At 42.5% G+C, this 66,120-nt stretch overlaps 1 protein-coding gene across 1 annotated transcript; it reads left to right on the top strand.

The window, feature by feature from the left end:
* Positions 1-5,547: 5,547 nt before the first annotated feature.
* On the top strand, positions 5,548-41,696 carry ZNF365 (zinc finger protein 365). The gene is made up of 5 exons (XM_073685409.1): positions 5,548-5,699; positions 17,123-17,863; positions 27,866-28,046; positions 29,371-29,408; positions 41,184-41,696. Exons 2-5 carry the CDS (start codon positions 17,136-17,138, stop codon positions 41,434-41,436), a joined length of 1,200 nt encoding a protein of 399 aa, XP_073541510.1. The 5' UTR covers positions 5,548-5,699; positions 17,123-17,135; the 3' UTR covers positions 41,437-41,696.
* Positions 41,697-66,120: the final 24,424 nt, after the last annotated feature.

Below are 66,120 nucleotides of genomic sequence, written 5' to 3'. Positions count from 1 at the left end.
GTCTAATGGCCCCTTCCCCGGCTACTAATATCAGCCCTCAGTGGTTGGCTTTCCCTCTGCTGGTTATAAAAATGATGAGGGAGCCCACGCCATTTTTTTTTAATTTTAGGCTCTGTGCCCATGATCCGGACGTAGCAGCGCTTTGGACGCATATTTTTGCTGCGTTCAAAATGTTGCATTTTATTGAACATAGGGAAATCCACATGTGTTCACTCAACCATGCGGATTTAACCGCATTCTATACATTTTAGTGGTCAAATTTCTGTTGCGGAGACTAGTGACTCCATAAGAGAATTTGACATGCTACGGTCCTGAAAGACGCGCTGCATGTCAGTGTCCATGGGTGATTCGCAGCCTCTGATGCACGCATAGTGGACATGGGATTTCTAGAGATCCCATCCATTATGCTGTAACATCTGGATGCTGCGGGCTTGATGCTGTATAAACACGCAGCGTCAAACCTGCAACAGCTCCTGATCGTGGCCACATACCCAAACTCACCAGCAGCATGTCAATTTCTGTAGCGGACACTCTAGTCTCCACTCCAGATTTTGACCGATTGAAGTGTTATTATATGCAGTGGATTCACATGTACTGACATCTAAAGTGCGGCATTAGAGCACAGCGTTTTAGATGCAACAAAAATACGCTGCGACAAAAGCGCTGCTGAGTGCTGATCGTGAGGACGTAGCTGCTAACAAACCAGCTGTGAGCTGTTAATTATAGCCAGGGACCATGTTTGCAAATGGCACCTTCCCAGGCTAAAAATATCAGCTCACAGCTGCCGCATAAATGACATGAATAGAAATGCTAATGAAGATTGCGTGAATGGGATCAGCTGACACCTAGCTCTTTTGTTTGGTTATGACAAGGTATCAATCAGACCTTTTTGTGACCAAACCTAATTAAAGTATAGTAAAGAGTTAAATATATACACAAACACAGAGTAAACACTTTATTTGAAATACAACAGACACATTCTTTAATCATTTAAATTAACCAATATACTCACCCAGTTCTGAAGGTAATCCAAGGGTTTAAGCAATGTCTCACCAAATAACTTTATTTAGCTCCAAAAAGCATTCATTGATGTACAAAAATGCATAAAAAAGCATAAAAAACGCACGGAATTTCCGCAGCATTTTTCCTGCCAAAGAGATACAGAAATGCTTAGGAAATTTTTGCTTCAAATCCTGATCGTGCGTACACAGCCTCAGGGAGGGGGTGGGGGGGGGGGGGGCAATCATTTTTTCACACAGGGCCCTGTAGGATTGGATTTCTTTTTCCCTTAATAATGAAGACCTTCATTTCAAAATTGCATTTTGTATTTACTTGTTTTATCTTTGTCTAATATTTTAATTTGTTTTGTGATCTGAAACATTTAAGTGTGACAAACATGCAAAAGAATAAGAAATCAGGAAGGGGGAAAACACTTTCACACAACTGTTTAAGAAAAACATGGATTTCTCTGGAATAATACATCGGTTTGCAGATATCAAGGTATCATTTTCTTCAGCTTTCTATGACCTACATGCTCATAAACAGTGTAGGAGGGATGTTCATATTGACAGATTTCCTTTTAAGTCATTTTTCCTGGAAGAAAAGAAACAAAGCATGTTGCACTTTTCTTTTTGGTATAATGACAGACGCCATTAACCCTTTCACAACCTTGGGTTTTGTCGTTTTTGCTTTTTCGTTTTTTGCTCCCCTTGTTCCCAGAGCCATAGTGTTTTTATTGTTTGGTCAATATGGCCATGTGAGGGCTTATTTTTTGCGGGACGAGTTGTACTTTTCAACGCCATTACTAGTTTTACCATATCATGTATGGGAAAACGGGAAAAAAATTCCAAGTGCGGTAAAATTGCAAAAAAAGTGCAATACCACAGTTGATTTTTATTTTTTTTTTTTTACCACGTTCACTGAATGCTAAAAATGACCTGCCATTCTTATTCTACAGGTCATTACGAGTTCATAGACACCAAACATGTATAGGTTCTTTTATATTTAAGTGGTGAAAAAAATTCCAAAATTTGGTAAAAAAATAAATAAAAAATAGTGCCATTTTCCGAGACCTGTAGCGTCTCCATTTTTCGTGATCTGGGGCTGAGTGAGGGCTTATTTTTTGCGCGCCGGGCTGACATTTTTATTGGTAACATTTTGGTGTAGATCCGATGTTTTGATCGCCCGTTATTGCATTTAATTGCAATTTTGCGGCGACCAAAAAACGTAATTCTGGCGTTTAGAATTTTTTTCTCGTTCCGCCGTTTACCGATTGCATTAATTCTTTTTTTATATTGATAGATCGGGCGATTCTGAACACGGCGATACCAAATATGTGTATGTGGGGTTTATTTTTTATTATTTTATTTTGAATGGGGCGAAAGGGGAGTGATTTAAACTTTTATATTTTTTTAATTTTTTTTTTTTTTTTAAACTTTTTTTTTTCACTTACTGCATGCTTCAATAGTCTCCATAGGAGACTAGAAGCAGTAGTTGTCTGATCGGCTCTGCTACATACAGGGGACCAGCAGAACCCCTGCATATAGCAGAATTGGTCCTGTGCTATGAGCGCCGACCACTAGGTGGCGCTCATAGCGACCAGATCATGACAACCACAGGCGTCTGCTGCAGACCCTGGATTGTCATGCACGCCCATCGGCGACCCGCGATCACGTGACGGGGTCGCCAGTGGGCGGGGCTTAGGACGCGCTTCCAGGAAGCGCGTGTTAAATGCCGCTGTCGGAGATTGACAGCGGCATTTAACAGGTTAACAGCCGCGGGTGGATCGCGATTCCACCCGCGGCTGTGGCGGGCACATGTCAGCTGTAAGAATCAGCTGACATGTGCTCCGTTCAGTGAGGGCTCAGCGCAGCAGCCCTCACTGAACGGGCAGTACGCAAATGTGCGTACTAATACGGCATGGGGTCTAAAGGGGTTAAGCACCACTTCAGTGGTTTTTTTTTTCAGTGCTGGAGTGGCGCTTTAAATGGAAGACTCCTGCCCCTGGTCATATACTCATCTTCCGGTGGCTTCACCTCTTACTGACGCCACTCTGGTCCCGCAGAGCCATCTTGTGACCGTAGCTTCTGACTGGCGGGAAGGCAGAAGTTACGTCACAAGCTCTCAATGCAACTCTATGAGAGCAAGAACGAGGCTTTCATAGACTTGTATTGAAAACTGACCTCCAGCACGCTTCAGTAGACACTGGGGAGAGCCGGCAGCTCACTTTTTGCCAGAGACGGACTGAAGAGATATTTGTGAGTGCATATTTGTGTGACTGATATTTACATTTATCCCTGTACATCATCCTTGTTAGTCCCTTGTTAGTCTGGTTTGTGTATTCTCATACACTGCTACTACTACACTACTACTCCCCACTTACCTGGATGCGGGAGATTAAGGGCTGATTTAATAGCTCAGCAAGGTATGTGGCCCCAGTGTCTTCACCATTAGAAGTAATCCGGGGAGCAGGGATAGCTAGGCCGCCCCTAGCATTAGGAACAAGGATCCGCTGGCCCCTGGGATATCTGACAACAGAGTTGTGAGAACAGGTGAATGTGAAACAGGGGGAAGGAGACTTACATGTAAAGCACCACTCCAGCGCTGCAATAAATAAAACAAAACGCTGTAGTGGTGCTTTAAAGTCCAAGGGATCTGTAAGTTTTTGATGGTGTTTGTAATGAATCTGTCCTTTGCAGTCAATTGCTATAACAAAGCTGAACAGAATTCCTAACAAAGATGTGTACTTACAATGATATCTTGTTGAAAACTTTTAGCAGGTAAGAGAGAATTTTGCTGTTGATGTATCTACCTCTAATGTATAAGAATTAGCAGGTACTTATGAGGATTCAGCCTCTGTAATAGTAATAAAGTTTCCATTCACTGGTAGCAAACAGATATTTTTAGATCATTGCTGAACTTTTCATTGTAAGTGATTAGACATTATTTGCATAAATATGGAGAATGCCTTCAAAGGGTTAGTGGCAGATGTTGTCACCTTCTCAAATACATGATGGCCCATAAAAAAGTAGCCTGCTGAATTCCATGCACGACTTTAACCGTCCTAGCCATTGGAGACAACAGTTTCTTCATTTTTGCATCACAGCCGGTTTGATGCCATTTCCAAAGCAGACTCTGAATACAATGTATAGCTGGTGGTTTTGTTTCCGAGTACTTATCGGCGAAGGACTCTTGTGCTTCCTTAATCGATCCTCTTCGCACATTGCACAGAAGGAGTGTACAGGAAGACAAAATAAAGCTGGAACGCTGCACACGGGGCAACACCAAATTGCCAGACAGACAGCAAGGGAGTACGGCCTCCTTCAAAAGACGTTGCATTGGTGTTTGAGGTGGACCCCTTTCCATAGGCCACTCATGTACATAACTTTTTTTCTCCAATAACAAATCTGCCGGTGAAAAAAAAAATCGCAGCTTGCACTAGTTTCTTCTGTGTGTCGCATGAAACTCGCCCATTCAAGACTATGGGTGCTCAGAATAAAACAGATAAAATATAGAACATACAGTATGTATAGCATTTGATTTTTTACATTGCAATTCTTTAACATAGAAAACAGTAAATGGTCTTGTAAATTTTTAATAAGGTCTGTTGTAAAAAAACGAATTGCATACAAATGATATGTGAGAAAACAATGGTCCGAGTTTTCTGAATGAAATGCTTACAATTTTTTAGACAATGGTGTGAACCCAGTGTCAGAATAAAGAGTCCTACAAATAATTTAGGCATATGTGGACCTGCGGGTTGTTACAATCTACATTACAATTTCAAAGGCTTCTGGAGTGATCTTACTGATTGTACTTTGGGCATTCCGTGATTACCCTCCTCTCACAAATAGTTTTCTTTTTCTCCTCCAAGGTTATACTTCCTTCCCCTACTTCCACTTTTCCTTTTATCGCTCCTCTCTTTCTATTTTGTTTTGTGATTTCTCTCTTTCTTCTTGTTTGCCAAGTTAATTCACTCCCTTGCTGACATCCCTTGTGGGTATTATAAGATAGTATTGTGTTGAAAACAATGTTTATCATTCTGTAAACAAGAAACAGTTGTGGTATTTTCTTTTCCATATACTTCATTATTGTTTCTACAGCTGCGACCGTTCTATATATTTGTTCAATATATACAAGGTCTTTCTTTATCCTCTTTCTTTCCCACTTATTTTATTTTTTTTATTTCTTTTCTTGCTTCTTGTTAATCTTGTAAAAAAACATTTTCAATAAAGAAAGACTGACAATAATAAAAATAAAGGGAGCCTACTGGGCAATGCTACGGCACAAATGCCATCAAGTGGAAATCCGAATACATCTGACTGTGGGATCATCTACGGAGATGCATCCGGCAAACATCTATCTGTCGCGTAATTTGCTGCATAAAGCTAAAATAACTTGTCAATTGATAAAATAAAAGCAGCAGCACATATCCCCTAAAGCTTTGTTACAACGTGACATAATCTTCTATAAAGAGCCAGCAAACAGGATGGAGAATTGCATTGCCCAATCAGATAGAATTGCTCAGTGGCCAATTAGGGAACGGCTTACATGGCAACTTTAGAAACTGAATAGTGTGATGCTGGATGCCCAGCATTCCTCCAGCTCTGCCATGTACCAGTGTCAGCCATGCTCTGACTTACGGCGCTGCTGAAAAAGAAGGTTTTTTTTTCCCCCCTACAGCATCAGCAACAAGTCAGGTAAGTGTGTGGCGCCTTGCTGTGATTAGGGATGCAGGCAGGGTAATGATGATGAACCCCACTGTCCATTAACCTCTGCCTCTCTGCTAGCAATCCAGCACAGATGCACAATAACAGCTTGAATGAGGCTGCAAATGAACCTCTGAATTCACAGTATATAGCAGAGGACTGCCATGACAGCTCTCCCAGCTGCAAAATATTCTGCATTTATATCATTGCACATATTTTATGCACTGGGCAATCTGCACATTATGAGATTATGGGGGTTATTCCATTGTGTGTTTCAGCCTATGATGAATGCATTATTTGCTGAGCATGTATCTCCTCTTGAGTTGTGGTTACACGGTTACAAATCTCCCAAGTGGGAATGTTCTGCAACATGTGTGCTTGTTTGTGATTTTCATACAGTGTCTATATCTGTGGAATATATTGGTTATTTTGTATGTCAGCACCGTGACCCATAATATACAGTTTGCAATGTGATACTGGATTATTTAGGATATCTGGTACATCTAATATTAGAGTACCATCTATTGCTATGTGCCCACTGTCTCTCGGGAGGTATGCATTGCCTATGCCTCCGTCCACAATAGAAAACCTATTGTAAAAATAAAACACAAACATATACCACATGGCTACACTTTCTTATACAGTAAAAAAGTATGCAGATGCATAAGTGCCAGACTGAGGCTGAAATAACACAGTATTGGCCTCCGTCTAATGAATGGCGGCATATAGGAGCCGTTCAGTATACAACATATACTGTAGGTCAAGTGCATCAAGACAATGTGTACCCAGCCTAAGACAGGATATTTGCGAATATTATTTAATATTATTTAATTGGGTTTATGATTTCATCCAGCTAAGATTATACATGCAAACTTCTAGAACTGCTCTTTGTGTAGCCATCAGGGCTATGGAGTCAGTATGCCATTTCCTCTTTCTCCAAACTCCAACTCTCGAGTTTATAAATTGCAAATAATTAGTAATAACACATTTAATGTATAATTATAACATCACTGCACGAGCATCTGTTTTTTTTTATGAATTAAAAGTGAATTAGAATGATAGATAAAATAAATTATTAACATTTCTTAACTTGTCTAAATATCTGCAAAAGTTAATTAATTAACCGATGTTAATAATGGATATAATTGTTTTTGTATTCTTTTTAAAGCTGGAGTCATTACATTTCTACCAACTCAACCTAAAACTAACTCCAGCTTCACAGTAGTAATGTTCGATAGTAATTCCTCATAGGTTTTTTTTAAGACCTCTGTTTGCATTAAAGTGATCCTGTCAGCAGGATTTTGCAAAGTAAACTACAGGCAGTGTCATGTTGGGGCTGCAGCACTGATTAATATGATACTTGAGGTGAAGAAATCCATCCTGTGGTTCTTGTGTAATCAGTGTTTGCAATTTTGAGATAATGATATGCCCGTGCTCCGGGGCGGGACTGTAGGTAGGTCTTATCTTATGATCTAGGTCAGATCAGCAAGATAAGATCGGCCCACAGGCCGCCCTGAAGCACAAGTATGTTCCTCACCATAGAGACAGCCAGACAGAGAGACAGATAGGGGCAGTCTGTGGGCAGGTCCTTCAGTCCATCGCGAACTGCCGGCATGGGAGGACGAGCGCAGCGGGGGCCATCAGAAGGTAAATATAACATATATTTTTTATTTTATTCTTTTTTTTACAGGTACTATGGTACCTGGGTCTGGATGAGAGTCTCCTCTTCTCCACACCCGGGTACCATCCGCACATTGAAACGCTTGGATTCCGCATGTACAGATCCAGTGATGCGAATTTCATGCGTTCCAATGCAAGTCAATGGCGGCGAAAACGCAGCGCTTCCGCAAAATAATTGGTAGTGCTGCATTTTTTTCCGCAATTATAATCTGCAGCGGAAATATCTGCAGCATGTGCACAGCACATGCGGATTATCATTGGGGAACATGGCAGGTCTTCTACCAAGCATTTCTGGCGCTGCGGAAACGCTTAAAAAACGCATCGTGGGCACACAGCCTAAGAGAAAATCGGAAGGTAACTGACTATGAATTATTATTTTTATTTTACACTGTGATGTTTTCTTTTTTTTTTTATAGGGACGGACACCCCTTTTAATTATAATTCTAGGTATACATTGTTCTAAAATACTTCATAGAATTATTCAGTTTTCAAGATCTCTGATTGTAGTTATTTACTAGGAACCATAAATGGATTAAAATCTATCTAGGTTATGTGGTGATTACACAGGTGCATTGCTCATTACAGTATACAAAACTTTCCCTGAGGCCACGTTCACACATTCAGTATTTGGTCAGCATTTTCCATCAGTATTTGTAAAGCAAAATCAGGAGTGGAACAATCAAAGAAAAAGTATAAGGGTATGTGCCCATGGTCAGGAGCCACCTCTGGCCCTGACACTGCGGAATAGCCGCCCGGCTTCCGCTCATTAGGCGCCTTTTTTTTTTTTTTCACATTCGGACTTACCTCATAGAGGTTAGGTCTATGGGGAAAGCCCTCATGCGGACCTGCGAAAGAAACTGACATGCTGCGGGTCTGAAAGCCGCATCGCATGTCTGTGTCTGCGGGTGATCCGCAAGTCCACAGAGACGCATAGTGGACTCTAGAAATCCATCCACTATGCTGTAACATCTGGCCGCTGCGGGTTTGACGCTGCATAGACCCTTCAGCTTCAAACCCGCAGCGGCTCCTGACCGTGCGCACGTAGCCTAATAGTCACCACTTCTGTATTTCTCATCCACTCCTGGTTTTGGCTTCCAAAAACTGATGTAAAATACTGACCAAATACTGAACATGTGAACTTGGCCTTAGTGTTTTCATGAAAGTTTTTACAGCTCCACCAAAATGGGCGCTGTAACACCACAGCTCATTTAGTTCATGATTTACCGGTATCTAATTTTAGTTCGTCTGGTTTTAGTTTAAATTGTACTGCACATTATTCCTTAGTAATGCCTCTCAGTGTAGCTGCAATGTTCTATTTCAACCAATAGCTTTAAAGGGTTAACCACCTTTTGTGACATTTTTTTCCCATTTTTTTTTTCTTACTTATTGTGGGAACACAGCCTAAGAATGTGAGGTTTTGATATTGCAGATTTTCTGCAGCATTTCCGGAGCTATTACGTAAATGAGGTTACTTGTAGTTTTTCATTGTGTTTGAGTACATCTATTTACCTGTGTTTTTGATGCTGCTGTTTTTTTTGGGGGGGATGTGATATAGTAAAGCTGTTTTGTTTTTTATCATTCCTGGTATTTGGCTTTCATAAAACTTTATTGATACAGTCATTTGCACATCACAAGTGTTCTTTGTACGTTTCCGTAGTAGAAATGCACTAAAAACGCATATGTGTTTTATACCTCGGCGTACCCACAAGAGAAATTGACATGTTGCGGATTCGAAACGCGCACCGCAGTCACTATACACTGTGTAAACTAAAGAAATAAACACAGTGGGCATGAGATTCCTATAAATCCAATCCACTTGCAGGAACTACAGTGGGCATGAGATTCCTATAAATCCCATCCACTTACAGGAACTGTAAGATGCTCGATTTTTGATGCAGCAAATATACGCAGTGGCCCAAACTCATCATTGGCTCACAGCCCTAGGCTAGGGTCACACGACCGTGTATTCTCTCATCCAAGAGAATCGGGATGATTGTGCTAATCACACTCTGATCAGAGTATGATCACAGTGTGATCCAATTCTCTCTGTTGAGGAAAAGATGGAGACATTTTTTTTCTCCATTCTGTCATTCCGTGAAAATTGGACCAGACTTAGATGTCATCCAAGTGCAGTGTGATGGTTTCCATGGACTCATTGACTTGCTTGGCCGAGTGCGATCCGAATATCAGGTCATACTCGGGCATGCTGTGATTGTTTCACCGGATAGGCTTTGTCCGAGAAAAAAATTGGGCATGTGCACGGTCCTATAGAATAACATGGGGACGAGTGCCATCCATCAAAACGACTTGCACGAGCCCTAAATGCCAATACGTTGGGCTAAAAATCATTTTAGTAATTGAGTTTCTTTAACCCCTTTCCGACTACGTCAGTCATAGTACGTAGCTGTGCCCTGGGACTTATGGACCAGCTACTTACTATTACGCATAATGCGCAGTGCATGACCAAAGTAATGTCTCCCCTGTGTGCAGCGCTGACAGGCTGCATGGCATAGGAAGCTGCTGCTCTCTATGCTATATAGCCGATCAGGCTGCAAAAAGTGAAAGTCCCATAGTGCAACAATGTGTAAAAGTAAAAAAAAGGGTAGGAAAGTTAAATGTTTTTTTAAAAAAATATAAAAAAAAAAGAAAAAAATCCCCCAAAAATAAAAATATATTGTACCCATAATATTTATTTATTTTGAAAAAATGCCACGTCCAGAACGACCTGACCTATTAAACTGTCCCACTAGTTAACCCCTTTAGTGAGCACGGTAAAAAAAATAGATAAAAAATGAAGCAAAAAACAATGCTTTATCATCATACCGCCAAACAAAAAATGGAATAACACGCGATCAAAAAGACTAATGTAAATAAAAATTGTACCGCTGAAAACGTCATCTTGTCCCACAAAAAACAAGCCGCCATACTGCTCTATCATCCGAAAATTTAAAAAGTTATAGTTCTCAGAATAAAGCGATACAAAAAAATATTTTTTTCTAGAAAATAGTTTTTATTGTGTAAAAGCGCAACATGCCCGAAAATGGTACCAATAAAAACGTCAACTTGTCCCGCAAAAAACAAGGCGTCACATGACTCTGTCGGCCAAAATATGGAAAAATTATACGTCTCAAAATATGGCGATGCAAAAACTAGTCTTGGCAAAAAAAGCGTCTTTTAGTGTGTGACAGCTGTCAATCATAAAAACCCGATATGAATCTGGTATCACTGTAATCGCACCGACCCGAAGAATAAAGTTGTCTAATCAATTATACCACACGAGGAACGGCGTAAAACAATAAACTCTAGGGTTAGGGTTGTGCTAGGTTTAGGGTTGTATTAGGGTTAGGGTTAGGGTTGTGCTAGGCTTAGGGTTGGGCTAGGGTTAGGGTTGGGCTAGGGTTACGGTTAGGGTTGGAGTTAGGGTTGTGCTATGGTTAGGGTTGTGCTATGGTTAGGGTTGTGCTAGGGTTAGGGTTAGGGTTGTATTAGGGTTAGGGTTAGGGTTGTGCTAGGCTTAGGGTTGGGCTAGGGTTAGGGTTGGGCTAGGGTTACGGTTGGGGTTGTATTAGGGTTGGAGTTAGGGTTGTGCTATGGTTATGGTTGTGCTAGGGTTAGGGTTCGGCTAGGGTTAGGGTTAGGGTTGGGATTGGGGTTAGGGTTGGGATTGGGGTTAGGGTTGGGGTTAGGGTTGGGCTAGGGTTAGGGTAGGGGTTGTATTAGTGTTGTAGTAGGGTTGGGATTCTTTCAAAAGTAAAGAAAAAAAAATGATGACGATATGGTGACCAGTGTTGAGCGCAAGTGTTCGCTACTTGAGTTTGCATCGGGTACTTGGGTATGCACTGAGTATCGCGAGTGTTTGAGTGATATCCTTGAGTCTCTGCCCCATATGCTTCGCAGCCCAAAAAAAACGTTGCTGGGATCGCCTGCCATGCTTGAGCAATCCCTGCATGTTTTTTTTTTGGGTGTCTAACAACCGTGAAACATGCGGGGCGGGGACTCGAACATTTCACTCGAGCACCTGTGATACATGGTGCATACCCGAGTACCCGATGCAAACTCAAGTAGCGAGCACTTGCGCTCAAGACTAATGCCAACTTATTCAATATGATGACCTAATGTTATCAAATTCTGTCGTACCTCTGGGTTCAAAATGTACACCATACCCTTGATAAAATCCTTAAGGCGTCTAGATTCCAAAATGGAGTCAATTGTGGGGGGTTTCCACTATTTAGGCACATCAGGGGCTTCCGAAAAGCGACATGGCGTCCGCTCTTGATTCCAGCCAATAATGCTTTCAAAAAGTCACACAGTGCTTCTTCCCTTCTGAACCAAACAGTGTATTTTCCCCACCTATGGGGTATTGGCGTACTCAGGAGAAATTTCACAACAGTTTTCCATTTTCTCCTCTTACCCTTGTGAAAATAAAAAAATTGGGGCTAAAACATCATTTTTGTGGAAAAAGTTTTATTTTTTTTATTTTTACAGCTTCATGTTATAAGCTTCTGTGAAGCACCTGGGGGTTCAGGGTGCTCCCCACACATCTATATAAGTTCCCTGAGGGATCTAGTTTCCAAAATGGTGTCACTTGTGGGGGTTTTCCACTGTTTAGGCACATCAGGGGCTCTCCAAACGCAACATGGAATCCGCTAATTATTCAAGCAAATTTTACATTCAAAAAGTCAAATAGCACTCCTTCCCTTCCGAACCCTGCCATACGCCCAAGCAGTGGTTTTCCCCCACATATGGGATATCGGCTTACTCAGGAGAGATTGCACAACAAGTTGCATGGTGCAATTTCTCCTGTTACCCTTATCAAAATGCAAAACTGGGTGCTGAAAAACATTTTCGTGGGAAAAATGTGAAAATTTTATTTTCATGGCTCCATGTTATAAACTTCTGTGAAGCACCTGGGGGTTCAGGGTGCTCACCACACATCTAGATAAGTGCCCTGAGGGGTCTTGTTTCCAAAATGGTGTCACTTAAGGGGGGTTTCCACTGTTTAGGCACATCAGGGGCTCTCCAAACGCAACATGGCGTCCGCTAATTATTCAAGCAAATTTTACATTCAAAAAGTCAAATGGCGCTCCTTCCTTTCTGAGCCCTGCCATGCGCTCAAACAGTGGTTTTCCCCATGTATAGGGTATTTGCGTGCTCAGGGGAATTTCACAACAAATTTTGGGGTCCATTTTTTCCTGTTACCCCTGCAAAAATAAAAACGTTTGGGTCGAAAGTAACATTTTTGTGAAAAAAGTTAAATGTTAATTTTTTTCTTCCCCATTCCAAAAATTCCTGTGAAGCACCTGAAGGGTTAATAAACTTCTTGAATGTGGTTTTGAGCACCTTGAGGGGTGCAGTTTTTAGAATGGTGTCACTTTTGGGTATTTTCTGTCATGACGACCCCTCAAAGTCACTTCAAATGTGATGTGGTCCCTAAAAAAATGGTTTTGTAAATTTTGTTGTAAAAATGAGAAATCGCTGGTCAACTTTTAACCCTTATAGCTACCTAATAAAAAAAAATTTTGGTTCCAAAATTGTGCTGATGTAAAGTAGACATGTGGGAATTGTTATTTATTAACTATTTTGTGTGACATATCTCTCTGATTTAAAGGCATAAAAATTCAAATTTTTGAAAATTGCGAAATTGTCAAATTTTTTGCCAAATTTGCGTTTTTTTCAGAAATAAATGCAAGTGTTATCGAATAAATGTTACCACTGTCATGAAGTACAATATAATTCACAAAAAAGACCCTCAAAAATAAGAGAGTTTGTATGACCAGAGTTTTTCAGAAAAAATTGATACTTTATTGAAACAATACATATTAAAATATTATGGTGCTGCAAAGAGAGCACAGCTAACTCACACATTATTCAAGACAAGGATATGTCAAAGGTATATTGATCAAGTGTCATTGCAATGCATACAGGATATATCAAAAATACATATTTGGCTATGGATAATATATATCGTTCAACAACAATAGAGAATCCAATCGTTATTTCAATATATCAAATTAAAGTGAACAGTGCATAGTGCATAGTGCGTAATGTAAACTTCACTATCTTGTTGGACTCATAAATAGCCAATCAATTTATAGCGGCACATTCATATGCCTATAAACCTGGTATTGAGTCACTCTTAACATTGGAGCTGTACCTGGCATTAGACCCAATATAAGGTTCTACCTCTATCAAAGTTCATCTAAGTAGTATCCACACCACCACATATTGATCAAAAGTACTTACTTGTGGAGGTAGGTGAGTATCGCTCGTTCCTTCGCGCCCCTACGCGCGTTTCGCCCTCGCTTCGTCGGGGGGCGGATATTTTGGAAATGAGCCCATATTGCCTTAAATAGCGGCTTGTTGTGTCACGGTCTGATGTAAGGGATTATTTCCGGGTAGCGCTCCCTCATGCCGGCGCATGCGCCGTGGCATGTCACTTCCTGTCTGGCACTTCCGCCGGTCGACATTTATTAAATTCTTTCCACTGCTTATTGAAAGGCGTGATCAAGGTATATCCATATAGCTACATCCACATAACGCTAAATAGATCCTATACCTACTTGTGACCACTCTATCTCCGCTATCCTCCCTGGTGCGCATGCGCGCTGCTGCCACTTCGGACCTTCCGCTCGCTGACACTAGGTGCGCGAACGTGTGCACCGGTGGCACGCTTGCGTCCCACTGTCGACCGGCGGACCATCAGACCGTGACACAACAAGCCGCTATTTAAGGCAATATGGGCTCATTTCCAAAATATCCGCCCCCCGACGAAGCGAGGGCGAAACGCGCGTAGGGGCGCGTGGGAACGAGCGATACTCACCTACCTCCACAAGTAAGTACTTTTGATCAATATGTGGTGGTGTGGATACTACTTAGATGAACTTTGATAGAGGTAGAACCTTATATTGGGTCTAATGCCAGGTACAGCTCCAATGTTAAGAGTGACTCAATACCAGGTTTATAGGCATATGAATGTGCCGCTATAAATTGATTGGCTATTTATGAGTCCAACAAGATAGTGAAGTTTACATTACGCACTATGCACTGTTCACTTTAATTTGATATATTGAAATAACGATTGGATTCTATATTGTTGTTGAAGGATATATATTATCCATAGCCAAATATGTATTTTTGATATATCCTGTATGCATTGCAATGACACTTGATCAATATACCTTTGACATATCCTTGTCTTGAATAATGTGTGAGTTAGCTGTGCCCTCTCTTTGCAGCACCATAATATTTTAATATGTATTGTTTCAATAAAGTATCAATTTTTTCTGAAAAACTCTGGTCATACAAACTCTCTTATTTTTGAGGGTCTTTTTTGTGAATTAAATTTTCAATGGAGTTGGACGTGATGTTCTTGAAATCCTTGTGAGTATGTTGTTATTTATGAAGTACAATATGTCACGAAAAAACAATCTCAGAATCAGCGGGATCCGTTGAAGCGTTCCAGAGGTATTACCTCATAAAGTGACAGTTGTCAGATTTGTAAAAATTGGCCCGGTCATTAACGTGCAAACCACCCTCAGGGGTAAAGGGGTTAAAGGCTTTTCCCTGTTGACTTCAAAAGCCTTTATGATCTATTCCTGGCTGCAGATGGAGTTATCTGAGAATCCATCAGCGAGCTCATGCTGATGAGTTTCTATCTCTTTTATCTACCTTTTCTGAGCTCTTCTCAGCTGATTTATGATCACATCAAACTTAAATGTGCAAGGAAACAAAGGATTGTAAACGCCAAACAGTGCAAAATTTTAATGAAACTGAATTGCAAAACGATTTTTAGCCACAAATACTTAAATGTAAAGAGTAACCATTATTTTAATTGTTATTTCATAAATCAATAGTATGTATGAAAAGAAGCAATTTTGGAATATAACTACAGGAGGAATTTTACTTTTTCTACTCCAGGATTGATTTTTGAATCTCAATTCATGGGTAAAATATTTATTCAGTGAATTCAGATTTTCCTATTACTGAGATAGATAGAAGATGACAGTCGGAGCTTTTAAAATTATATGGAGGGGAGAGCTAGAGGCAGATACAGACATTCGGCTGTAAGTTCTACTGTAATAACAGTTAAAGTTTTCCATACAACTTTATGAGCACCAACTGACATCTTCTGTCTCAATAGTGGACAAATCTGTATTAAAATTTTTGCACCATTTGGTTTGATAAAATATTTGTTTTATTTGCTGCAAATCTGCTAGTCCTCTCAGTGATCAGCTCTGTGTATCCCCACCCCCCACCATTTATTGACAAGCCCCAGGAACGTGAGTGCCAACACTTCTGGAATGGTACCGGCACGGGAGGTGATAGGCTTCTTTATTTTATCGGGGCCATATATTTAGATCAAGAAGGAGTTGTCCTAGTAGTGGACAACCCTTTAAATATCAGTAACAAGACTTCACTAGCTCATATAATTTCTAAAAGAATAAATATGTCCACTGCGATTTGTTAAACAAATTTGTTTTATTGAACAAAGTAGTAGTACATATTATAAGGATATTAACAGACACAGGGCAAACAATCCACTATAAAAGTATATCAGTAGATTATAATTGTATGAATGTACATGGTGAAATTGTAGATATATATAAATAGTAATAATCAAGGTGCTTATGGAAGTGTGTATAAATACTACTTAAAAAGCGATACCCGTGATTAACATGAATGGATATAAATGTAAGCAAAAATACACCATCAAAGTAAATTGTGATGAGACATAACTAATAGGGAGAGTCCCCACTCCGATGTACGTTTTGCACAGAGCTTTTTCAAGGAATAAAAAGTCTCTTGAAAAAGCTCTGTGCGAAATGTACGTTGGAGAAGTTCAAACAAGTCTGTTTTGGTGCTTCCCGACTGGCAAAAAAGTCATTCTATATACAACAACAATAATAACCAAGGTTATTTTTTAAACATTCATATCCCATATGTGGGTGCTCCCTCCTGAGATATATGAGTAACAACAAAAGAGAATGAACGCCCATATAATCAATAAAAAATATTTTTATTACTACATCAATATAAAAACTGCCTATTGGCAGTGGAGTAAAATTCCATAAAAAGGGGAACAGATTGAACAAAGGAAAATCACAGGGAAACGTATTCAAATAGTGGGTCTAATAAAATGGTGGATTTAGGGGACATATCACGATATGTATATAAACATCCCAACAATACAGCATAGTACAACAAATAGTTAAATAAGTGAATAAGATTTTACCAGATATGAACACCCAATTGCTCCTACGTATATTTCGCCGGGTGGCTTTCTCAAAGAGTGTGTACACCAATATGTCCTAAATCCACTTGGATGTATATGACAGTCTGATATAGATATTTTTATAACCCTGTTACAATACTCGGAATGTTCTGTTTACATACTGTAATCTGATGATAATACCATTTTATTAGACCCACTATTTGTATACGTTTCCCTGTGATTTTCCTGTGTTCAATCTGTTCCCTTTTATGGAATTTTACTCAACTGCCAATAGGCAGTTTTTATATTTATGTAGTAATAAAAATATTTTTTATTGATTATTTGAGCTTTCATTCTCTTTTGTTGCTATTCAAAAAAATCATTTTTGTTGCAAATTTCTCACACTACATTGCTCGCTTAATGGGCCACTAAATTAGTGTTTTCATTATGGGCCTTTAAGTATTAATTTTATTAGTAGTCCACCTCTTAAATATTTTGACATGTCTTATTTTATACGTTGCAGTTTGGCTGGTGTAATGCAACAGAAAACCTCTGAAGCCGGCAGGTCCCCGTGGCAGGACTCAGTTAGAAACGGTAACTTATATAAGCCTTTTCGCTGCCCACAATGTGGTGAAAATGCGCGTTTCAAAAGCCTATCCTCGCTGAGAGCGCATCTGGATTATATGCACACCTATGATGAAAGATATTTTTGGGGAAAATCAGGGGTATTTTGTTCACTGAAAGAAGCTGATCTGGAAAACTCAACAGAACCTCTCAATGAGAAGCAGATGGAATCTATCGAGGATGCGCTCAATCAGAAAAGCTCATCATCAACTTACTCTGACTTGAAAAATGAGAGCAAAAAGGCTAGCAGTCCCATACAAATCCTATCGGACAAGCCTTCCCCTCTCGTTAGAAGCTCCCTACCAGACAATTCCACAAAAAATCACTATATCATTGGATATCCTATGTCAAGTACTAAGTTTCAGCTTGATCCACAAGAGAAGTCTGTGCTCAATCAACTTACGGAAAATGTTGATAAGAACATAGAAAAGAAAATTGATAATCTCAATAAGGAACTTTGCCAAAAAACCTCTGAGCTGCTGGAGGTCAGGGCGGCCTTTCTACAACTTTCCCAGAAGAAGCAGGAAGTGCAGCGCAGAGAGAGAGCTCTCAGCCGGCAAGTGGACGTGGCTGTGGAACTGATTGCAATTCTTCGTCAGCGGCTTACCGAGTCCGAGCAGGAGCTCCAACGGAAAGAGGAGTAAGTTATTATCTGCCAGAAAAAATCCAGTAATGCCTTATTTTTTATGAAGGCGTTTCTTTGTAGGATATGGTGACCTTTTGATTGATTAGTATATGTTTCTATCAAAGGGGTGGTCCACATTATTATTTTAACAAATATGGATAAAATTTTGCGGTATTAGTAATATACAAGTATTACAGATTCTCCTCCTTTACTGTGACGCAAGGTGTGGGAAAGACTAAGTGCAATACAAAGGGAAGAGGTGAAAGGGAGCCCAGACTCTAGGGAAAGGGGGGAGTGGAGACCTCCTAGGCTGATCTAGTGTCACCATGTCCCCACTGACGTCCCTTTATTGGTTCTTCACCAATTGCCGCATGTGTACCTCGTCCTGTGTTTCCCTGGCGTTAGGCTCAGGCTAGGTAAGGGAGGGGATGAGCACTAGTCGATCCCCACTGAACACTATAGACAACAAGGGGGGACAAACAAGGGAAAATCGCTTAGCTTTAGTCGACTCCAGACAAATGCGCACACGTCCTCTAACACCAGAGAGGAAGAAGTATTGCTCAAGCCTTTACAAGGAGTAATGAATATTGCCGGCACCTCCCTCTGGCACACAGCAGGTATTTATACACCCAGACCAGGGTGTTAATTAGCCAGAGAAAAGTAGCCGCTGGGTCCTAGAGATACAGTTTCTAAGAAGTTGTCTGTAATGCCAAATGAAGAGATGTCCTGCAACCAACTGCAGGGTGACTGTCTGTCACTTCTGACACACCCGTGACATTTACTTATTACTCACAGACTGCATGGCTCTCCTGATCTCAGATTGACTACTGATGGAGGAGCCTGTGACCAGACCTGTCCATCTGGCCCCTCCAATGAACATATTTTCCATGTGAAGTGTTCTCCAATAGGAGGAGACTGATTGAGAGGTCCAGTCAAATGCTTCTCCATTAGTAGTCATTTAACAGCAGGAGAATTTTTCAGTTGGTATGAAGGAGGAGGAGAACCTGTAATACTTGTATTTTAGTGCAATGAAATTATCTCTACAGCACATTTGTTAAAACAAAGATCAAGTAGACAATCCCACTTAAATGTTTTTTATCATCATCAACATTCAGGAGCACAGCTCTGATTCTCTGCTTCCCAGGGAGTAGTGCATTCCTGATTGATTGGTTGGTTGGGCCACTGGTCCAAACTGTGCTCTCTCCAATTCTGTAAGCATTCCCCCTGCTTCATCGGAGTAGTGCAAGGGTACTGAAGCTGGCAAGCTCCTGTCATCCAGCCAGATTAAAAGCAGCACTTACAAGCGCTACAGAAAATAGCTTGTAAGCACTGCACACCTTGCTTATAAGACCGGCAACCGCTGATACATTACAAAGGTGGAGATGAACCTAAGCAATAAGTAGTAAATAATAGGATTAAAAATCTCTCATTTTTTGTTTTAGTAACAATCACAGGGGTTGTCCAGATTTGGCATGAAAGTCTGCAGTCACGCTATGTGACTGCAGACTCATGAATCCTCACAGTGTGCACACTGTCAGGATTAATCGGGAGCAGGCAATCATGTGTCCACAAGTATGCGATATGCATGCTCCCAGTCACATTCTGACTAGTCGTGTGCAGCCTCGCTCGAGTCACTTGTATTGAGCAAAGCTGCACACGTCTAGTTGGAATGTGGATGGGAGTATGCATATCGCATATTTGAGGTCATATTATCATCTATTTTTAGCCATAATACTTTAGAATCCTGCGGTGCACATAATGACTGCAGATTTTTTTTTTCAAAAGTCTGACAACCCCATAATAGTAAAAGTTGCTTGTTTCTACATGCTCTTTGCAATTTTAACCATTTATAATGTTGAGAAAACCTCTTTAAAGCTAGATGTGACAAAACAGCTTCTTATCTTAATCAGCCAGACGTCTAGATTTGTTAAGCCAAGAGAAATACACTATTGTGTTTTTGTTGACTTGTGAATGTATGTGTATTTCTGTGGCTGGTCAAGATGGACATACTATTATGTGCATAAACCTGAATGTTGACTTCTTTTGGTCCGGAAACAATAATGTTTGTTAATATGCTAATTACATATTGTACTAAAGCCAGTTAGTTGTTGATTTAAAGAACTATGTAAATTGATTAAATGCACAAACAATGAGACCAGAACCCTATGGAATAATATCATATTTAATCCTTGATCTGTGGATGTGTACTTGAAGGGACAATTGTAACTATTTAAGGGACATATGTGTCACGGGTGTATCAGGTGTAACAGACAGACGCTCTACATCTGTTTGTAGAAGGTCGCTGCTCCTGGCATTGCAGATGCCTTCTTAACCTTTCTGCCGTTAGGACCCAGCGCTACCTCCCTCCTGTTATTAATTGACACACCCTTGCATGGGAGTTAAAAACTGTCAGTTTGCTGCAGGAGATCGCCGGTGATATTCACATGTTCCCTTGTGAAGGCTTGGAGCTATAGCAGTCCGCTAACTTCCTCTCTGGTGCGCTTGTAGGATGTTTGGTGTTATCTCTCTGGAGTCTGCTCAAGCTAAGTTTCTCCCCCTTTGTTTGGTGTTTTCTCTCTGGAGTCTGCTCAAGCTAAGTTTCTCCCCCTTTGTTTGTCTCCTTTGTTGTCTTTAGTTTATAGCGGGGACTGCCCAGTACTCATGCCCTCCCCCTCCTTATTCAGGACCTAGCTCTAGGGGTATACAAGGTTTAGGTTTCCTGCTCTGCGATTGGTGTGGAACCAATATAGGGACTGTAGGGGAGGCAGGGTGTTATTAAATCTGCTTAGGGGTTTCCACACCCCCTTTCCCTAGTGTCTGGGCTCTCTCCCCCTCATCCCTTCATGTTGCACTTAGTCTTTCCCACACTGAGCGTGACAATATGCCTCTGTAGCAGTGAGAATTGAAAGATCAGTGAGAATCAAAGATCAGTCAGACTCTTCAAGACATCAGCTTGGTAGCATGGCTCGATCCAGAGAGACACTGATTTGGATTCTACATGATTCCGGCCTAAGGGTATACAGCCCTGATTGGAAGGATACAGATCTGCTCCATTGACCATCAGACAACCCATGGATACATTTGGGGAGACCAGATTGGGACGATGAGGTCACCTGGCCCCATGGATATGTTGTTTGGGGTTGCCAGGTGGGACCCTCCGGTCGCCTGGAACCCATGGAGACGTTTGAAGCCAGATTGGGACAAGCTGGTCATCTGGCACCAAGGAAACTCTCAGAGAAGCCAGAGTGGGACATTTGGGTCTCCTGGCCTTGTACCTCGATGGACTGTTATCTTTCTAAGCTTGCCGCTATCTCCTCTCTGTGGGGGCCTGCCAAAAGTGGGGGGCCACTGGTTGAGGTAGGTCAGCAAGCAATCTAGGTCAGATACCCTCATAAGATCCCCAGCAGTATACATAACAGATAAGAAAAATAGTGGCCTCTACGTTTTATGCCAGAATCCTAGATGTCTAGTATGAAGAGCCGGGGTCTCCCGTGGGCATAATACTACAGACAACACAGGGTGAGGGTAAAACAGTGTGACATTACTTTATTGAACCACCAAACAGACAATAAACATATAGAAGAGTCCCAACAAAATACCCAAGATGGTGAAAAATTACAGTCTCACTCTTCTGCTGACTCTCCGGGATTAGAGCAGCTGCGACTCCAGGACTTCCAGGGCCGACTACCCCCACCAGTGGTACCCTGCTTTTGGCGGGCACCCACAGAGAGGAGGTAACAACAAGCTTAGGAAGCTGACAGTCCATTGAGGTACGTGACCAGGTGACCGGAGGATCCCAACCTGGCTTCTCAAAACATATCCATTGGTTCCAGGTGACCTGAGGGTCCCAACCTGGCTACCCCAAACATCTACATGGGTTCTGTGATAGTCAATGGAACAGATCTGTATTCCTCCAGCCAGGGCCGTAGTCCCTTAAGCTGGCATCCTGTAGAATCCAAATCTGTGTCCCTCTTGATGGAGCCATGGTGTCCTGTAGAGATGTCATGTAGAGTGTTCCTGGCTGTGGTTTTTGTAAAAAGACTTCCTTATATAGTTCACAACTGTCCTTCTTCAAGACATCATCCACAGGTCAAGAGAAAGGGAGGTGATATTAACTCGCATTGCTCGAGCATCCACAGTTCATCCCCCAATGTTGACTTGCAAACATTGAAGGATAAACTATAAATTCCCATACAATGCAAGTCAACAAACTGCATGGACTTATACAATGATAACATATTTAGCAAACATCCATTGTTCAAAGACCCTGCGTCCCTGTCTTGCAAAGATAACAGTACAATAAACCGTAGGAGTTGATATAAGAGGTATATAACAACCATTCATCGAATAACAAATATCAACTCAATCTACAAGAAGAGTCAATATTCGGACTCATGACAAAAGTCCAAATGTCTTGACCAACCGAAGAAAGAAACACATAAATTCAATAGTCAATAATTCAGGCAATAGTCTATCATTCTGGGCCTAAGGAATTTACGTCTGGATAATTAAGATTAAATGCTGGGTTGTCACATAGGGTTATTCCCATCTCAGCTTTTTGTGGTTTAGATGGATATAACTGAGCCCTGTGGCCGGGAACAGAAGATGGGACTATAAAAAAAGCCGAGTGTCTCTGTGCTGTCTCTGGACCTCCCGAAGAAATTATTGGAAATTATGTAAACGGTGTCTCACAGCGGAGTATGCTGTCTCTGGAACTGCTCGATGTACAGGTTGTTTTAATGTTCTGAATTTAGACAGGATATGTAGGCTAATCTAATCTCCTTTCTACATATCTTTTCTCCTTCTAAGTATTTAATCCCAGATTAACCAGTTCAAGTCTGGGAGATTTTTACCTGTTCAAGGCCAGATATATTCTCTCTTTTCATTCTGCGTGTAGGTTTAAAAGCTATTGCACTTTTTCTTGTTTAGTTAATTATATATTTTTTTGCATTTTTTTGTGATACCAGTAAAAATATAAACATAAACATGTTAGTTTTCTACTTTTTGGGGGTCATCAAGGGCTGGGTTAGTAACTGTGGTTTTGGGCTAATGAAGCATTTTTTAGTTTATTTTTTTTAATTTGTTGATCTGCAAGTAGTAGAAAGGAAAGGAGTTCAGCTCAACAAACAGGTTCTTCTTTGTTCAGATAAAATTCATACAAAGGACATCTGGTAAGATGATGGCTAGTGAATTGGCGCTAACGTAGCCCTGGCATCTACGCGTTTCAGATGTTGCAGCACCCTTAATCATGTTTAGATGCCAGCACTAATTCACTCTCCATCATCTAACCAGATGTCCTTTCTATGAATTTTATCTGTATAAAGAAGAACCTGTTGGTTGATCTGCACTCCTTTTCTTTCTACTTGCATTTTTGGGCTCTGGCAGAGCCAGTGTCTGAGCTCGGAACGGGTCTGGAGAATACCAACAGTGAGCTGGTATTGTTATTACATTATTCTGCAGCAAGTAGTCAAACTATTCTTCTGATAGTGATAACAAATGGCCATTTTGTGACTAAATTTGTATTTAAATTAGTGAGAATTTTTACAAATAAAATAGTCGATGCCCCTGAAAAAAAATCCTCTTACTTCTCTTTCTTATGTGCATGGTTTAAAACAGGGGTGCACAACATTTTTTGCTCAAAGGGCCACATTGCCATACTTAACCAATCCCAGGGTCCACAAAATATTTAAAGGGCTACTTACATGAATACATCACCAGAACCACCATCAGTACATTAATACATCAGGTGAACCAAGTTTTGAGTATTTGAGGACAATTTGAAGAGATTATGCTAAAAAAAGTATGAACATACGCTGACTTACCCTGAATTCCTTCATGGATACCTTACTATTGCCCACTCTGTCTCCACTACCTCTGCGGTGCTGCTGTACTGAGGTGCCAGCAGCAGTGTGATGACGTCACAGCGTGCTGACTTCATCAAGCCGCTGCACGTCAGAGCTGGGGCTGACGAGCGCTCCTGTGCCCTAATCCCTGCGCCCAGTGTTCAAATGTATTCGCGTCTGAATTATATATGTAGATAGCCATGTAAGCCATATTGTACTGCAGAGAGGCGCTACGACAGTAGTAGTGTGACCTGCTCACAGAATGACTCTTCTAGATCCTGATATGATTTGCTGATTGCAAGAATTTTACCCCTGAAATGCAGGGGTAATGGCCACTACGGGCCATTGGAAGTTGAAAACATTGTTATCTGAGGCGATTGGGGGCCTTTGTATTTGGAAAAAGTAGTATGTTGTACAAGCAAAAGTCCAAAAGTTGATTAAGTTTGCATCATTTAAACTATGTGCGCACGATCAGGAATTACTTGCAGAAATTTCTGCAGCGTTTCTGTACTTCTTGGCATCAAAAACGCTGCGGAAATTCTGCGCATTTTTGATGTTTTTTTTTTTCATTTACATGCTTTTTATGTGCGTTTTTGCCTGCGGATTTGCCATGCATTTCCAATGCATTGTATAGGAAAAACACAGGCAAATCCGGAGATGCTGCTTCTTTTTCCGCACATGAAATCCTGTCAGGAAAATTCCTGATCATGTACACAGATCTTCCAAAATCCCATAGAAAATGCTAGGATAAGGTTTACAATGTATTTTTGGGGCCAAATCCACACGGATTTGAAGCAGCAAAAACGCATAAAAAAGGCACAGTTCTGTCATATTACTTGTGTCATAGATATGCCGCGACAGAGTGGGGCCAGAAGATCGCTGCATCTGGTTACACGTACATCTACGCTGGTTATAACTGCTCCACCTTCCTATTAGCAATTCAGGTTTTCCTTGCTCTGTTTTTGAAAGAGTTAATCAGTCCTGTTTCTCTCCTGGAGCTCTCTGTCCTGAGTTGTCTCAGCTGTTCTGAGTTCATCACTTCCCTATGGTTTAAATACTTTCCTCTAAGTTTCTGTTGTTGCCAGTGATAGCTTGCAACTACCTGGTTTGGAGCTGGAGGCATGAGCTGAGAAAGGTGCAGGCGTTTGGAGTTGTTTCAGGAGATGTCTGCATGTAGTTGGTTTTTGTGTGTGTTTGTGTTTGTGTGTGTGTCCCTGTGTGTCCCAGTCTCTATTCCCATTTGGTTTGCCTCACCCTTTCCTTCCCTATTTCCCACTCGATTTTTTTTGAGTGTTTTTGTATGATTGCGGTTTTCTTTTATCCCTGTCCGTTTCACCTCTGTGTCTTTACATTAGAGCAGGGCTAGTGTTCCCGCTGTCCTACTTACTAGCCAGGTTGGTACTTAGGGTAAGACAGGGATAGGAACGTGATCACTGCACGGGGTGAAGGAACCTAAGTTCACTAGGAAGCTCAGAGTGGTGCAGGGCAAATATCAGGGATGCCCCCTTGTATCCTTCCCTAGTGGCAGAGCTTCTTCCTCTTCTTTCTCGCTGTGCGCCATCTTGCTTCGGGTAGAAGTGTGACACTTTGCTTGTTCAGCGTTCTTTTAGATCTTACTCCTGTGATTTTCATTTCAGGACATAGTTTCATAGTTTAAAGGTTGAAAGAAGACACAAATGTTTTGAGTTCAACATATAACTGCTCTAACATGTGGATGATTGACAGTAATGCACTGAACTCAGACTGCTTCTTTGCAGCAGTTAAGCTGTTGGGGTTGTGTATAGTCAAATGCTGGAGACTGGTTTCAGCAGCCGTAGACAAAATTGTGAATGCAGCTCTGGGCTATAATACAGGCAGGATTACTACAAGGTAAGGCGAAGTTTACTTGTAATTTTTACATTGTGTGCAGTGTATCCAAAGTATTATATTTGCATGACACAAGTGTGTCCTTTTGCCATTTGTTTAGGTGGTGTGCATATTTCATTATTTTCACGTACAGGGCTGTTTAAATGCTGTTTGGACTCTTAAAGGGGTTGTCCAGTACTTTATATTACCCCCCCCAATGTATTTCTGTAATTGCCTTACGTTGCGGATACTGCCTGTGAGCGGCACTATCACTGGCCGCTCACAGGCATCACGTGACCCCTGGCTTCAGCCGGTGCTGACATCCGCTGATGTCACGACCAGTGCTGGCATCAGCCGGGGGTCTTTGTCTTCTGCGTTCCAGGTGGATACCAGGCTGTGGGTGGGGTTACACCTGCGTGCTCTGACTCTCCCCATTCATTGGGAAAGCGCGCGGTGGATGCTGGGTGTGGCGCGGGGGGTACCCCAGCACTAAGTCACGCCTCACTTGTCGTGACGTCAGTGCGGGGTCACGTGATGCCACCGATAGCGCCGCTCACAGGCATTATCAGCAACGTAAGGTATTTACAAAAAGTCTTAGGGGCCCCGGGGGGATACATTGGAGGGGGGGGGGTGACGCTCGCAGCCCTGCCCTGGGAAGATGGGGGATACTCGGAGCCGGGTCAGATGTTGAGGGGATGCAGCCGTGGCCTGGACCCGTTCCGTGCCCAGGGCCGTCACATTAAAAAGGATGTAAGGGCTTTCAGGGTTGAGTGGTATTTATCGACTACGCCACCTGTGGTGTCTGGTGATGCGCCACCAGCGCTGCTAGCAGTCCTCTGAGGCTGGATGTTGTGGCAGCAGGCGATGGTATAACTCCCCACAGGCGGAGCTGGGCCTCAGGGCAGATGTGACAGGAGGATGGGGAGAGTAGTCCTGGGTCACTCAGGTGCGGTGTGGTGCAGCGCAGACATAAAGGAAACAGAGGCCATATGGATAGTCTTCCAGGTCTTTTACTTACAGTTCTTTTAAGCAGCGGCAAGGCTTCTCCCTGCTCCTCACGGATCACTGCGGCCACCAGGGATGAGGGTTCAGCGCACCCAAGGTATTCAAGTACCTCGATCAGGACCCTCCGAGTGTTCCTAACAGTCCCCTTTGAACCTCCCCTGTCCGTGTGCGTGCAAAGGCTGGGTCTCCCTCTGGACTATGCACAGATATAGGGTAAGGCGGCAATTCCGTTCCGCCTGTCACCCGACGGGATCCACTGTAGCCTACCGGGCTTCTCTGACAGAGACGTGAAGTGGCAAAGTCAGATATCGGGGGCCGGTACCCCTCTTGCAGCAGGAGTCCCTCTGGCAGGGGCAGAATGGAGAGTACAGGTGGCGTACGCCGCTCCGTCCATGCTCCCTGGGATCCTTTTGCTTGTGGAGCTGTCACTATAGCTCCCGACCTTCTTAAGCAAGGGAACTTGACCGGGGTAGAGACACTGTTAACTCCTTCCCGCTCCTCGTGTCAAGGTCAGAGCACGAGGACCGTGTATCTTCAGCACACTGCAGGCTCCTACACAAGGCCGCTGCCAGCTGCAAAGACCACAATCAAAGAACCTTGTGCTTAAAATGGCTGGCTATTATATATGAAACTATGTGTGCAAACTAAAACTGTGTTCTACCCTTCACCCACTACTTGGTTCCCCTAACTTTTGGTTCCCCTCACTTGTGATCCTGCTGAGGCAGCACTATGGTGCATACTTGCCTCCCATAGGTCAGGAGTGTGTAGTACTGAATGTAGATTCAAGGTCCTGACCAGTGCACCTTCCTTACCTGGGTGAGGAGACACTACACCTGCTGACAGGCTGCAGTATCCCCCCTTGTGGCGACCGAACCCTCAGGGGCGCCACAGGGGGGGGGGGGTAAATTTAAAGTACTGTACAATTTCTTTAAGCTGGCCAGGCACATTAGATAAATTTTAGCCGAACTTACCAATAAAGCATGATCAGATGGTGTCCCTGACTTTTTCTCAGCAGCAGATGTCGTGAAAGGATCAGGCTGTTGGATTTCAACATGCCCAATCCTTTTGTTCTCAGACTAGTTAAATTGCAAATGGTTTACCCCTCTCTTTCTATCAAAATCACATGCACACTAGGCCAAGATAAGCATACATGTGTATGTGTGGGGGGAGGGGAATTTGGTGGAGAGATTGCTATTAAGCTGACAGCTATCTAAAGTATATGACCAGCTTTGAAATAATAAGATAAGTCATAAATTACCATTCATGGAAGGAGTGTCCCGGTGGGACATGTCTTAGTATTTTCTTTTTTTTTTTTTTCTTACAGGGAAGTGGTTTCTATTAATCACTTTCTGGAAGCTGCTGCTGAACAAGAGTTCCGAGGGAAAAGAAGGCTTCAACAATTTATTGAGAACCTGCTGCAGAGAGTGGAACTTGCAGAGAAACAATTGGAGTTTTATCAAAACCGCCAGATCAAAAACAGTCAACCTGCTCCTGAGGATGCCATGGTAAGACATAGTGATTCTCTTTTCTGAGGTTGATATATTTTATAAACCTATAAATACCAGCGAACTGTTCCCCGATGTAGAGTAACATCAGTGCTCAAGGAAAAAATGAGTTTGATAACTCATCGTACAGACTCTGGCCCGCAGGTGCCGCTGAAGTGTTTGGAAGTAAAAGGATTTCAGTAGGTACTGGCTGCTCCTTTACAGCTCCTGGGACAATGATCAATTACAGATAAGATTCCCCCTAACACCAGCTGAACTCAGGCTTTCCCAACAGTGAGATATCTCATACTATCCATGAAAATTATGAGAATATACAAAAAATGAAGTCTTAAAGGTTGGTACAAAAATATAACAACTTTATTAGTGCAAAATATACACATGAAATCTACAAGTACAAAAAATGGTGAATGGTATGTGTGAGAGGGTGGAGATAAAAAAAAATAGCAGCACGGGCACAAAGAGACAAAAACCCAGATGGCGATTATTGAAATAAAAAGATGGTAGTACAAGACAAAAAAGGGGGAAAAACAAGGGAAATAGTTATCAGACAGTGCTATGGAGCTCCATGATGCCCCATCACCTAGTTATATAGCACAAAAATTTGGGCTACAGAGCCACTCTCAATAGCCTTGTGCATAGTGGCTAATCTGTAGTCCCAAACAGAATCCCCATGCATCCCCAATGAGTATTAAAATAGCCATATGGTTATACCTCAAAAATGAAGTTGCGCCAAGACAAGTGGTGAGGAAGGCAAGTGCCTCTTCCCTCCCGACGCGCGTTTCGCGAGGAACAAGTCCAGCTTTCTCACCTTCCCTTGAGGAGGTGCCAGATAAAAACCAGAGACGCCCATCGGACGGGACAGCCCCATCTGTGAGTATAATAAAAGGTATTTTTTGGGATCTGCATAGCGGATTGAGGACTTTCCAGTATGCTGTAAAAAAGTCCCTAATGGTGGTGGCTGTACTTTATATGGAAAAATCTGGCGACATCTTCCCTTTAAAGTCTCTTAGTCAGATCAGGCAAAATATAATACGTTTTTAATTGTAATAATTGAAAAAAGAATTTCCTAGAATATTCTAGATTTTGCTCTCGTATACAGACAGTGGAGTGATTCCCTGCTACAAGTACTGGCCTTTATGAGGAGAACAGAGGGGGTGCAATATTTTGGGGGTTTCGTAATGTTTTATGTGATTTAATAGATGTATTATTTAATCATGGGACAGCACCTTTACCCATATGCTTTTCCGGCATAATACAGCCTTATGAATATGGAGATTTTCTATTATATTATCATGTACATGTAACCTTTCTTTTCAACCATCAGGTTGTACATTTTCAAGCTAACCGGAAAAGCAAGTGCCAGTATGTATAATTATTCTGTGTTTTTCTGAAATCTCATTATCAGTTTCTAACATAATGTAATCACTTGTTATTTTAAGGGATACTTACTACTAGGTGGTGCCTTTGGTCCTGTTAGCCTGAGTACCTAGATCTTGCATCCCCAGACCCACACTTTATACCTGACAGTTTGCACAAGAATAATACAGAAAAAAGCCACATATAGCTATGAAAGAGTGGGCGGGTAGCCAGCCAAATGGCGGGCATCCGTCCAAACGCACGCTGAAAACATCATATAAAAAAGAGGAGGAAAGCTCAGCATATCATTGCAAAAAGTGTGTCTTTATTAAACATATGTAAAGAGGTAAATATTAAGACCAGACAAATTGTAGGTAAGAGGTAACTGAGTAGGAACATACTAGTACTCCAATATATGCACTAATAGGACAAAGGTTATAGCCCTTGGTAAAATTGCACACTAGCCCAAGATAGAGCATAAAACATAAATAGTGGAAGCCATAAATGTGCTAAATATAATACAAGCATTTCACTATGTCAGGTAAAAAGGTACTCTTAATGTGGCAGAGCAAAATATTGCTATATATCAAGGGGGCGCACCAACATTAACCAAATATCAAGGCAAAATTTATAAAGAGGAGTATGTTACCTGTAGAAGGATCTCCCAGTCACAGTGGAAAGGAGGGGGAGAAAAGAAAGGGTGGTGGTAACACGGAGCCCGACGCGCGTTTCGCGGTAAAACCGCTTTCTCAAGGGCGGGTAATGAATGTATGGCGCCCCCAAGGCATATATATATCCATATCCCTTTGATATTAATAAAACTAGATGCAGCTGTGATGCGGGACGCGCACCCGGAAGTGGCCAGCTAAACCGGGGGCGTGTCTCGCAAGTCACATGACGAGAGATGAAACTGATAGCGGCGCATGCGCGCGGGCGAGAGGGGCGCGCCGCGCGCGACCCGGCCGTCAAGCCGCTACTGCGCACGCGCGAATCAAAAAAGGTTCGCGCAAGCGCAGAGAGGCATAAAGACGGCCAGGCGAGCGCGCGACGCAATTCCCCGCACCACACACACACGCGCACATCACGTCAGTGAATAGCACCGCCAGACTACAGGTATGAAAAGGAAGAAACGGGAACAAAGAGCACCCACAGAAGAATATGACAACACAACAATACAGGGATATATAACAGTAATAGTGCAGATGCTACTACTAAAATATAGATCAGCCATGTTCAGCAGCATCATCCCGGCAAAGATGTGTAGTCTGATTCGTAGTGCTCTCACAAGGACTTATTTTCCATAATAAATGCAGTCATAGAGTTCGCCAAATCAAACAAGATTGGGGGAGCAGCCAAAACTATAAACTCCTGAAACCAGAAACACAAATAGAAAGGCCACAATTAAAATCAGTTAAAAACAATAAAATAAATAACTAACCACCCAATGTATATGTAGCACCCTGAGGATTCGGCTGCTACAGGGGTATTGCACCTCAACCCAGAGGTGTGATATTCCACTCCCGGGTAAGGATGGAGTGTGGGACTGAGCTCGGTAGGCTGCATGCATTACATACATCCCATTTCCGAGGAACAGACCGACGGTACTCCCACTTAGAAATGTGCAGGTACGACCGAGTCTGTTCCTGGCTGGAGTGGGAGGGGGGTGGAACATCCCATGTAGTGTAGGGGCAGATAGGGGGAGCAGTCTGGGTAGTGATAGGAGCTCATTGGGTGCTGGTCACCTGAGCTCACACATAGAGGGATATATAAGGTGGGCACCAACTAGAATCAGGGTCAGATGCAGAGAACAAGTCAGTTGGAGACAGCAAGACAGCTGCAGAGGAGCAGACAGCAAGCAGAGAGAGGAAGTCAGCCTGCAGCAAGGGAGAAGAGCAGCCCTGGAGAGAGAGAGAGTGGAGCAGAGAAAGACCCAGAGGGGGAAGACTGAAGGGACCCAAGAACCCAAATTAGAGCACCGGGTGAGGAGTCAGCATCAGGGTACCGGAACCCAAGCTGGTGGGGGTAAAAACACTCCCCAGCCAGAGACCGGAGACCGTGGGCAGCGTCTGCCACGGTCACCCATCACATCCACCCCGAAGGCACACCACATGAAGGGTCAGGGAACCCAGGGCCAAGGGTGTCCCAGCAGAAGGCCCGAGGGAGCTGGACCTAGGTGGATCACTGGTGGGGACGGCTGAAGAAAGGACAGAGGGAGAGCTCAGGGCCACGCTCCGGACTTGTTTGGGGGTTGGCTGGATCCAGGACCTGGTGGACGCAGCACGGCTCGGGTGGTCACTAGCAGCTGGAGTGACCAGTACAACATCTGCAGTAAGTAAACACCCTTAACTGCACAACCCGACTCTGTCTTCACTGCCGTCTGCACTACACCACCACAACCCCCATCCTCTGCGTCTGTCCCCTCTGAGGCTATACCCCTCCCGTTGGGGGTTATCTCACCAAGCTGCGCACCCACCATCAGCCTCAGTGGACCCTGCTGCAGCGGCGGCCACAGTGACCGCATCACAACGGGTGGCGTAGTCGACACAAAAGAACTTTAGTAACATCTGTAGAACTGCCACATCACACTAAGCTTGACGCCCTGGGCACGGGGCCGGGTCACAGCCGCTCGGAGACTACAACCCCCCATCTGATCCGGTGCCGGGTATTCCCCTCAAAAAGGAATATGTCCCAGGGGGCGCGTCAACTTTGGCGTAGTCGGCAGGATTACGTGCCCGCAACACCCGGGTACTGCGTGCCTGAAGAAAAGTGCAAGTTTACCTCAGAAAGAAGTCTCCCGCCGGTTCCGGAGGGTCCACGCCATCGGACTCCATCACCAGTCGTTTCCCGCCGATTGTCCGCCATTTCCAACTTGTTCCCGCCATCTGCAGAGTTTCCCGCCACTGGGCGACGCTTCCCGCCAAAACCGCAGATTTCCCGCCTTGGAAGAGCAGCGGACGCCATTATGGGCGTGCCAAAGGAGGGCAAGAGGCCACCTCCCATCGTGGGCCAGGACAGAAAATGGCGCCAAAAGTGGAAACCGCCCCCACCAACAGAGACTGTGATGCTAGAGGTGTCTGTCAGCGTGAAAGAACTACCCCTGGAGCTGACAGTCACCGAGTTGCCCCGGGACCGCCCTCGAAGTGGGAGGAGACGAAAGAGAAGAAAAAAAGATGGGTGTCGCCTGGAGCAGTCTGGAGCGAGCGCACCCGGAGGCAAGAGGTCCAACGAGGAGTAGCGGAGGAGCTCACCCGGAGATGGAGAGAAAGCAGAACAGCACCGGCCCGCTGGCCAGGAGTCTGCTAGAGACCGAGGAAGGAGGGCAGAGCAGCACCGGCCCGCTGGCCAGGAGCCTGCCGGAAGAAGAGCAGAGCAGCACCGACCCGATGGTCAGGAGCCTGCTAGAGTCCACAACCCCGCTAGGTCTAGCGGAGATCTTAGCGCAGCTCCCCCGAGACCGGGAGTGTGCACAAACTGCCTGGGAGGGCCTCGCACGGAGGATGGCCCGGGTACAGCGAGAGATACTGGCGGAGTGGAGCCGGGAGATGGCCCAGCAAGCTGGAACCCGTCCACGGAGCATGCTCCCCTGGGAGAGGACACCAACTGCCTCTACGGATGACGCGGGAGGACCCAAGGTCGGAGACGGCGCTGAGAAGGGAGCCGAACGTATGAAGGCAGGTAAAGGGGACGCTTATACCCCATACCGAGAGACCGCCCACCTGCCCCGGTTCCCCGTCGCAGAGCCCGAAAGTCCCCCGTCCGTGCCCGTAACCGCCATGTCACCGCTAATGACTAGGCCCCGACCAGAAGCCGCCGCCGCGACCCCTGTGACGTCACACGCACCGACCCGGAGCGTGACCAAGCAGGAAGAGCCTCCGGCCTGGTCGCAAGGCCCGGTACTCCCGGGCCCCGCATCACCAACAGCGCCCCCTACCTCTGCGGAACCTCCGGCCTGGTCGCGAGGCCAGGTAGCACAGGGCGCCGCCGTATTAACGGTGCCCTTTACGTTACAAGTGCCCCAGGCCTGGCCGCAAGGCCTGGGCGACCTGGGCGCCACCACCACTGCGCCCGCACCCGCAAAACCAAGGGTGCCGAGTTTGGGAAAGGACCTCTTCAGCCAGCTCACATGGCCGGACGGGCGGCCCTTTATCTGGCCCGAGGAGTTTTGTGAGCTGGAGCGGCAACAGAGACTAGGGCCCTTGTGTGAGCCCCTGATCCCGGCTCCGAAGCCCGTGACTCGGGTCTCGCCTCCTTTAGAAGAAGCCCAATTCGTGTGGGACCCCACGGGAGAAGATTTGATGGGGTTCACCGGAGAAACTCGGGCAATCGCCGCTGAGCGTACTGAGTGTTGTCGTCAGCAGCTAGCAGAGTTTGCGAGAGAACGGGAGGAGAGGCGGGTCAGAGAACAACAGGCCCAAATCCGGAGCGCGGAGCAGAAGAGCCGGACTAGGAGGAACCCCCGTGCAGCGCACTGTCCCCGCACCATCGGGACGGTGATAAAGTTCAACCCGCAGCATGGGTGGGGCTTTATTCGGGACCGTAACAACCGCGGTGACGTTTTTGTGACCCGCAGAGACGTCGAGTCCCACCTGCCGGAAGGTCACAGAGGCCGTGACCTCTACGTCGGAGACGAGGTCACTTTCACCCGGCACAAGTGTGCCAAAGGACCTTACGCCCTCCACGTACACCGCTTGACGGAGGAGGAGTTGCGGTACGGGGAGGAGGAGCCAGAGGACCCGGACGGGTCTGAAGCAACACCGTATCACCAAGAAAAAGCAGGAGGGAGCCGTCGTTGAGGACGGGAGTAGAGACTGTAGATAGTTGCCCGTCGGGGCACAGTGAACCGTTGCTGCTAAAATAGTCCCCGTTGGGACCAGTGAACTGTTTACCCATTAACCCCTTAATCCCACAGGCTGAGGACTTTGAGCAGCCATTCCCTTTCCCTCCTTACCTGGCCGAGGACTGAGAGCGGCCAACTTCCATATCCCCTGTATATAGTTGCGCGTCCTAAAGCGCCCCCTACCGGTTTTATAGAAAACCAGTTTTTCTAAGAGACTGTCGCACGTTTCCCGGACACACGTTGCACAGTGTCCGGAGGAGGAACCTGAAACAAGAGACGACGAGAATGTTTATATGAAAAGTTTTATATATATAATGTTTTATATGTTTATATAAAAAAAAAAAATGTATGTTTTTGGTGTTATTTATGTCTTGCAGCCCGAGGACGTGCTGTGATTTACCAGGGGGGAATGTAGCACCCTGAGGATTCGGCTGCTACAGGGGTATTGCACCTCAACCCAGAGGTGTGATATTCCACTCCCGGGTAAGGATGGAGTGTGGGACTGAGCTCGGTAGGCTGCATGCATTACATACATCCCATTTCCGAGGAACAGACCGACGGTACTCCCACTTAGAAATGTGCAGGTACGACCGAGTCTGTTCCTGGCTGGAGTGGGAGGGGGGTGGAACATCCCATGTAGTGTAGGGGCAGATAGGGGGAGCAGTCTGGGTAGTGATAGGAGCTCATTGGGTGCTGGTCACCTGAGCTCACACATAGAGGGATATATAAGGTGGGCACCAACTAGAATCAGGGTCAGATGCAGAGAACAAGTCAGTTGGAGACAGCAAGACAGCTGCAGAGGAGCAGACAGCAAGCAGAGAGAGGAAGTCAGCCTGCAGCAAGGGAGAAGAGCAGCCCTGGAGAGAGAGAGAGTGGAGCAGAGAAAGACCCAGAGGGGGAAGACTGAAGGGACCCAAGAACCCAAATTAGAGCACCGGGCGAGGAGTCAGCATCAGGGTACCGGAACCCAAGCTGGTGGGGGTAAAAACACTCCCCAGCCAGAGACCGGAGACCGTGGGCAGCGTCTGCCACGGTCACCCATCACATCCACCCCGAAGGCACACCACATGAAGGGTCAGGGAACCCAGGGCCAAGGGTGTCCCAGCAGAAGGCCCGAGGGAGCTGGACCTAGGTGGATCACTGGTGGGGACGGCTGAAGAAAGGACAGAGGGAGAGCTCAGGGCCACGCTCCGGACTTGTTTGGGGGTTGGCTGGATCCAGGACCTGGTGGACGCAGCACGGCTCGGGTGGTCACTAGCAGCTGGAGTGACCAGTACAACATCTGCAGTAAGTAAACACCCTTAACTGCACAACCCGACTCTGTCTTCACTGCCGTCTGCACTACACCACCACAACCCCCATCCTCTGCGTCTGTCCCCTCTGAGGCTATACCCCTCCCGTTGGGGGTTATCTCACCAAGCTGCGCACCCACCATCAGCCTCAGTGGACCCTGCTGCAGCGGCGGCCACAGTGACCGCATCACAACGGGTGGCGTAGTCGACACAAAAGAACTTTAGTAACATCTGTAGAACTGCCACATCACACTAAGCTTGACGCCCTGGGCACGGGGCCGGGTCACAGCCGCTCGGAGACTACAACCCCCCATCTGATCCGGTGCCGGGTATTCCCCTCAAAAAGGAATATGTCCCAGGGGGCGCGTCATATACATATATGAGGAGATTATATAACCCCAAATCAGAGATGCAGGGATTGTGGCTATAAGAATGGAGAGAAGCTCAAAGATTCATTCAAGCCGTGAGGGGTCATAGTGTTTAATCGTACGATCCATTCAGACTCTTTCTGAGCCAATAGCTTTTTAGCATTACCACCCCGTATCCCCATGTGTATTGCGTCAATACCACGTACCATGAAGGAACGGGGATTACAGTTATGTTTCAATTTAAAATGCCGTGGTATTGTTTTTAACTGAGCTAAATCGCTCACCGAGGTGGCTGCTGCAATGCCACGAATATGCTCACGTGTGCGGATCCATAATTCCCTTGTGGTCAAACCAACATAGATCATGGGGCAGCTACACGTGGCATAGTAGATAATGTTGGATGTACCACAAGAGATATGGTGTCTGATATCAAATGTTCTGTGGCCATCAGCTGAACAAAAGCTGGTGCACCGCAAAACATTTGGACAGGCCACGCAGTGTCCACATTTGTAGTTACCTCTAATAGGGCCACCAGTGCCAAAGGGTCGTGTTACCGGTGCAACATAGTGGCTCTTGGTCAATATATCACCAAGATTCCGGCACCTCCTTGGTGTCATTGATGGAAAAGACCCCAGGTGTCCCCTCAGGGAGGGCTCCACCATCAAGATACTCCAATGTTTTTGCAGGACGGCTCTCATGCTATCCCATTCGTGGTTATAGGTGGAGATGAAACGTATGGTTTCATCCCTCTCCGAGGATTGTATTCTCGGATGGAGGAGGGCAGTACGAGGAGTATGACATGCTCTATCATACCCCCTCCTAATAGATCTCCGACTATAACCACGTTGCAGGAAGCTTTTGCACAAGAAGCAGATATGCCTTAGGTTTTTTATGCTATTTGGGCACTTTATAGAGATGTTAGGTAAGCACTATATGATTGTATTTGGGGACTTTATGGAAATGTTTTGTTCGCACTATATGATAAACTGTAAGATTATGTCAATGGTAAGTACCTTACAAGGCACCAAATAATATGAGGCCCGGCCGTGATTTAACCTTAGATCATGTTGCCACACTGGAAAAGTTTATTAATGTAATTACTTTTTCTGGCATGAGTTTTTGTGTGTCTGGCATGAGTCTAGTGGTGCACGTTACACTCTTACAATAATTTTTGTGATCAATAAAAAAAACAACTGAGCCTCATTTGTCAAAACTGACTAAAAGAAAAGCTGTATTTGTTTCCTACCAATCAGAGCTGTTTAAAAATATGAAAGTTCATTGTTATTGGTTGTCATGGGCAACAAAGGCAGTTATATTTTTTTAAACAGTTTTCATACTTTCATTTTGAATTACAGTGATTTTGTGGTAGAAGTGTCAGTTCTGCTGTCAGGTTGTAGAAAATACTTGCAGTTCCCATAAAATCTCCTCCTGGAAATGGATGAATAACCACACAGACTGATATTATAAGCACCGATTGAACACTGTAATTATTCCATTTATTCATACCTTTCATGAAAAAATACCAGGAGCAACACAATGCAGAGTTAAAAAAAAAAAAAAAAAAAAAAGGATGAACAGGACTATTTGTTTCACTGGACAGGGTCTCAATCCCTATGTTTACCCCAGTAAAATAATGACTAAATATAACTCATGTCTGGTGCTGGTGTCATTCCAGCGGTGTCAGCACTGGCTCTCCAGGGGATAAAGTGACATTGTTATCTCATGTGATCCCTGTGGCCAATCATCACTGGCTTCACTCTTCCCTCCTTCGGACAAATCAAGACATCTGGAGAAAATGAGAGGGCAGCCGCAGCTCTCGCTTCCTCCGGATGCCTCTTACTGCATTTTATTGCAATGTTGTGGTGGCCAAAAAATTTATTTTGTAGTTTTTATTCTTTTTCTCATTGTTATGTCATTTACCGATTGGTTTAATTTATTTTATATTTTGATGGATCAGACTTTCACGAACACAGCGATACCAAATATGGGTATTTTTTATTCAATTGCTTTATTTTTAATGGGGAAAAATGGGGATGATTTCAACTTTTTATATTTTTATTTTTTTCATATTTTTAAACTTTTTTTTTCCCCACTTTTTACTTTATTTGTTAGTCCCTTTAGGGGACTTGAAGCTAGGATCGTCTGATCGCTTGTACAATACATAGCAGTGCATCAGAAAATTACGATCTCCCATGATCGCCAGCTAAACTCTGCCTTTCACAGGAGAAACGTTATGGCAAGCACAGGGATCTTCAGCAGACTCTCGGCTTTCATGGCAACCCATCGCGATCACATTATGGGTGCGCCGATGGGCGTGCAGAACGATGTGCCCACCAGCCGACGCATATTAATGGCCGCTGTCAGAGATTGACAGCAGAATTTAACAGGTTAACAGCTGTGGGTGAAGCTCTGCTTATTCCACGGCTGTTAGAAGCACATGATAGCTGAATTATTCGGTCATCATCTGCCGGGAAAGATGCGGGCTCAGCGTGCGAGATCGAATCAAAGACACAACATATGACGTAAATGTCTGTCCTGTGTCGTGAAGGGGTTAAGATCTGGGTCCCAGCAGTTCACATCTTGTTTGGGTTGGCCAAGTTCCTGTGTTGGCACATGACCATTGATGTGTAAGAACGGGGCTGGCTCAGTTAAGCTAATAAAGCCTCGTTTTCTGTCACGACCAATGCACAGTAGGGGAAGGAGGTTATCATTGCCATTGAAATTATCTAGTCAGCCAGTCCCCCTTCCACACATCACTAGCCACTTGCTAGCACTTTGTCCTGCATCTAATCCACTGCCAGAACCCCAGATGGCCCTGTGACGCCTCTACTCGTAAAGCCCTTGTTTTACCCTGGGTGTTGGGGGACTCGGTGTCGGGCCCTGTTGGAGAGATGGGATGCAGCCGTGGCCCGGGCCCGACCCGTGCTCAGGGCCGTCACATTAGAAAGAGAAGGTGTGGGCTTGTCCGGGTTGAGTGGCTTATTTTAACGACTACGCCACCTGTGGTGCCTGGTGAAGGGTCACCAGCGCCGCTGCAGTCCGCCGAGGCCCGGTGTCATGGCGGCTAAAGTTCTCACTGCTCCCCACAGGCGGAGCAAGGCCTCAGGGCAGGCAAACAGGATGAGAGGGGGTTTAGTAGTAGTAGTGCGGGGAGAACGGGCACCGCGTCTCATGGTATGGCGCGTAATGAACAGTCCGGAGGCCATAGGGGTGAACTTCCAAGGCTTTACTCACTTAGAGATGACAGCAGGAAGGCGATTCCCTGCTCCTCGCGGAGTCCTGCGGCCACCAGGGACGGCGGCCGACTACCTCCGAGGAAGTCCAGTGTTCGGTAGCGACCCTACACCAGAGTGTTCCTGCACTACAGACTTCACCCTTTCCCATCTGTGCATGTGTGGATAGGCCGGGTCTCCCTCTGAGCTCCTCTCAGGACTAGGGCACGGGTGGCAATTCCTCTCCATCCGATGCCCGATGGGATCCTCTGGGCCTAACCGGGCTTTCCCGTCCAGGACATAGAGTACAAGGTCGGGTGTCGGGGGCCGGTACCCCTCTTGCAGCCAGAATCCCTCTGAATAGATAAGGTAGGCGAGGACAGGTGGCGTGCTCCGCTCCGTCTGCATCCTCCCCGGGACCCATTTGCTAGGGAGCCACACTCTAAAGCTCCCGGGCCTTCTTGATCCTGGTCCTTGGCCGGGTTGAGACATTCCTTGTCTACAACCTACCTCTCGTCCCATGGCCAGGGTACGAGGGCTTTGTCCCTTCTCGGTGCAGGCCCACACAGGATCTGCGCTCCCGGAGGGAGGTCACATTACACACAGTAGTTTGACAGCACAGTATGACTACTAGAACCTATGACTTAGGACTAGCGAAAGGACCAGAGGAGAACTCTGAACAAGAAGGACCAAGATCAAAGATGGCATTCTATTAAATATGAAATCTGAAGTGTAACTAACTTGTAGGTCCTCCACCCTCACCCACTAACTGGTTCCTACCACTTTGTGTTCCCCAGTCTCCCTGTAACCAGGGGAGCAGCACCTAGTGCATACTAGCTCCCTCTGGTGGAGAAGTGTGGTGTTGGATGTAAAAGGTTAGGTCACAACCATCGCACTGGGCTTACCTCAGAGGAGGAACACCACACTCCATTAGAGAAGTGCAGCATTCCTGTGGCGATCGAACCCTCAGGGGCGCCACAGCCCCTTATATTTTGAGATTCTTTTCTTAATTCAAGTATACTAGTAAATTGTTTACTATTTATGAATAGATTGATGGCTATGTATATATGTGTATGTGTGTGTGTATTTTTTTTTTTTTTTGTGGACTTCCACTTTATGCAGTTTTACCTTTCTCACTTTGCAAGTAAAAGAAAAAAATGACTACTCCATTGGGTAATATTTTGTCAGAATAATAGATCCTCTGTGAATAGGACTCCTAACCCAGTGTGGTTATGCTAGAGATAGGAAGATCACTATCGTAAGCATATGTCTATAAAGCTTCCCATCAAATGTGAAAGCTGCTGCCTGGAGTTTTTCAGTGATCATCCCAATGATCAAAGAGTTGAGGTTCTTAGATTGCTTTAATTAGTTAAACTGCATGAACATAAGCAAGTTTGCTTTTTTATCTGCTGTCATTCTCCTGCAATGAGAGCTTTCATTTTTTATAATGTACAGCTGGTTTCCATGAAGCTTTGCTTGTGAGAGTGCAGTTAGTAACATGCCAGGAGATGGGTTAACTCTTATCATCCCAGTCAGCTCTCTTTTTATACAACAGTTAGCTGCTCACCTCTCTCCCCTTTCCTCCTCTCCCTCTCATCTTCTGAAGAGATGCAGTTATAAATCACCAGCACGCAGCTTTCACAGCAAGTCTGCTAATCACTGCTGTAAGCTCTCATAGTCTGTAGCTACAGTATGTGCTTGTTTAAATTCCTTGATATCTCTGTGTAAATACAGTGATAGCAGTGCACACTCCAGAGCAACCACTGATACCTGAATGTGTTATAGCAGAACTTGTGATGAGCTTTATAGTTCTACAAATACTACAGTTCTACAGTTATATTCCCCAGAACTGTCATGCAAGGAGGCGAGCCGCCCTGCCTGACACCAGGAAATAAGGAAACTAAGGAGAACACAGAGCTCTGTGCTGCTCAAGAGACAACTTGAGAATACCTCTTTAACATACAGTACAGGGTCCATGGCTTCAATCTTTATACTGCAACTTACTGAATGTGAAGTATACTCTAATAACACTATGTGCTGAAATATTAAGTAAATATTCTCTGTTTTTGTAGGAGTCGAGGAAATTTCCACATTGTCAATCACATCCATGATGTGAAGCCTCAATCTGTGCAGAAAAGCCGCTCTTATATCAATCGTGTAGGCATACAGCCAATGAAATTATTGCACGAGTCGGGTGACTCTCCGAGAGATATTTGGAAGCCGCAGAAGAAAAGTGACCCGACTGTATGTGGACGAAAAGTTCACAGCAAGCCTAAAATGGGGAAAAAGGCAGGCATGTGTAATAATGTATATAAACAATATTAACGCAACTGTTTACATTTTGTAAAAAAAAGAGAAATATTTTATGTTTGGAGGGGGCACTTTTTGCTCTGTATAACTGTAAATGAGGAAAGCTCTGCTCTATGTTGCCAGTACCTACTGGGCCGGCTATAAATATTACTACTGTATGTTCACACCATATTATTCCTTGAGTTGACGATTTGCACATGAACACTTACTGTAATTGCTGAAAAGTTTATTTTTAGATATTGATATTAATAAAAATGTATGTTGAGATATGGAAACAGATGGTAAATGTTTCCTTTATGGATAATTAACTCCTTTTGTGTATCAAACTGTACACTAGAATCATTTATTATATGTATAAGACGACATTGCTTTTACAGCTCTGTAAACTCTAAGATGGGAACTGACTCGCATCCCATCAGCTGTCAATATCTGTGTAAGGGTATGTTCACACTTGCGTATAACACGGCCAAGTGCTCTGATGTTTTATTAGATAGCACTCGGCCCAATGTTATACTATGGGGCAGCACAGATCTGCGATTATTTTCTTATGCCGATTCAGCATGCTGCAAGTGCATCCGATATTCAGATCATGCACGCCTATACAAGTCTATGGATGTGTATAAAACATTGGACTGCACTCGGATGTCATCCGAGTGCAGTCCGACATCCGCAGACTCAGAATGGAGAAATTAAGTTCTCAGTCTTCCCCGCACCTGTGTTGCAATTCTCTCATGCGAGAGAATCAGATCACGCTCAGATCAGACTCTGACAAAGTTTGAGTTGAATGTCATTAGCATAATTGGCCCGATTCTCTCGCAAGAATCAACGCCAGTATCAGCGAACCCTAAGGCTACGTTCCCACGATGAGTATTTGGTGAATTCTTGATGTTGCAGATTCCTACAACTATTAGGTAAATTAGGCTTCTTGCTTTTTTTCATTGCATTTTTTTTTTTTTTTTTTTTACATGCATTTTTCTCGCCTTTTCTTCTGCTATTTTCATCTCCTTTTGGGATGTCATGTTTTAAATATAGCTGTTTTGTTTTGTATACTTCCTGTTCCATAGCTTTGATAAGATTTTATTGATACAATTATGCGCAGATTATATGGGTTTTTAGTGCACTTTCCCTGCGTAAGTGCACTAAAACCACATGTGCATTTTTTACCTGTGGATTTTCCTCATCGCATTCAAGTGTATGGGGAAAATCTGTATATAAAATGCATATTTACTGCTGGGCGAATTTACATGTTCCTGATTTGAAACACGCAACGCAAGTCAGTTTACGCTGTGTAAAAACTCCCCACAGTGGGCATGGGATTTCTAAAAATCCCATTCACTTTCACACTTCATTTTTTTTGTGCCGTGAAAAATGCACCAAATACTAATTGTGGGAACTTGGTCTAAAGCAGATCTATTATATGTGTATAATACCTAGAATAATACACAAAACAATCGTAAATGGGTGTTCCATTGGATGACATTAAAGCAGATCTGTCACCAGATGCAAGCTGCATACGGTATGAAATAGATCTTTGACCTCGTGATTTTGGTGTACGTACTTTGAACACTTATATCAGAATAACTGTATAACCTTTATGGAAAGTTAACATTCACTCATGTCCGCCTATCCTGATTCCTTTCTTCTCAAAGTCCTTCCTTGCTGCTGCTTAATCTCCACCCACCTCGCCTGATTGACAGTTCCTCAGTGTCCCTCCTCCCTGCTACTGCTGCTGAGATCTCACACTACTCAGTACACGAGGCAGCTGTCAGTCAGGCTAGGTGGGCAGAGATGTATTGGACTCATGAGCTCTCTTGCTCTATGGCTGGATTCATAAATTTCTTATTTTAACCCCTTTCTGACATGTGAGCTGTGTATATCCCATGGTTTGCCCTGGCAGCCAGAGCCGCCTTCTCTGCCATCTTTGTGCTCTTAATAGGAGATGAGTAATTTTATATTATACTGTAGTAAGTATTATAGTATTGCACTATATAGTACAAGTGATCAAAATGATCAGTGGCTCAAGTCCCCCTCAAATTTCCGAGAGGGGGAGAGAGAGAATATTTTACAGCAGCAAAGTTCGGGTCCCCATTGATTTCTATAGGGTTCTGATTAAAGTTCGGGTCAAATTCTGGTACCAGAACCAAACTTTGGAGTAAAGCTTGATCGAACTCGAACTTACACAAACCCAAACTCATCCATAGTGGCTACCCTTCCCCCAAAAAATGCAATAAAAAGTGATTAAATTAATGCATGTACCCCAAACTGGTATCAATAAGAATGACAGCCCACCACACAAAAAAGCAAGCCATCACACAGATCCATCGACAGAATAATGAAAAAGTTTCGGAAAATAGCAATATAAACCAATTATTTTTTTTAACCACTAAATACTAAAAAAACCTTTTTGGTTTGGTATTGCCATGTTGGACTGACCTGAAGAATCATGTTGCCAAGTACTTTTTCCATACAATAAATTCCTTAAAAAAAAAACAAAACAAAAAAAAACATTGACAGAATTGTGTTTTCTTTTTTCATAATTACAAACGACTTGGGATTTTTTTCCCCGTTATTCAGTACATTATTTAGTAAAATAAATGGTGTTATTCAAACCTACAACTCGCCCCATCGCCTCAACAGAAAAAAAAAATAGTATCGTAATGATTCTTGGAAGAATGGCAAGAATAAACAAAAGCACAAAAAATAAAAATGGACCTTGCAGAAAAGGATTTAATAGCAAGTTTATATGGCAATTCTGACTTAGATTTTCAAAGCAAGTACACCAGTCCCAATAGGTCAAAAAGAGCTATCAAATAATGTATAACCTTAGTATTGTAAAATATGGTAAGATCTGCTTTAATCATATACAGTATTTACTGGATTCGTGATAAATGTATCATTGGCGGGAATCCATCTGTTGGGTCATCTACTGTTTACTAAAATGAAGAATAATTTTAATTATGTTCCCATTGTTGAACCCTTTGAATAATGCACTTTACAAGAATTTCATCAAAAGGGTTATCCAGGCTGGAAAAAAAAAAGTTTGCAGTCACTCTGTGCACACATTGTCACGACTCCCCTGTACAGACGCATGCAAAACCACATGCATGGGGAATACAGCAGAATCATGACATTGTGTGCAACCCACACTGCTATGACATAGCCCAAAAATCCCTTTTATGGATTTGGGTGAAAAAAGTGACAGACGCACTGTGCTGAATTCAGTGGAAGGTCATTTATGTCAAAATATAGTTCTGCAGAGTTGCACTTCTAGTAAATGCTAATGAGTCAGAGACTTACATATAGCAAATAGTTCTGTTGCAGTATTCTGTATATGTGAGTTATTTATTTTGCTTTGGGCCATTCGGCTTTGAGAATACATTCTCTTTAGCTATATAAATTAAATATCCTTCATTATACAAGTTTGTACGTTTGGGATAAAACTTTTAGATCAAATTCTTTATTTTTTTTTTTTTTTAGAATCTTTACACACATTGATCATAGAGACAGAGGTACCGTATCTTATGGGGGTATTCCTAGTAATGCCCTTCAGAGGGACAGTTGCTGCTTCTGAACACGTGCTACATTGAAACAGGAGAGCAATAATCACTTATGTATCTGTGTGCTGCGTATGGGAGACATCTGCAGCTGCTCTCTACCCACCAGCTCAGAGACAACAGAATATTAGAGCTGGAGCCTACAGAGGGGAAAACTAGGGAAAAATTCAGAATAAAAGTTATAGTATGGTGAGAAATAGTGTTATTCCTCATGTACATACACAACTTATTGTGAAAAGTTGACCAGTATGCATTAAAGGGAACCTCTCAGCACTTTTTATATATGGAAATAGTGGTATGGCTGAAGAGACACTTGCTCCCCAATAAAAATGATACTTTTTTTTTGTAGAGATCTGATGGGCCAGTCAGAAGAAATCTAGTGTAGAAGCCATATGCAGATCGGTTTGGAAGTGCACTGGGGGTGTCAGTGCACTTGAATTACTTCTAAGAGTGCATTGCCATGCCCCAGTGCACTTTTAGGCTAAATTGCTTGTTACTTCTACACAATATTTCTCATGACTTGCACATTCGATCTCTAGAGAAAATGTATCATTTTTATTTGGAGAGGAGCACTTATACAGCCATACTGCTACTTCCAAATGTAAAAACGTGCTGACAGTTTCCTTTTAAGATTCTATTCTTTCCCCAAACTTTCTGCAGTCATATGTGTGCTATTTGTTTTCTAGGCAAATATACATAAGAGCAGATTTCCCAAAAATCTCCTCATTTTAGACAGCTTGGAATTAAACTAGGTGAGACAAATTTATCGCAGTTGTTCCTGCTGGATGATGAATTTAGACATTTTATCTATCTTGATACCCCTTCTTGGTTGTCTCAGATCTATTATTTTTGCACTAAAATTCGTGCGCATTCTGATGCCTCTTAAACCACACATTTCCTCCCTAAATCACACCACTTTTCAAAAGTGTATTAAACACTGGAAAAAATATCCTTAAATCCTTATGTGCTTGAATTCTGACAATTTTGAGATAGAATTATGAAGAATTTTGAAAAATAAATCAACCCTTATTCTTAGAGGGTTTTTAGGGCATTTCAGTGACCAGTAATGTTTTACTAACATGGCTCGCTCTGTTATGATGTTTTTCAAACAATTTTATTATGCCCCCCCAAAAAAAGTAAAAATAAAAATGCATCTACAAAAAGTTATAATGTGATTAAAACGGCATTAAAAACTTATGAAATTCCTGGCATTTTTAAAAAAACCTTGCGTGAACATTGCCTTTACCAATAAAGGCCAGAAAAACTACTCCAGAAACTGTAATACAAGTCACATAGGCACATATACAAATATTTTAAAATGCCTTTTTAGGGTTGAGCGAGTATGTTCTGTCCGAGTATGCTCCCCTGTGCATGATTTGCAACTGTTTGCCAGCTTTATTACATGTGAGGAATGTGTAAGAAATAGACATTCCTCACATGTAATAAAGCTGTCAAACAGTTGCAAATCATGCACACGGGAGCGATTCAAACATATCACCGAGCAGCTGTAAATACTCGGAGCTCGGCCTGAGCATACTCGCCGAAAGGGTTAATAGAACATACTCGCTCAACACTAATGCCTTGTCTTGTTCTTTAAAGCCCTACAATACTACAATAATATTAAACTACTCAGAATAACTACCACACTGTCTATTTAAAAAAAGTTCTTTGAATTATTCAATATTATTGTGCCCTGACAGATCCGTAATTGTATAGGTAAGTGTGTGTGCGCATATATATATATATATATATATATACACACACACACACACACACACACACACACACACACACACACACACACACACACACACACACACACATATATATATATATATATATATATATATATATATATATACAGTACAGACCAAAAGTTTGGACACACCTTCTCATTTAAAGATTTTTCTGTATTTTCATGACTATGAAAATTGTACATTCACACTGAAGGCATCAAAACTATGAAATAACACATGTGGAATTATATACTTAACAAAAAAGTGTGAAACAACTGAAAATATGTCTTATATTCTAGGTTCTTCAAAGTAGCCACCTTTTGCTTTGATGACTGCTTTGCACACTCTTGGCATTCTCTTGATGAGCTTCAAGAGGTAGTCACCAGAAATGGTTTTCACTTCACAGGTGTGCCCTGTCAGGTTTAATAAGTGGGATTTCTTGCCTTATAAATGGGGTTGGGACCATCAGTTGTGTTGTGCAGAAGTCTGGTGGATACACAGCTGATAGTCTTACTGAATAGACTGTTAGAATTTGTATTATGGCAAGAAAAAAGCAGCTAAGTAAAGAAAAATAAGTGGCCATCATTACTTTAAGAAATGAACGTCAGTCAGTCCGAAAAATTGGGAAAACTTTGAAAGTGTCCCCAAGTGCAGTTGCAAAAACCATCAAGCGCTACAAAGAAACTGGCTCACATGAGGACCGCCCCAGGAAAGGAAGACCTCTGCTTCTGAGGATAAGTTTATCTGAGTCACCAGCCTCAGAAATCACAGGTTAACAGCAGCTCAGATTAGAGACCAGGTCAATGCCACACAGAGTTCTAGCAGCAGACACATCTCTACAACAACTGTTAAGAGGAGATTTTGTGCAGCAGGCCTTCATGGTAAAATAGCTGCTAGGAAACCACTGCTAAGGACAGGCAACAAGCAGAAGAGACTTGTTTGGGCTAAAGAACACAAGGAATTGACATTAGACCAGAGGAAATCTGTGATTTAGTCTGATGAGTCCAAATTTGAGATCTTTGGTTCCAACCACCGTGTCTTTGTGCAACGCAGAAAAGGTGAACGGATGGACTCTACATGCCTGGTTCCCACCGTGAAGCATGGAGGAGGAGGTGTGATGGTGTGGGGGTGCTTTGCTGGTGACACTGTTGGGGATTTATTCAAAATTGAAGGCATACTGAACCAGCATGGCTACCACAGCATCTTGTAGTGGCATGCTATTCCATCCGGTTTGCATTTAGTTGGACCATCATTTATTTTTCAACAGGACAATGACCCCAAACACACCTCCAGGCTGTGTAAGGGCTATTTGACCAAGAACGAGAGTTATGGGGTGCTACGCCAGATGACCTGGCCTCCACAGTCACCAGACCTGAACCCAATCGAGATGGTTTGGGGTGAGCTGGACCGCAGACTGAAGGCAAAAGGGCCAACAAGTGCTAAGCATCTCTGGGAACTCCTTCAAGATTGTTGGAAGACAATTTCCGGTGACTACATCTTGAAAATCATCAAGAGAATGCCAAGATTGTGCAAAGCAGTCATCAAAGCAAAAGGTGACTACTTTGAAGAACCTAGAATATAAGGCATATTTTCAGTTGATTCATACTTTTTTGTTACCTATATAATTCCAAATGTCTTAATTCATAGTTTTGATGCCTTCAGTGTGAATGTACAATTTTCATAGTCAAGAAAATACAGAAAAATCTTTAAATGAGAAGGTGTGTCCAAACTTTTGGTCTGTACTGTATATATATATATATTTTTTTTTATTTTGAGTTTATAGAATAAGCTGTAGCTATTTTACTGACACTAGATTTGTAGAGCTTTATCTAGAAAAGGACACTTTTAGCTGAGAAAATGGGTGAAAATATTCTGAAGGTGTTTGTTAGAGAACACACTGATTGCATAATGCTTTATCTGTTAGGCCTTATTAGCACTGTGGTATTGGAAAAGTATTTTTAAAGGAAGCCTGTCAGCCCTATCTTTGTGTACCTTGAGAGGCCATGAGGCTAGTGCAGTGCTCCGCCCACTGCTTTTGCATGGTCCCTTCTCCCTCACTGGTGATTGACTGTGTTGGTCTGCCTGAGGCAAGCACTGTTTGCAGAGAAAATTCAGGAAAGTCATTGCTGTCAATCACCAGTGAGGTAGGCGGGGCATGCAAAACCAGTGGACTAAATGGTACACTGAACCTCTTGGCCACACCTAGGGTGCACCTAATTATCATGTTTGATTAAACTTTAGTTTCTTCAGAAATTAGAGCACTAAAACTATTTTTTTTATAGTTGCTGTTTCCCCTACAAGACTATGGCCCTGATTCATCATAGTGTTTCCACCAGAGAAGTCGCTAAATATTTGCACAAAAACCTTACCACTTTTGTCGTTTTTGTGCTAGTTTCAGTCTGCTCCACCAAAATGGGAGCAGCCAGGGTGGGACGGGAATAGCTATGCCTGCAGATCGAATTCATGAAATGTAACGACATTTCTGACTGCAGAAATATTACTCTAGTCTCTAACTGGAGTAACTTTTCTGGCTAGGGACACTGAGGTGCACGCCACTGATAAGATTTACCAAATTCTCTAAGTGGTGTGTGCTTCATACCCCTCATTAAGACTTAATGAATATGGGGCTAGGTGCTTAGTTTATACTCCAAGTTTGGGCTGATAGACTCCCTTTAAGCCAAGACCAGGAGTGGATTTAAAGGGAACATGTTATAATGATTTTACTACTGAAACTAGTGCTATGGTTGTACAGGTCATACTACTATAACAAAAATCATACCTGTTTTGTAGTAGTACGATCTGCAAGCACTAAGAAATCAAGCTTGTAATCACATGCAAATTAGCATGGAAGTGCATTGTGGGCGTGTAAATGCACTTGCAGTGTATCAACTCCTACTATAGCTACATTGCTGTATCTCACCATTCTTCATGACAATGTTAGAATAATTTACTATTGAAAGAGGATTAGTTCTAAAATATCAATTTATGGCTACATTTCTACATTTATAGATCCCATGAATATTGCTACCTGACTACGCAGGGGAAATGACTGCACCGATCATGTTTTAGTATAGTTTAAAGCAAAGCTTTGTCGGATACTGTAATAAAATATTTTTGTATGAATGGATTGTATCATAAATCTATATATAAGAAGGTATGTGATACTTGTATTTGCAATACTATTAATATGTGTTATGTATATAGCTACTCACTCCATTGTTCTAGTTGATTCTTAAGACAATCACGCTTGCACTTCTTACAACCGTTGTGCTTCTTCACTTTGATCTCTTGGTACAGCTTTTATATGGACATCCTAAAAAATCCCATTTTAGTAAGTAATGATGCTATGGTTTGCCTCCCATCAGGATACCATGATATTTATTGTACACTTACATTCTCCATTTTACTGATTTTTGCTCTGATATGAAAAAGAAGAATCCTTTGTATACATGCTGCCATGTTAGCACTAAAGGAAGTCTCTCCAACCAAATTGACAGTATAATCTGAGCACATGGGGCCAAGTTCATCATTGGTCATTTGTTTATGTCACTTTTTTCCATTTTCATCTTGTGGATTTCGCTGGTATTTTTTGCAACAAATTTTGCAAAATGGCGCACGCGGTTCATGTGACTTTTGGTGCTAAGTCTCAAAAATTGATTAAAATCAAAAATAACAAGAATTTTTCATTTTGTGCCAAATTCATGAACTGCGTGAAAATAAGCAAATACTACCAGACAAAAAAGAAAAGCAAAAAATGAACCAAATTGAAAACTCCACCAGATACCTTTTTCCAGGGAGGTAAAGGAGTGTCTAAAACTTCTTAATAAGCAAAGTTAAAAAAAGATACAGGGCCCGATTTATCATTTGCGATTTATTGAAGTCACATTTTTTTTTTTTTGTCTTGTAGTATTGCTGACTTTTTTTTCTCTACCAAATTCTTCAAAATGTTCATGAATTTGGCACAGAATTAAAATGCTTTTATTTTTGTCTTTAATAATTTTTTACCGACTTTTTAGTATCAAAAGTCACAAATACCTGATTGAAAATGCTTCCAGGAACCTTACTTTTTAGGGACTGGAGCGAAATGCACAAAAAGAAACAAAAACGACATTTGGTTAAAGACACATTTAATTAATCTGTGTAAAACATCTGGATATGCAAAGTTGTAGAGATAAAATAGACTTGAAAATGAAAGACCTCTTAAAAAGTGATGCAAAACGAACAGAGGATAAGGCGCAAAAAGAGGAGTTAATTACTCAATTGACTAAGGATCAGAAATGATAACTCGGGGCCTTTAGAAAGAAAGACAACATAAAATGTATAAAGAATAAAGCTGAAACACTAAAGCAACTAAAAAGGAAGACATTGCTCCAGAAAACTGTAGAAACAGTAATGATGAATGTGGAATATAGTCTTGTAGGGGAGCTTGCCTCTTTGAAAATTGCACCTTTGGTATTTTAATTGCTGCCTCCATCCTGCGTATGCTGACTTATTGTCAAATATGCTATTTAGGGTGCTTGGTGCACCCTTGGTGTGGCCAAGAGACTCAGTGCCCACTGGTTTTGCATGCCCCTCCTCCCTCACTTGTGCAAGCACTGTCTGCAGAGAAAGCTCATGCCAGTCAGCACTATCAATCACCAGTGAGGGAGGCGAGGACATGCAAGACCAGTGTGTGGAACTGGGCACTGCAGCTCTTGGCTATATCAACGGCACACCAAGGACCCTAATTAATATATTTGATTAAACCTCAATTTCTGCAGAACAGAGGCAGTGATTAAATCACTTAAAGTGGGATTTTATACTGGTTAAATCCCCTACATGACTATGTATTAGTTTATACTGTCAGTTTGGGCTGATAGACTTCTGTTAAAGGGGTTTTGCACTTTAAATAAAGTGGACCCCCCCAACATTTTTATATACCTAACATAACAAATAGAGAAGGTACTTGTCCTCTCTGTTCCAACAAAAGCTCTCCACTGCTGCATCGGCCTCAGTGATTGGCTGCAGTGGTGATGTGAGCTGCAGAAGTGTCATCTCTGCTGCAGACAAAACACTGAGACCGGGGCAGCAGTAGAGGGTAACTGTTTGTTATGTAATCTTATATAATAGCATTTCGGGTCATAAAGTGGAAACCCCTTTTAAAGGAGTATTCCTATCATAGAATGGTATGCCATATTATGCTGATTTGTGGGGGTCTGACATCTGGGACCTTGAAGGATTCAATTTCCTTTTGGCTTTTCTTCAGCTCAGTGACCCTTCTCCATAATTACTGTGCAGGGAATTTCTTGCAGTTCCTTATACTCTATTGGCTTCTGGAGTCTTCCCGTGCAAGGAGACATGGAGACACAGCTGGACCTCTTATCTCGACCCCCATATATCAGTAAGTGATGACATATTGTAGGTATACTCCATCACCTTAGAGGAAAAATTCACTACATTAACTGTATATACATAGTATAATTAACATGTGTGTGTGTGTGTGTGTGTATATATATATATATATATATATATATATATATATATATATATATATATATTTTTTTTTTATTGTGTGTATGTTTATACATATACATATATATCTGTTTATTTCCTGCAGTGCATTTTTGTATTTTACGGCTTTTCAATTACTTTAGCAACCACTTGTCAAGTTCATGTAGCTGCATGTAGTCAGTATATTGATGATATCTGATGATATATTTTAGGCCCATGGCCCTAAGGCCTCATTCAGACGTCAGTGATTTTTCTCATACAGATTTTCCTCAGTGCATTGGATCCGATTTACATCAGTGTTTGGTCAGTGTGTCAGTTTTTAACCGTCAGTTTTTTGCATATAAGAAGATTTTTCTCAAGTTTATCCTATAAAAGCAACATGAAAATCGGACAGCACACAAGCCTGCACACAGATGAGTGCTGTCCGATACGATACACTTGCCTTAGTGATTTTGATCCTTGACTTGGAACAAAAGTCGAACATGTCTCCGTGCTTTTGTATGGACCTCTCAGGCCACAAAAATATTCCAACATGATCAGCCCTATAGACTGTGATGGGTTATCATTCTATCCCTGAAAATACAGATGCAACCTGTACGTGAAAAATGGACGTCTGAATGAGCCCTAAAGTGTAATAAAGAGACAGCACAAGTAATCTTCGGTTGTACAGGGTATCAAACTTTCAAGGCAGGGTAGAAAGTGTCCAGAAGGTTTAAGCCGGGAACGGAGTTACACATGTAATGTAAATTAATTGGTCGTGCAATGGTTAAGACTCCAGAGTATTCAGCCAAGTAAACATTAAGCGTCCAAGGACTCTGCATGCGTCAGACAAATAGACGTAAAGCTGTTCTGTAAAATAATCCGTATGATTTATGCATTATCACAAGAGCTCATCTACCTGCTAATGAGTCCTGAGATGTATCACAGCTGTGTCATTATAGATGTAGTGATGACTGCGGGCGGCGGGCACAAGCTGCTTATTCACTGGCATATCCATACCATCGCAACATTGATTTAGCCACTCCGGCTTGGAAGTCAAACACTTTGACCATAGGTTTATCTATGCTTCTACTATAAAATATCCTTCTCGGAGAACCCGGCTATAGAGGAGCTGGTATGCTGACCTGCCGTAGTCACAGTGCAGCTATAAGTTTTCATATGTACTTTAGAAAATCAAGTCACTTGATCTATTAGGACTAGGGATGGGCGGACAGGTGGAAGTTCGGGTTCTGGTAGCTGACCCAAACTTTTGAGAATGTTCGGGTCAGGTACCAGAACAATACTCTAACTTCCACTAGAACCCGAACCCCATTGAAAATAATGGAGACCTGAACTGGTAAGAAAAGAAAATCAATCTGTCTCTCTCCTCCGCGCCACCACTGACTTACCCCGGAACTCTGAACACTGCACTGGACTTCAGGGTAAAGTCCATGTTCCGTGTTTAGGCCCAAACAGTCATTGTCCAGTACGAAAGCTGAACATTTCTATTTGGGTTTGCCCATCTCTAATTAGGACTTCTCTATTTTTACACATTTTTTATATGTCCCTTTTTGAGTTATGTGTAGATGAGCTTAACTAAATATTGTTTTCTTCTATTTTATACATGTTGATTTAATATACAATGTTTCTGAGTCTTTTTATATGCAGAAGAAATGATGGCAATGGGGCAGAGTCAGAAAGGAGATCAGTGCCATTTATTATCTTGTTACAAGGTTTGGGAGAGTAGAGAATCCCATTAGAGTTGTCGTCTTTCAGCAATCTTCTGCCCGCTGGCTCAGTTATATGTAAAAAAGCAAACTATGCTTTACCTACTTTCACTGGATCCAGCCCCTCTGCCTTTTTTTTGTTTGGGTGCAGCAGTGATGTCACGTCATCAGTGCTGCAGCCAATCAGTGAGCTCAGCAGCTCCTGCTGTCTACAAATGCAGAGGCGCTGAGCTCACTGATTGGCTACAGCACTGTAGCCAATCAATAGAGGCCGGGGAAGCAGTGGAGTGCCAATCAGAACCTGGTGGGGGAAATCTATGTCAATGCAAGGGGTTTGGGACTATGTATCAGAAAAACTGAGCCATGACCCCATAAAAATAAAGAAACTGAATTTTGCACCTATGTAGAGAAAAAAATGGTATTTTGGAATTTACAGGTAGAAATTTGCTTTAGTTTCCATGCTCTGGTAGTCAATAACTCGTTAGTTTAATAATAGCTTTCAGGGTAAAGTAACAGGAAATTACTTCTGGAACAGTCAATAGCCTGCTGATGTTTTTCAGATCGGTCTGTTCGTTCAGTTTAGTTGTGTCATACAAGAGAATTTTAGTTAGTGTTGTAGCCAAAGTACCTCAAAATCAGAGATAGGCTTTAATCTATTGAAACATTTACTAAAGAGTCCCTGATGAAGAATTATCTACCTATGTTTCAATATGATGGTTTCTTTTTATCCTAATGATCTTGTCATTGTTGTGTTGCACAGTATGACCATTCCTCTCTGTACAGATATTTTTGTATATCAATCATTAAATGGTTGCAAGTTATTATATTACAGAAGTGGGTATGTTTATCACACTTTAATAAAAAAATAAAAATAAATATACTAATATATATATATATATATATATATATATATATATATATATATATATATATATATAATTTTAAATGTCTTTTTGCCACAAAGTCCTTGCAAATGTAGTAAATTGTATTGAAATAACAATTGCTGTCATTAAAGGTTAATGATATTACATTTATACCGTGTATGCAGTTTCCATTCTTTTTGTCATGTGCATATATTTTTGCAAAGTCCTTTTGTTTTAAACGGGTCAGGAATGGTTATTTAAATGGGTGATGATGGTGGTGAGCCCCCTCAGTACTATACAGGATCATGATACTTGCTCGTTGAGTAGTTTAAAGGGATTGTCCGGTCCAAATCGATAAGTCTGCAGTCACTCTGTGTGACTGCGGGGATTCGTTAGTTTCTGTGCCAGGATCGGAGGGCATATATACGTTATATATACTCCTGGCCAGAGGCCGTCCAGTGGGCGCGGCCTCACTCCATACACTTGTATAGAGCAAGGCCGCACCCTCTAGTCGGTCACGCCACTGGACGGGCATGTCACTTGTCGGGGTGTGGCTTCACTCAATAAAAGTGTATGGAGTGAGGCCGTGCCCAATGGACGGGCTCTGGCCGGGAGTATGTATAACCCGTACATGCCCTCCGTTCCTGGTTCAGAAACCGGCGAATCACCGCAACGCACAGTGCGTGCGCTGGAGGGATTCATAAATCTGCAGTCACACAGAGTGACTGCAGACTTATCGGTTTGGACCGGACAACCCCTTTAAGGAATATCAGCTTACACACGAGACAGTTTAACAACTTTACTGATGGAGACAAAGCATTTAAAGGTTACAGAGTCATACATGAGCTTTGTGGTTTCAACAGTCTGACAAGAAGCAACAACTTGATTTGAACAGAAGAAGATAGTTGGTATATGTTTATAGTATACGTGCGGCCTTTAATAATGTCTTGACACTTTACTTGCATCTGTCACAGCCTGCTGGCAATCTTCTTAGCAGATTCTTCTTTATATTGGCAGACTGTCTTTTAACATACTCAATGAAGTACAGCACACTCTCTTAATGCTTTTCAGTCACCTCTCTTTGCACCAATGCCCTTAAGTAGATGTTCCTTGTTTGGCCGTTTACTCACTCTTGCAGCACTCTCACACAGTTACTGCATATCAGTTCCTTACACTGAGGTAAGTCTGCTTTCTTACTCTGGTATGGCACTTCTCTTCGGTTTTCTGAGTCCTCTTGTGTAGCTTCTATTTGCCCTGTCAGCAGTTAATCTGGTTCATGTCGAAGGATGTATTCATTGCTTTCAAAAAATAAGTCTGGACTGGTTTCATTGAACTGGGAAAAATTACACTGACTACTGCTTAGTCGGGTGCTTTTTGAATGCTCTCCTCTGACCCTCTCTAAAGTCCTGGGATGGCAGACCTTAAAGAATCACTGCCAAGAAACTTTTTATTCACTAAACCTGTCTAAATAGGGGTGTAGTGTAAGTGCAAAAAAAAACCACTTACTAATTGACGTGTTTCCAGCACCAATCCGGTCCTCTTACTCACATGTTTGAAATTCCTACACATGAGATCACTGGGGTTTATGTGTGAACTGGAAGTCAATTTTACAATTTCTATCAAGCCGCAAAATGAGGCTCTATAGACTTACATAGTAAAAGTGATGCCTGGATCACATATAAACCCTGGTGTGATTCAGCAAGTCGGAATTTATTTCATGTGACTGAAAAGAGGACCAGAGTGGTGACGAAAACCAGGGAAGATGGCGATCGGTAAGTATATTAGTGCAAGTGCACTGTGTGTACAATTATAAAACGAGTATTTTGACCATATCATCATTTTTATGCATATTTTCCAACTCCAAGCTGTGTAAACTTGAATGCTTATTGGATAAGGCTGATCAGGTGATGTGTATTTGTGTAATGAGGAGGGGTGAGGCCTAAGGATACAACACCCTTTATTAAGGTGTGCAGAATGATTAGGCAGCTTGTTTTCCTCTGTCAAAATTAGCCAACAAGGAGATTTAACTAATTCTGAAAAGTTTAAAATTGTGAAATATCTTACAGAGGGATGCAGCACTTTTGAAATTGCTAAGATATCGGGGCATGGTCCTAGAGACATCAAAAGGTTTGTTCTACATAGTCAACAGGGTCGTAAAAAAACGTGTTGAGAAATAAAGACACCCATTAGCTGTAATAGATTTGACAAGAATCAAACGTGAAGCAACCAGGATACCATTTTCCTCCATTGCTGTCATATCCCAGAACAGCAACCTCCCTGGAGTGCCCAGAAGTACAAGATGTTCAGAGCTCAGAGACATGGCTGAGGTGAGGAAGGTTGAAAGCCGTCCAACACTGAACAAGACACATAAGTTCAAATGTCAAGATTTGGCTAAGAAATGCCTGAAGACAGATTTTTCAAAGGTTTTATGGACTGATGAGATGAGAGTGACTCTTGATGGACCATATGGATGGGCCCGTGGCTGGATAAGTAATGGACACAAACCTCCACTTTGACTCAGCTGCCAGCAAGGTGGAGGTGGGGACTGCTCTGGGCTGGTATTATTAAACATGAGCTAGTTGGACCTTTTCAGGTTAAAGATGGACACAAACTCAACTCTCAAGCCTACTACCAGTTTTCAGAAGACACTTTCTTCGAGTAGTGGTACAGGAAAAAGTCTGCATCCTTCAAGAAAACCATGACTTTTATGCAGGACATTGCTCCTTTGCATGCATAAAAGTATTCCACTGCTTGGCTGACAATAAATGCCTGAGAGATGAAAGAATACATGGCCTATTCCTCACCTGACCTAAACCCTATTGAGACTTGTGGGCTCTTCTTAAACGAGAGATTTATGGTTAAAGAAAACAGTCACCTCTCTGATCAGTGTCTGGGAGGCTGTGGTTGGTGCTGGCCATAAAGTTGATCGACAACAGATTAAGAAATTGACAGACTGCAGGGATGGCAGGCTTATGGCTGTTGGACAAATGAAGGCGGGTATATTGCTCACTGATATACAGTACAGCCCAAAAATTTGGACACACCTTCTCATTTAAAGATTTTTCTGTATTTTCATGACTTTGAAAATTGTACATTCACACTGAAGGCAGTGGCGTACCGCCAATGGCGGCAGACCACGCCACTGCTATGGGGCCCGTGGCCGTAGGGGGCCCGTGAGCCGAGAGGGCCCCAAGCAGTGTGGGAACGAGGAGGATAGGTGAGTAGGAGGTTGCGGCGGCAGAGGAGCGGGTTGTTTTGTGTGCAGTGATTGGGGGATGAGGGGGCCACACATATCAAAATACTTGGATTGAGGAGGCCACACATACGAGGAATGGGGGATTGAGGAGGCCACACATACCAGGATTGGGGGATTGAGGAGGCCATACATACCAGGATTAGGGGATTGAGGAGGCCACACTTACCAGGATTGGGGGATTGAGGAGGCCACACTTACCAGGGATTAGGGGATTGAGGAGGCCACACTTACCAGGATTGGGGGATTGAGGAGGCCACACTTACCAGGGATTGGGGAGGCCACACATACCAGGATTGGAGGATTGAGGAGGCCACACATACCAGGATTTGGGGATTGAGGAGGCCACCCATACCACGATTGGGGGATTGAGAAGGCCACACATACCAGGATTTGGGGATTGAAGAGGCCAAACATACCAGGATTGGGGGATAGAGGAGGCCACACATACCAAGATTGAGGGATTGAGGAGGCTACACATACCAGGGATTGTGGGTTGAGGGGGCCACACATACCAGGGATTGGGGGATTGAGGAGGCTACACATACCAGGGATTGTGGGGGCCACAGATACCAGGGATTGTGGGATTGAGGGGGCCACACATACCAGGATGGGAAATTTAGCTGCTGCTGCATTTCCCACCCTAGGCTTATACTCAAGTCAATAGGTTTTCCCATTTTTATGTGGTAAAATTAGGGGCCTCGGCTTATATTCAGGTCAGTTTATTTAAAATATACGGTATTTTAATATCAGTGAGTACGTGGTGCCCATAATACTGCAGGACTGTGGCGTGCATTATACTATATGGGGGCTGCATTTTACCCTATGGGGTGTGTAATATACTGTATGGAGGACTATGTGGAGTGCATTATATTCTATGGAGGACCATGGGAAGTTCATTATACTATATGGAGGATTATGGGGGGCGCATTATACTATATGGAGGATTATGGGGGCGCATTATACTATATGGAGGATTATGGGGGGAGTATTATACTATATGGAGGATTATGGGGATGCATTATACTATATGGAAGATTATCGGTGGTGTATTATACATTATGGAAGGCTATGTTGGGCCATTATAATATTTGAGGGCTATGTGGGGGGCCATTATACTGTATGAAAGCAATTATACAGTGTGAAGTTTTGTGTGGGGTCCATTATACTGTTTGGAGGGCTGTGTGGGGTCCATTATACTGTTTGGAGGGCTGTGTGGGGTCCATTATACTGTTTGGAGGGCTGTGTGGGGGCCATGAGAGTGTATGGAGGGCTCTGTGGGGTTCATAGTTGGGGGATTATACTGCGTTAGGGTCACCATACTTTGCCGTGGGAGTTGAAGTGGAGTACAATAGGGTCATTATACTGTGCATGTGGAGGAATGCACCATGGGGTATCATACTGTTTGGGGGGCACTTTTGTTGGCATCATACTTTATGGGGCAATGAAAGAGGAATCTACGACTTCAGAAGGAGGAAAATTTCTATGTAAAGGCTGGAAAGTTGTGAGATCTGCTCTTCTGTGACCCAGACAAATATTTCTTTATTTTTTGTGTGTGTGTGTGTGGGGGGCCCAATTAGAGCTTCTGCTATGGGGCCCCATGACTTCTATGTACGCCCCTGACTGAAGGCATCAACACTATGAATTAACACATGTGGAATTATATACTTAACAAAAAAGTGTGAAACAACTGAAAATATGTCTTATATTCTAGGTTCTTCAAAGTAGCCACCTTTTGCTTTGATGACTGCTTTGCACACTCTTCGCATTCTCTTGATGAGCTTCAAGAGGTAGTCACTGGAAATGGTTTTCCCTTCACAGGTGTGCCCTGTCAGGTTTAATAAGTGGGATTTCTTGCCTTATAAATGGGGTTGGGACCATCAGTTGTGTTGTGCAGATGTCTGGTGGATACACAGCTGATAGTCCTACTGAATAGACTGTTAGAATTTGTATTATGGCAAGAAAAAAGCAGCTAAGTAAAGAAAAACAAGTGGCCATCATTACTTTAAGAAAGGAAAGACCAAGAGTCCCCTCTGCTTCTGAGGATAAGTTTATCCAAGTCACCAGCCTCAAAAATCGCAGGTTAACAGCAGCTCAGATTAGAGACCAGGTCAATGCCACACAGAGTTCTAGCAGCAGACACATCTCTACAACAACTGTTAAGAGGAGACATATAAGACATATTTTCAGTTGTTTCACACTTTTTTGTTAAGTATATAATTCCACATGTGTTAATTCATAGTTTTTATGCCTTCAGTGTGAATGTACAATTTTCATAGTCATGAACATACAGAAAAATCTATAAATGAGAAGGTGTGTCCAAACTTTTGGTCTGTACTGTATATTTTTTTAAAATGTCAATTTTTTTTTTTTCGTACATTTTGAGTTCTTTGGTTATTATTCTCATTTTAACAGATGAAAATAAACAATTAAGATGAGATAATTATGCTTTTCATTTACTTCCATAACAATTCCACACTATTAGTTGCCCAATACTTATACACACTAAGATATTCTCCCAAGAAAGACAAAACCTCACTGCTACTTTCTTAAATATTCAGGTTTATTAACCTTTTGGATTGATCGACAGCACTGTAGTTGTTCAATAATAGAATTAATTATCAAAAATACAAATTGCCTAATAATTGTGCACATACAGTAGTGTACACTACACTACACATGTATTTAGAGAGGTTAAGCAAATGAAAAATGTCTTGGGAATGCTTCTTAAATAGTGAGCAGTGCTCACCCCCACTTGCTAACTATCTATGATACATGCAGATTTTCCTGCTGGGCAGCACAGCTTCTTTGCCTCTCTGCAAGTGACTGACTCCTACAGAAGAGAAACAGCATCCTGTTATGCTATCTGGATACATCCATAAGTGGTGTAAATACTTATGGCATTAATACCACACTGTCCTCTGACCTAGCCATGTCAAAAGTAACTTATTGCGCTAAGGCTTAAAGTATACAGTGCAACCCTCTCTACAAATGTGTAACATCTCAGACTTGACCACCTCTACCCACTGCCTAGGCATTATGTAACCTGGAGCATGTCTCCCATATACTTATTAACTCTGATATGATGCTTCACTCAAATTAGTCACAGCAGAGAAATAATGTAATGGCATTAAAAAACATTATTACAGTGCATACCTAACTGAAAAGGCATGGTAATACAGCCTATCAGTAATATGCATTGCTGTTGGTGTGCAGCACACTTTAACATTTCATAAAGTAATATAAAATGTCATATTCAATCCATTTGTATGACATATATCAACAAATCAACAATTATATGGCAGTAATATTAAAATTGCACAGTAATAATATAACTTGGGAAATGGTAGTCCTGTACCGTCCCGAAGATAAGATACATAGCATCGGTCTTAAGTTTTTGTAAGAGGCTAGAGTACTTATTTTTCAATATTCTTAGGTTATTAGATCTCCCACTCTTTGTGCTGTGATTTAGCATCCATATTTTGCTTGGTTAAGTTAATTCTGGCAAAAAATGTTGCAATGAATTTGAATGGATGATATAAAAGGAAGAGTCAAAAGGCTGTGCAACTTTAACAAGGATCCCAATGCAATGCTTGGACTGGCCGTCGGCTCTCCTGAGCCAAGCATGACAACATGTATTTCTATGCAGCTGTCACGCTCAGACCAGGAGAGCCGCCGGCCAGTCCGAGAAATACGTTGCGATCCTCATTCGAGTTATACGGCCGTCTGACTCTTCCCATAGGCTATGTTATGTCCTCAAATACTCTGGGGCCTTAGATTTTTGGAGAAAATACATTTCTTAAAATAAAATAAAATAAATATATATATCATGTCTAGTTCTTTTGGTTGATGGATAAAACCCTTATGATAACTCTACCTGACTAAATATCTGCAGAAATGTAGACGTTATACAGACTTTTTTTCTAATTAACATCTAAAACAACATCTAGGAAAGCAACCGAAGCAGATATCAAAGACATCGAAATGTCCCCATTTAAACTGCACAGCCTGAGGCTGTGTGCCCACGTAGCGTTTTTCAAGCGTATATGCTGCGGAATTTCCGCAGCGTAAACGCTTGAAAAACGCATGTATATCCGCACCCCATGGTCCCCAATGGCATTCCGCAATGTCAATGCCCATGCTGCGGATTTTTCCGCAGCGTATATGCTGTGGTCAAAAATCCGCAGCATGTTCATTAATTTTGCGGAAGCGCAGCGGAATCAATGTGTGGATGGTACCCAAGTCTGGATGAGAGGAGACTCTCATCCAGACCTGGGTACCAAAGAACCTGTAAAAAAAAGAATAAAATAAAGTTTATACTTATCTTCTGATGTTTTCCCTCCGTCGCGCTGTTGTCTGAAGGACCTGCCACGTCATTGAGTCATGTGACCCACCACATGACTCAATGACGTCACCGCAGGTCCTGCACACAACAGCGTGAGCCGCTCAAGCCTCCAGACGGGGCAGAGAATGCATCAGAAGGTGAGTATAAAGTTTATTTTTTTATTTTTTACCATTCTGAACAAGTTGTCAAGCACTTTTCCAAGTGATGCTTGGAGAAGTGCTTGATAACCCGCATGCGGAAATGCATGCAAAGACGCCTCACAAACGCTTCTACCTGGCGGGAAAACCGCATGTAATATCCGCATGCGATTTTCCCGCCAGGGAGACGCGTAAAAAATATGCTTCAGGTCCGCAACGTGGGCACATAGCCTAAAAGAGTATCCTTTTTGCCTTTACTAGGCTGATAGTTGACAGCGTACCTTTTTTCAGCTGTGGGGAATAGCAGGGAGGCATCTTGTGACAAGCATTTACACCGCATTTCCCCCTTGCCCAACATAAGAATGGGTCAAATCTTTGAAAGATCAATCTGAAAGCCACTCAGATATATACAGAAGTCCAGTACAAAGAACTACAAGGCTGCTAGCAGTGCATGCTATTACTACTAGATATTTTGGAGTTACTAGACACGCAGGAACATGTATTTACTAAATGTATGTGCTGCCATCTGGTGTATATTGTTGGTATATATGATGTATACATTGTTTAAAATACATTAATCATGGCTGACTGACGATCTATTTTTTTTAAGTTCTGATGCCAAGAAAGTGTAGTTAAAATATGTCCTATAGCTAAAAAAATAAATGTCTTTTACTGAGCAGGACTTGTATTGTGCCATTTGGTTAATAGCAGCAATCAAATAAAACATCGGACTCCAGGATACAAGTCTGTTGTGTTCATGAAGACAGCAAATATCAAAATCTGATTAAAGCTAATTAAATAGCAATAGGGATAAAAATTCAGGTTATTCTAGGTTTGGATAGCTGTGGGTTGAGACAAACTCAGGTTCTGGCGGCGCAGAATCAGATTATCCTCAACTAGGTAATTTGAGTTCCTGGTATCTTAGGCCACGTTCACACGTTCAGTATTTGGTCAGTATTTTACATCAGTATTTGTAAGCCAAAACCAGGAGTGGGTGATAAATACAGAAGTGGTGTCGTGTTTGTATTATACTTTTCCACTCCTGGTTTTGGCTTACAAATACTGAGCTAAAAAACTCACCAAATACTCAACATGTGCACGTGGCCTTAAAGAGAACCTGTCATCAAGATTTAACCTGTTAAAGTAAAGGTATGGCCATAATGGCCCTGTTATACTGATTTAAAGCGCACCTGTCAGCAGGATTGTGCTCAGTAAACCACATACACTGTCAGGTGTATCAACCTACAAGAGAGTTAAGGCAGTGGTTGGAAATTATAGTGGCCAAACAAAATATTGACAATTTTTGGGCACAATTTGGCCCTTTTTCACTTAGGGGTGTACTCACATTTGTTGCCAGCGGTTTAGAAATTAATGGCTGTGTGAGTTATTTAGAGGGCACTCCAAATTTACATTGTTATTCAAGCCGTACACTGACTACTTTACGTTGTATCAATGTATCATATCTTCCCATGAAAAGATATAATAAAATATTTACAAAAATGTGAGGGGTGTACTCACTTTTGTGATATACTGTATGTGCAGCATTATAGAATGTTGTCACATGGGACTGAAAGGTGGTGGCCGTAGGTTATATCGGAAAAAACTGGTAACAGGTTCCCTTTAAAAAGCACTGAATACAAGGAAATGTTCTTTTTACATGGAGAGTACAAGTGGTGATGATGTCAGTGTGATGGTATCTACAGAGTGTTGACTGTCACTGCAATATGCAATTCTGTTATCAATCATAAGTAAAAAAAAAAAAAAAAAACTTTTCCAAGTCAGACAGCAAATATACACCAATTTCATGTACTTAACAATAGTTCCTTTTCAACGCCAGAGCCTGTTTTTACCTTCCTTGTCAGGCCAATTTTTTTCAACTCTGGAATGCTTCAATGTCTCCCAGTAATTCTAGAGATTGTTTTTTCAGGACATATTGTACTTCATGTTCGTGGTAAATTTAGGTAAATATTTTTTGCATTTATTTTTCAAAATATTGAAATTTTTGGCCAAAATTTTGAAAATGTAGCAATTTTCAAACTTTTAATTTTTATGCCCTTAAACCAGATTGTTATATCACACAAAATAGTTAATAAATAACATTTGCCACATGTCTACTTTACATGGGCATCATTTTTGAAACATAATTTTTTTTGTTAGCAAATTAGAAGGGTTAAAAGTTTTTCTCCAACAAAATTTACAAAACCAATTTTTTTAGGGACCACATTACATTTGAAGTGACTTTAAGGGGCCTATATGACAGAAAATAACTAAAAGTGACACCATTCTAAAAAATTCTGCCCTCAATGTGCTAAAACCCACAATTAATAAGTTTATTAACCCTTCATGTGCTTCACAGAAATTAATGCAATATGGAAGGAAAAATGAAAATTGTACTTTTTCCCACAAAAATGTTACGTTCGCCCCAAATTTTGCATTTTCACAAAGGGAAATGGGTAAAAATGGACCAAAATTTGTCACAATTTCTGCTGAACATGACAATACCCATATGTGGCTGTACAGTACTGCTTAGCCACACGACGAGACTCGGGAGGGAAGGAGAAGACATTTTCCTAGAATAGTTTGAAGACTCCATATAGAGAGCCCCTAAGTACTAGAAGAGCAGACTACCCCCCAGAATTGACCACACTTTGGAAATTATATATAGCAGCAGTGGATGTTGCTGAGTGAAAATTGCAAATCTGCAAATTGTAGTGACCAGTACGTTGTAGTGCCCGTACATTGTGCCTAGCTTGTGCTTCTGGAGACATGCACCCTGTAAATTAGGTGGGCTCTCATTGCTACAGAAATGCTAAACATTTGGACGCTAAATGTGGTTTAGGCACACACTGGAGCTCAGAAGGAAGGGGGGCATATGCATTTGGGAGCACAGAATTTGCTGTATTTTTTAATTTTTTTATTTTGGGGGGAAGCCATAGCGTTTTTCAAGAGCCTATGTGCTACTAGTAACGTGGAAGCCCCCTATATTTCCAATATCAGATGATGGACCTGAATGGGGACTTGTTTTTTGTGTGGATTGAGTTGAAGCTTTTATTGGGAACATTTTTCTTAGCATTTTGGATTATATATATCCTGTGCTCTACGCTGAGCACTTACATTGGGGTTTCCATATAAATCTCTGGATGACATGATTCAGATGAAATCCCCGAGGGATCCATTCACTATAATGAGGCAGCAGAGTTATTCTGGATTCCGTCTGGCCTCTGTTCAGAGTTGTCCTTCTTTTCAGCGGTGCACAAAACGGTGGTGGACCGCGCTTTTATGCGCGCTTAAAAAAAAGACACTGCCAGATCATAGGACAGATAAAATCCACAGTGCCTCCAACTACCTGATTATAGGGAATCTTCGGTTGGGATTCCATCTGAATAATGTATTTCAGAGATTTACATGGAAACCCCGGTAAAAGCGCTCAGCGTAGAGCACAGGATAAGTGTACGCCGAGCCTTACTGTGATCTTTGAAAGGCAGAATGAACAAATTAACAGTAGGTCAAGAATTGGTTGTATTTATTTTGCGCCATTCTTTGTGCAGTATAAGTGATAAGACGACTTTATTCTTTGGTTCGGTGCCATTACATCGATTTCAGATTTATATTGTT

This window comes from Phyllobates terribilis, unplaced genomic scaffold (assembly GCF_046119375.1).
Source record: "Phyllobates terribilis strain yellow unplaced genomic scaffold, ASM4611937v1 Scaffold_5__5_contigs__length_657084704, whole genome shotgun sequence".
Classification (NCBI taxonomy): Eukaryota; Metazoa; Chordata; class Amphibia; order Anura; family Dendrobatidae; genus Phyllobates; species Phyllobates terribilis.
This window is presented reverse-complemented; position numbering and strand designations above follow the sequence as displayed.

Bases quoted from the DNA above. Each gene is read 5' to 3' on its own strand.
- ZNF365 (XM_073685409.1), top strand. From the start codon at position 17,136: ATGCAACAGAAAACCTCTGAAGCCGGCAGGTCCCCGTGGCAGGACTCA. The intron at 28,047-29,370 runs GTAAGACATAGT...TTCAACCATCAG, and splicing joins CTGCTCCTGAGGATGCCATG to GTTGTACATTTTCAAGCTAA. The intron at 29,409-41,183 runs GTATGTATAATT...CTGTTTTTGTAG, and splicing joins AACCGGAAAAGCAAGTGCCA to GAGTCGAGGAAATTTCCACA.